This window comes from Pholis gunnellus, assembly GCF_910591455.1.
Source record: "Pholis gunnellus genome assembly, chromosome: 2".
In the NCBI taxonomy this organism is placed as follows: domain Eukaryota; kingdom Metazoa; phylum Chordata; class Actinopteri; order Perciformes; family Pholidae; genus Pholis; species Pholis gunnellus.
The window spans coordinates 25,185,603-25,257,691 of record NC_136536.1 but is presented as its reverse complement, the minus strand read 5'-3'; positions in this window follow the sequence as shown (position 1 = coordinate 25,257,691).

Below are 72,089 nucleotides of genomic sequence, written 5' to 3'. Positions count from 1 at the left end.
GTGGTAGAACAGGGTCTACCTTCAATTAGAGGATCAGCGGCTTGATCCTCCGCTAGTTCATGTCGATGTGTCCTTGGGCAAGACACTCAACCCCAAGAGAGTGTCGGGAGAGGTGACTGTTGCATCTCCACCACATCCGCCACCACATTTGCTGGCGGATTCGCGGGCCACATAAAATGACGTGGCGGGATTCGGCCCGCGGGCCGGGTGTTTGAGACCCCTGAGTTAGGGTCCTGAGGTGGCACCTTGCATGTGAGCCCTCTGCCATCAGTGTATGAATGGGTGAATGATGATATGAAAGCGCTTTCAGTGGTTGTAAGACTAGAAAAGTGCTATACAAGTACAAGTCCATTTGCCATTTGTTCACCACATGTTACGTTAACCCTTAACAGTTTCAAAAACTTTAAGCCTGACCATTTCATAACGTTAACCACATTACAGTGTTAATCTTTACTGTTTTATAACTTTAAACCACATTACAGCGTTAATCTTTACTGTTTTATAACGTTAACCACATTACAGTGTTAATCTTTACTGTTTTATAACGTTAACCACAGTACAGTGTTAATCTTTACTGTTTTATAACGTTAACCTCATTACAGTGTTAATCTTTACTGTTTTATAACGTTAACCACATTACAGCGTTAATCTTTACTGTTTTATAACTTTAAACCACATTACAGTGTTAATCTTTACTGTTTTATAATGTTAACCACATTACAGTGTTAATCTTTACTGTTTTATAACTTTAAACCACATTACAGTGTTAATCTTTACTGTTTTATAACTTTAAACCACAATACAGTGTTAATCTTTACTGTTTTATAACTTTAAACCACATTACAGTGTTAATCTTTACTGTTTTATAACTTTAAACCACATTACAGTGTCAATCTTTACTGTTGTATAACTTTAAACCACGTTACAGCGTTAATCTTTACTGTTTTATAACGTTAACCACATTACAGCATTTAATCTTTTTTATCTGTTTTATAACCGCCAACATTTAAAATAACTACATGTTACAAAAACTTTTACATTTACTGCCCAAGCGGCAAAATATGAGGAATGGGAATTTGATCACAACATAGACAGGCAGATAAATATATATATATGATAATACATTGCACCAATACACGTGGCGGTATATGTGTGTGTATTTTATGTGCCTGACTATTGTTTGAGGAATGACTTTGGGGAGATCAGATGTACATTCCTCCTGAGATTCACTTTAAAGACATAAACATAGAGGGGATATAATAGGCCGTGTCTGTGTCCTTGTATCAGGGCGACACATACATTACCACTCCACCGCATCTCTTTCAACTTCCATTACTCTTTACCCGTTATATGCCGTGGATATGCTGCTGATGCACACTTACTATAAACATGATTAAAAGAGAGAAAAAGACAACTCCTGGCAATAAACTCTGACACTTAATATAAAACTGACTTTGCAATCTCATCCCTCCTTCCTGCACACACCTCCTCGCTCTGCCCTCTATCATGCAAATACAGCACAGGTGTACAGTGCATGGATACATACATAACAGTCTATAATTTTATGTTTTGTGCACACGCACAGACACACACACACACACTCTTACAACCAGGAAAAAAGTTAAAGGCCTCAGCCATACTGTCCTCCATTACTACACAGACTCACCGCTGTTAAAAATGTAATAAACACTGCGTTTCTTCTTATTTTGCCATGAGAAGATTACACCACAAATACATGCAATTATTCATTGTATACCCTAAGTTATGATCTTTCTATTGTATCATTAGTCTGATACTACATCAGCACTGTGAACAAAATCAAGAAAGATCTGACTGACGTTCAATTATTTATTTTTTCATATTTGCTCAAAGTGTCACTTGACCCTGACAGCAGTACATGAGGCTGGCAGGAAATAGAGACAGTTTGAGCAAATATGGCAAAAAAAACTTTTCATTAAAGTTACCAATGATTGAGATGTCCCTGGTAAAGGTACACATGATGACTAAATGATACAGGTGCTATGAACACTTCCGTGCCTGGTTGTACGCAAGGACAGCTGCTTTAAAGGCCGCTGTGGATGCAACGACAGGTCTAATGAGTGATGGGGCACTCAGCCCTTCATCCAGCCATGAAGATCGGTCCTGGAGGTTCAGGTCGCTTAATGCATTTTAAAGGCTTATGATACGCAAAAACATTGCACAATGGTTTGAAATAGTCACGGACGGGAGACGGTAGTAAGGTTACAAAGTCTTCGACCAGGAACATGCACTTGCTTGAACGTATTCATTTGGCCAACGCAGCACTTTGCTGGATGACGTCACATGGTGTTGCAGCAAAACTTGTTTAATATTTTACCTTAGAAGCGAGCGTACGCACGGCTTTATGAATCTGACAAAAGAATAATCATTTGTTCACGTAAAGTGGAGAACCTTCAAAGAGTTTTCTTCACCTGACCCCCTGATGGGGCATCTAAATTGAGGCTGAGTGAGTTTATCAGCGTTTGGCAGAGAGCGGTAAATCAAACATCCATTCACACGTACGTTCGCTCAGCTGCTTCGTAGGTTCTGCATTAAATGTACACGTTTCAGATTTTTTTCGGGCGCCAGTGTTCCGCATGGCTGATCTGTATGTAACTGCTGCTAATCCCTCACTGGGCCCGTGGATTACTAGTTTTGCATTTTACCCTTGTGTGGACTCCCTGATGGGGGGGCTGGACCAGTCAACCAGCCGGCTAAACCAGCGAGCCAGCTGAGGAGAGCAGGGAGAGAGGGAGGGAGGATTGGGGCAGCCCCAAGAAGAAGCCGGAGGTCTCTGTGTGTGTGTGTGTGTGTGTGTGTATGGATGGATGGGTGTCTTCTAGTGATGGTTTACTCCCCCCCCCAGTTGTCCGGCTTTGGCTGTCTCAGCACGGTGCCGCAGTCAGCAATGTTGCATATTTAATGTCCTGATGAGAGCTTCCACCTGCTGACACAGGCAAAGTGACAGAACAATACCCGCCCAGCCCCCCCGCCGCCTCCCCCCTCAACACACACCAGCCCTGAACACCATCATCAATCCAGTCTCTCTCGCTCTCGCTCTCTCTCTGCCTCTCTAGCCTCGCCTCATCTCACACGCTCACTCGCCACAACTCCCTCCGCTCTGATTCCCACTTCGGTCCGCGCTGCTCTCCCCCGTTTTCCTTTTTGTCACTCACCTCACTCCCTCTCACCCTCAGCAGTCTTTGAAGTCTCCCACAGTACGACAACCTTTCCCTCCCGTTCTCACAAATCACCGCGATAAATCCCTCCAACATAAAAACACACACACTTGACTCATAAACACAGTTTTTGTGTTTTGGCGCGGCTTTATGAATATGTGCCCCCCCCCCACTCTGAAGTCGGCATTGCTGGAGCTGGTTCATCTCAATGGCCTCTTCACGCGCCGGCTAAGATGAGATCTGTCTCTCACACTGGTGGTTAATTAGCTTTGAAACACTGTCTGGCTGCATCGCATTGTAATGTCGAACAATGCGTCTTGGCACGAGGCGCTTCTCCTCGTTTATGATCCCCCTGTTAACATTTTTTTAATTTTTTTAAAATAAGATTGGCAGGAAGTGTAATCCAACTGCAGATCTCTGTCGGCCCAGTGGTCACCACACCGGCACAACGACCCCCGGGGTGTGCCCCTGCACCGTTCCAAATTAGCAAACTAAAACTGGCCCAAATAACACCTAAACAGGGACAGGTAAACCCTAACTGGGTCACATACAGTATTTATATACAAAGTAGGCCAAAATACATAGACTAAAAACCTGACACTGATGTTGTACCTGCTCCCAAAGCCACACCCGGATTATTTGTTGCTGCACACATATACGTCCCATACATACTTAATCAGAGCTAAAGAATATTTGATTGATGGAAAAATGGCCCCAACGCCACGGGTTCTGCTGGCTCAGCAGGCTGAGACAGATATCATGTCGCAGGTCTAAAAAGTGAAGCCAATGCGAAAGTGCCTTAAACCTGCATTCTTTTTAATGGCCATCAGGGGGCGACTCCTCTGGTTGTATAGAAGTCTATGAGAAAATGACTCTACTTCTCTCTTGATTTATTACCTCAGTAAACATTGTAAACATGAGTTTATGGTCTCAATCTCTAGTTTCAAGTCTTCTTCAATACAGCATGATGTTCATTTAGTAAATGATGGTCCATTTAGAGTCACACAGACCATAAAGCAGGGTATGCATTAGGGCGGGGCTACCTTGTGATTGACAGGTCTCTACCACGACATTGTCCGGTCTGGGAGATGTCCGTGTTTTCGTCTTACAAATGTAACCCTTTTTACAGTGTGTTTTACTTTTATTGTAACATTTTGGTTGCCTTAAACATGTCTTGTTGTATTTAGCTCCACCCTCTTCTGTCACTTCTGGTTGCAAAAAAAAAAGATGGCAACGGCCAAAATGCCAAACTTGAGGCTTGAAAACCGAAGTCCAAAAACCAATGGGTGAAGTCACGGAGACTACGTCCACTTCTTATAAACACTCTTTGGAAAGAATTACACAAAGCAACAGCAGCTAATCAGTGAACATTTAAAAAATCTTATTTTTCACTCCCCATAGGTCCACCAAATTTTGATGGATCAAAATCACCACATTAAATATGAAGCGTTTACGAATCGAAGCCAGACAGCGCAACTACAGACACAGGCGTCCGAGGATAGTAATCTGTTGGAGAGTCCAGCAGGCCAGTCTCTGCCTCTTCCTCTCTCGGACCATCCTCTCGGACCTATTACTATCCATTAGCCAGCATTTAATCACTGCACCATTTACAGGAAACTGCTGTCTGTGTGTGTGTGTGTGTGTGTGTGTGTGTGTGTGTGTGTGTGTGTGTGTGTGTGTGTGTGTGTGTGCATATGTGAGTGCATGTGTGTACTTTTTTACCCGGGTCACACTGTCCAATACAAAATGCCTGATAAATGACAACAAAAAAAATACGGCCAAAGTAAGCAGAAGGTGTACTTGAAATCGCCGGCATTAGAGTATAGGAAACACGTCTGCCTATCCGCAATAAAACTAATAAGAACAGAGTGAAAGAGATATCCAAAAAATCTATGGCGGGCCAGCGGAAAACTGCTGACTGGAGTCGCAGCTGCATCCACAGTTTTCTACCGTATGCATCCCTCTGCAGAGCCGAGCCAACTGGACTCAAGTGGGCCACGTCGGGGCTGGAAGAAAGTGCGCCGTGCACATAGAACGGCTTACGTTGGGGGCGAAGCACGCGGAACGGTCTTCTCCAATGGGGTTTCCAAGGGTTACATGTTTGCGTTAGTTTTTTTTTTTCGTTTTGCAGATGCAGCGCTGTAATTTTTCCCAACCTGGGATACATACTTCTTTACATTCCATAGTTGCTCGTGTTCATATGGGCATATAAAGAAGTATGTCCCCCAAGCAGGCTACTGTCCTTGGTGGCGCATCAGGCCCCCCTCCCACCCCTTCCCCCGACACAAGCCCACTCAACGGGAATAAAAAAATGTTGAATCAGGATCCACGCGACCACTAAATGCACATATACCCCCCCCCCCCCCCCCCCAACATGGCACCTCACGAGTCCCTATGGACTTCAGTGAATGAGATTTGAGTGCACACATATTGAAAATAACAGAGGACAGTAAAACGCCCCCCCTCCCAAAAACAACTTTTCTCACTGCTTTTAAACCATTAAACCATTAAAACTGGAATTAGTTAAAAATCAAATCACGCTGTGATGACAGACTAAACTTCATCTAAACACAGCTGCAACTGTCACCAAGACAAGAAGCTGCTTATAAAAGTCATGTTCACTCACATGTTAGCGGTCCTGAAAGAAGACGTGTTTTATAAAAATGCTGCAGTACTACAGCACAACTACAGTGTCCTGGCACCATGTGTCTGCTCCGCTTTGACTTACTGTACGTTATGAAGCATTTTCACACACACACACACACACACGATTCACCTTGAGTGTCACACACCTCAAGGTTCAGCTGCAGCGGAGTGAAAGGGGTGACGTGGGGAGGGGAGGGGAAGTTTAAGGGAAATGAGGGAGATGTTGCACTTACCTACATGCAGATGTTGGATAGAATCCCCCCCCCCTCCCCTGCTTGAGCCGGGGCCGATGCACCAAAGAGAGGAGCACTAAAGTGAGCAGTGGGGAAAGAAAAAGGAGAGGGGCAGAAGAAGAAGAGGAAGAAGAAGTGCTTCGCTCTCTCTCTTCTCTCAGTCTGTGTCCTAGGTGCTGCCTCTGCAGTCGCTCTGTTCAGCCACACACACACACACACACACACACACTCTTTCTAACATCCTCACTCTGATCCTCCCCCCCTTCCTCTCCTCTCCTTAATCTCTCCCCTCTTCCTCACACTGAAAACTTTTAGTCCAGCATACCGTCCCACCGGTCCACTGGCGCTGAGAGCACTTCCTCCTCTCATTTCTCTCTCTCTCTCTCTCTCTCTCTCTCTCTCTCTCTCTCTCTCTCTCTCTCTCTCTCTCTCTCTCTCTCTCACTGTCCCATGCAGTCTATAGGCTACTATGCTCATGCAGTCTCCCCTTGACTGCCCCCCCTCTATACAGCGTGTACTCTCATTCTCTCTCTCTCTCCTGCTCACACTCTCGCTCGGTCAGACTACGGCGGTGATGATGATGATGATGATGAGGGTGAACGGACAGGTGCCACGGCCACGCGGCCAGAGCAGACTGAAGAAATGCCGATACGTGTGTGTGTGTGTGTGTCGGTAAATGTGTGTCAGTGTGTTCAATCGCCCTTTGTTGCTTGAGTGAGCCCCGTCCACCTGAGACCCCCTGCCCCCTCCCATTAGCCTCAGTCCCTGATCCACACGCCACCACAACCCCCCCCCCCCCCCCCCCCCATCTCACTCACTTCCCCATCCTCCTCTGCTGCCCCCCCCCCCCCTCAGAGATCAATACCAATTTATAAGCAAATGCACAAAGGCTGAGTTGCGCTTTTAATGAATTGAACCATCGCGGGCGGCTAACGAAGGGCTCTGAGTGAGGCTAGAGGGAAACCTACGGCGGGAGCAGCAGGAAGCACATCAGGGTTATTGGTTAGGGGGCGAGTGTGTGTGTGTGTGTGTGTGTGTGTGTGTGTGTGTGTGTGTGTGTGTGTGTGTGTGTGTGTGTGTGTGTGTGTGTGTGTGTGTCTGTGTGTGTGTTGGCATTACGGGGGAGCAGCTGGTACTGTGTTGCAATTCTTTTTTACCCCTTTCAAATTTATGAATCACACCAAAAATATGAGGCCAGTTAAAAGTATATACACTGTTAGTATGAACTAGTAGAGGGAAAAGATATTCCCCAGCATGCACTGCACCCGGAAGCGCCGGCATTGCCAAAACTGCAATATCAGGGAGTCTTTCCTTTTGTCTTTGGCTGTCGAACTTTCACCTTGAGTGACAATTACAGCTAATCAAATCACCATGAGAGCGTGGAGGCGGAGTCAGTTGACACGGCACAGTGTATTCTGCCCTCTCGCATATATAAGGGTACAAAAGATGCATGTTTCTGTACTACTGCGCAACATTTTTGAATGACGATTTGAACTTGCGTTTGTGCATCTTCACTCACAGGCCCGCTGCACAGCTTACCTCATATTGCTTTCCACATGCTACACAGATTCGACTCTGCATTTCGAAACACACAAAGTGCTCGAGTGCATCAACTGCACCTTTTCAAAATCCTATATGAACATGTCACACTCTGCAGCCCCTACCAACTGCGTTGCGTGCTCCCACCACCGTGTAACCAGCACCATGGGGGCTGTACACACCGACCCTGCCCACCCAGTAATTAAACTAAAAGTCTTCCATAAATCACACTCGTCCCTTCTCTCTCTCACTCTCCCTTATTTCTCCCCTCTTTTCTCTCCCAGCGATGAAAAGGAAGGTTTTGTAAATCACCGGCTGCGGCTGGTGAACTAGGGGGCTTTCTACAGACCCTCCCGAACACAAACACACACACACACACACACACACACACACACACATACACTCTTGCCCAGCACTAGACGTTGACATATTATAAAGAATTCAGCCGCCCATCCACTCCGGCCTCGACGCCACCGGCGTCCCCAGATATTCCATTGGTATTGCAATTCTCCAGGGAGACGAGTGCTGTTGATGGCAAGATAAGGCGTCATGAGTTACACAGCTTGGGGCAGGAAGTGGATGGAATTTGCCAACATCCGGCGCAACTTCTGTAATCCTTACAATAGGGCGCGGTATCAGAAAGGCATTCCAATAAACCAGATAATATAAATCCTCCTCCTCTAATAAACCTGGTCCCACTCTTATCATTCACAGTCGCTGCAGTGAAGCTAGCGCCATATAAAGCCAAGTTTCACACCCGGCGGGAGATCGCTCACTGGACAGTGAGATTCCCTTGAAACAGCTGCATGTCTGCTGTAACCGCCACAACCTCCTATAGGGGCCGAGACACCCGACACCTCAGCACCTCGGGGCTCTGGACGCTTGACATGACAGCTGAGCGCCGCTGATCCCCCTGGTATCTGCTAACTGGGTAAAAAAACTCGCCTGGACAGCAGGACGGGAGCACATGCACAACACTTTTAGAAAACTCACCTCTACTTTAAACCTCTCTCTCTCTCTCTCTGGAGGAGTGTGTGTGCATGCTTGTGTGTGTGTGTGTGTGTGTGTGTCCCGTCTATAGATAGAGCCCAGGTTCCGCTGCAGCTTAGCACCGCTGCACATTAGAACATGCTGGTGTTTCTGCTGATGAATCACACCTGTCCGGCACTGCAAATATAGCACACCGAGCAGGACCGTGCCGGGTTTCTACACGCCATGCGTTTCTACACCGTGTTCTCCTGCTGCATATGGAAAGGGCTTACATTTAGCGGCTCGAATACTATACAAATATAGGACTGATTCTGGGGGGAAAAAATTCTCTATGTGAAAAAAAAAATGTATATATATATTCAATTTTGGAATGACGAAATTAAAAATGTTTTTTTTTCTAAATGATTACAAAAAATAATAAACTTAGCCTGCACATAAAAAAGCCACATCCTAAGTTACTGACTTAGCACTGTGTCAATTCATGTAAAGTCTCATTTTCAGTCCTAAAGAAGAGATAGAGAGATATTCAGCTACTTAACATTATCGGTCTAATCGGTTTCCACTATATTTAACTACAGCCCAACCAGCTGATTAGAAAACACTCGGCAGTGGAGCACCTCACAGATAACCCTTGACCTTTTAACCCAGTGAGAATGTGTCAGAATGGTTATTTGCCGACATGTGAATCACAAGCTCCGCTACAACAACTCTGAGCAGTGGAGTGATGAATAAACGAGAAGAGTCTTTCCGGCTCCCTTAAACTCAATCTGTTTCAAAAGAGCAGCTAATGAAACAAACTACGTGTGTGTGAATGTGTGCGTGAAGGTGGCTGGGACAAAGCACACTTACACACAGAGACACACATTCAATAATATATATTTATATGTAGTGAGTAAGCATGCTGGGAACAAAACAAACATTATTTTACAGTCAAACACACACACAGAGACACGTACCGTATAGCAGAGGGGATCCAGAGAGGGATGGTGGCCCATGCGGAGTGAAGCGGTCGCTGCAGGCGGAGTCTCTCCTCCCTGGGAGCTGAATCAGCGATGGAGAGTTTAAGGTTGCGGAGAGGAGGAGGAGAGGAGGAGGAGAGGAGGAGGGAAAAGAAGAGGGTCACGGGACTTGCCTTGCCTCTCTCTCTCTCTCTCTTTCCCTCTTACTGGTTGGGGGGGAAAAAAGGAGGAGGGGAAAAAGCAGACAGACCATGAAAGAAAAAAAAGACCCCTGGTGCAGGTAGAGAAGAGAGCAAAAAATAGTGGGCAATGTAAAAAGAGCAGAGCTTTGTGTAAGAGGACTCGATTTGAAGTGATGACCGGGCAGCGAGACGCGTCAGCCGGCAGCTGGCCGTCCCCGCGCACCACACCGGGCCATGTAAAGTTAGACAGCTGATCAGACTGCCCGAGAAGGAGATGGAGCGAGATAGTGAGTGCTGACAGGGCTGAAGGACAAATCGGGAAGAGGGAGGGAGGGAGGGAGAGCATGGAAGAGTGAGGGGAGACAGTGAGTGAGGAAAAACAGGGAAAATACCAAGGGAATGAAGTAAGAATGGGAAGGAGCGGGACGGAAAGACAAAAGAATTAAAGATAGAAATGATGTGGAGGAAATGAAGTTTATGGAAGAAGATGAGAATGAAAGGAAGGAAGGAAAAGAGCAAGGATGCTGGAAGCAAGGAAGGAATGAAAGAGGTGAAGAAGAGAGGTGCAAAGTTTGGGTGGATAAAAGGTGGGAAAGAAAAAAAAGAAAGAAAGGGAGCAGAAAAATGGGGAGCTTTTTAACTGAATTATCTCTTACTCTTTCCTGTCTTTCTTTGTCCTTTTGCCCCCATATTCCACTCAGTCACTTCCCCCGATATGTCGTCCGGCAGTCGGTAAATGCAATTCCTCCAAAATCAAAAGAGATGAAAGAGAGACTACCAAAAAATTCTGCATTGGCTATTTTAAAGTGTAAAAAATAGACAAGAGCAATTCAGAGCACCGTGAGGGAGGGGGCAGCGAGCGCAAGGTTCAGTGTGATCAGAGGAAACCCCCTCCGTCCCAGGGTTTTTATACCAAGGTAAGAACCGGAGACTCGCACCCCTCCACCGGCCCGCCCGCACGGCCGTGCTCCACGGCCTTATTTAGTGAAGCGTGGCCAAAAATAGCATCCCCGAGTGCTGCCGGGGGGGTCTGGGTAAGAGTGGGTGGGTGGGAGAGTGGGCGGGACAGGACGGGGAGGTGTCGAGGAAGGTCGGGGATGGCGGCGGCGATGGTGATGCTTGTCACTTTTAATCATCCTCTCCACCAATTAACTAGTGTGGTCTGAGACTGATTTACCCGTCCTCCTCATGCATCTATTTCTTTCTTTTTTTCTGCTGCCACCGCTCGGTGTGTCACGTTACCGTCCTATGTCCTCCTCTGCCTCCGATACTTAATCTACTGTACTTACAGTCTATCTGCACAACTCCCCTTCTCACCCACCCTGCATTTCCTGAGCTCAGCTCCTCGGTCCTAGATTAGTCTTTTTGGATGCATAGGTCAGGTCTGTGAATGACACATCAACTCGTCCTTGTTTGAAAATAGAACTTCGGAGGTCAATCTGAGAGCATTTTCTTGCAATGCAGATTTTGGATGGTGTGACTGAACTTTGTTTGCTTTCTCAGCAATAGGAAATCAGAATCCAAGCCAGAGTAGGTAAACTGAATCAAATAGGCCTGCACTTAGCAAAGAGAATACACATGGTTCCCAAACCGGGGGGGGTTCCAAAACTCCAAAGGGCTTTATGAGGCCCTCTTGATTTTAAGGGGTGTGAGAGAAAAATGGCATGAATCTCTTATCATTTAATGACTCTCCTAAATGAATTGTTTTGCGACGCAAGCAATGTAGCTCCAGGGCTGGCAATGTTGGTCGGTCCAGATCTCAGTAACCATTGTATGACTTACCATGGATTCATGAAGACATTCGTGGTCCCCAGAGGAAGAAACCTCTCCACTTAGGTGACGGCCTGACTTTTCTCTAGTGCTGCCATGAGGCCGACATCTGCTGTTCTTAGTGAGATGACTCGACAATCACTGGATGGATTGTCATGAAATTTGGTGCAGATGTTCATGTCCTCCAGGATGAACTGTAGCAGCTTTGGTGATCCCTTTCATTCCTTTGAATGCCATCGACAGGTCAAAAATCTCCATTCATCCAATTTGGTTTATTTAAAATTACAGCCTGGTGTCCTAAAAATGCGATTTCTCCCTGTAACTAAAGAAACATAGTAAACATACTTATTTTAAGCCAAAATATGATGTTTTACTAAATCTGACCATGTAATTACATTGTCTAAACATAGCCAAGTCATTTTGTTTGTTCTTTGTTTTGTTTCAATTGCCAACTTTACCGAAAACAGTGACAACAATTTGGGAGAAAATATTTTTCCCTCGAAATGTAACTGAGGATGTAGTTTAGTTGTATGGGAACGTAATTTCGGTAAGTACTAATTATCAAATGTTAGCATCCTGACACGCTAAACTAAGCATGGTATGCATTATACCTGATAAACATCAGCGCGCTAGGATTTTCATTGTGAGCGTGCTAACATGCTAGCACAAAGCATTTAGCATATGTAAAACTAAGCCAAACAGCACCTCTAAAGCTCACTAATTATTATGCTCCATCTTTGTTTAATCAGTACAAAAACCGGTCTTCTATACCGGAGACTTCAGGAAATACCTGGACCTGGCATATAGTCCGAAACGTTACCCTCAGTAAAACTAAGAAGCCTTTTGTATAGAATTGTGTGACTAAGAGCCTGAAAATATACGACAAATGTTTCTCTGACTGCAGTTGCATTGGTAGTTTTCACAACTATCAGTTCCAAATTGAATCCAAATGGCTTGTTGTCTCCCTGCTGTTATTCACTTCCTTATGTGTGTACCGTTACTAATAGTTCTGTACAGGTAATGTTAATGTTTTATGGAATATACATCAATCTCTGAACCTATTGTCTGATGACTTATTAGCCTCTGGGGAGAAGGGGGCTGTGTTTCTGGGGTTCAGGTGTAGCCAGCGGATATCCGGGGCCAAGACCTCCTACCGTCCAATTAGCAACTTAAGATGCGAGACATCCAGAATTAGCCAGTTAACAAGCACATTTTCAACCTATAAAAAGCTAAATTATCAACAGACAATAACTGGATCCCAGATTGCATTTCGGCCAATGCGTTCTGCTTCTTTTGCTCTACACACACTTTCTACCTGCATTCAACCAAAGACTGCTCGAATGTGATCAATACTAGTAGTAATCGGACTACGAAAGGAAACCAGAAGGCTTCTGATACCAAAATAATCTTGGCTCTTTGCATTTATAGTGATTGTATACATAACCATGGATGAAGCCACATGCTTTATTTTTTCCTCAATAATGTGCCAATGGGTTTGTGGCGGTGGGTCGGTGTAGGGCGGCGCTTGAGAACCACTACCGTAGAGCAACAAACAATATGTTATGATATTCTTGCCTTCGATTCAAAATGCATCATATTTCTAAATCCTGTGGACGTCCACAATTTTTAACGCATGTGACTAAATTACCTGTGTGCCTCCACCTCCTTCAAAGTCTTGCCCTTCAGAGTCGAACAATTTTTGGTTAGAGCCTCTCACTGCTGTATTTTTGGCCCTGCCAAATAAAGAGGTGCTGGCCTCTCTACAGCCAAACAGCTGCCCGGACGTCCACACACACACTGACTCCACCACGGTGGTGCAGTGTATGTATGTATGGAGAGAGAGAGAGAGAGAGAGAGAGAGAGAGAGAGAGAGAGAGAGAGAGAGAGAGAGAGAGAGAGAGAACAGACAGCAGGGTGAGAGGTGTTCACTTTGTGTGTGTGTCTGCGAGCTGATGAAGAGTCTCAGGTAGGCGAATATATCTGTGTGGAGGAAGAGACACAGCGAGATGGGGAGAGAGAGAGAGAGAGAGAGAGAGAGGACAGGAGGAAGGGAGGAGAGAGACGAGGGAAAGAAAGGATATTGATTTCCAACTTAAAGAGGCAATCTCCGCTTCTCAGGAGCTCCGGGGACCAAAGTGTGTGTCTGCGCTCCTGTTTGTGTGTGTGTGTGTGTGTGTGTGTTGAGGGTATGATCTGTCCTGGGATCACAGCCGAGACTGAAGACACCGACGCAAACATCAAGTGTACACACACACACAGTTCTGGAATGTTAATGGTGTTCAAAAGAGTAAGCGCAGAGCAAAAGACAAAATAACACCTTTAAGCTATTCACTCTTCTGCTCTGACACCTTCACAGCCGTCCCACTACTCCAATTAGTCCTATTGCCCTTCGTCTTTTCCTTTTCTTCTCTGCTTCTTTAGAGACTTTCATTCCTGTTTTTTTGGTTCTTTTTCTTCTCACATCTATACTTCCCATCCGCTTTTTTCACACCAAAGATTTATATTTCTCTGACTTGAGTCAGAGTGTTTTCATTAACAAATGTTCAAGTTTGAAAGAGACAACAAATGCACATTTTAGTATGGATGAAAGAGAAAGAATATAAAATGAAATTTGTATAGTGACGGATGTGATTTCACATTCACAAATAAAAATAAAAAGGATATACAAATTGTGGTTCCCAGAGGTCCTTGTAATACTTGAAAATGTGTGAATTTGAGGGGTAAAAGTCAGTGGCGGGCCGTGTGTTTTATACCTGGGCCTTCAGTGCTGTCCTACTACAGCTGAGCCACATCCTAATAACCTCGTTATGACGCCATGCGTTAGGTATGCATTACGAATCAAACAAACGTTTGAATAATACTATTGCATTTGGAAAATGCAGAGGCTTAAACTGTGGGAAATATAATGTTCTCTCGGTGGAGCCATTGTGCTCAACCTGGCAACCCACCCAACGTAACAGACAACGTGCTGACTGACACGCCCACCACGGAAGAACAACATTGTACTCTGGTAAGGCTTGTGTGTTCTGGGAGGCGCGCTATGCTAAATTAGTTTAGCAGGAAAACCAACAGCAGCACACCCGCTACAACTCCCCGCAGCGGAGAAACAGGGCTAAAGCAATCGCCACACAATCCCCATTTCTCCAGACCATAATTCCTGCTTTGTAAAAGAAAACAACAGCCCAAACAGAGAACCAAATGTCCGAACCCTAACCCCTCCAGGTTATTATTTGTTTCGTATAAAAGCTCAACATCTACAAATAGATACAAATCTGCAGAGTGCAGATACATGAATACGCGCTTGACGGGATGCTTCGTCATTAAAAGACAATGCATACAGTCAAAATCAATGTAATTAACACAATGCCAAGAACAAACTCACAAGAACCACTCACATATATTTACATTACAAAAAAGCATGACACATCAATCCAGCAAACCTGAGGCGCTAAAAAACGTATTCCACCACACACTGAAGGGCATGAGCCATTCAAATATTATTCACATCAGAGAGAACAATATTAACCATATTATAAAAACGACACCATCGACAAATTAACACAGTAGTAACGCTACTGCAGATGTAGAAAAAAAGGTGCTGTTTACTTAAAGACAAAGTCCATCCTCCTTTCTTTGTTAACAAAGAGTTTAATGACGCGGTTGTAAAGAACATTGTTGCGGTTCAGTTCCAGCCAGAGGTCCTCCTGTGAACGTGTTCGTTGAGTTGTAGATCCACTCGGGTCTCAGCAAAAGTTTTCAAAAGCGCCGTAGCTTGTAAGTGTCCTGTCGTGCTATGGTGGCTTGTTGCTGCCTTGGTAGCCAACTCAGGTTAGCGTAGCGTAGCTCCAAACACCAAGACCCTCAGTTGGGGTACTTGTAGGCCACCTAGACAGCTCTGACATGTCAAAGAATACGCCCAACATGTCAAACTAAAAATCTGATTGGTTGAAGACTATGACAATCAACAATATAATCTCCATTTACTCTATTCTGCAAAGTCCGTAGCAGGCCTCGGGCCTCTCTTCTTACCTAGAGACACAGAGGTGAAATCTGATTGGATAAAAGCTCTTCTTAAAACAAGCTGCACTGGAAGCAGAGCAACTGAGGAACACAGTAGCTGTGCAATGAGATAATAAGCTAATGGGAGAAATTATTAGAATACATCTAGTGTATTTATCAAAAATTATTAAATTATAAAATAGCTATAACTTTGTGATTCTGTTTAGGACAGCAGAGAAGGCTTTACTGGCCCTGACGGCCCACCACTGGTAAAAGTTAATGCCTTAAAAGGTATGGAAATGAATGGACATGGTCCATTCATTTTTTTAACTTTTAATTGTCGCCTTGATCTGCGTCTTTCGCTATGCTGTGTTAGGTCCTTGAATGTAATGGAATTTCACCTGGAAAGTGAATGCATACTTTTCTAATCCAGAAACAAATATCGCTAAACTTGAATGTAAAACACTGAAATACAATATTCCAAATGCAATATTTACAACCCAACTGGAATAAATGTCAGTATTATTGACTCCCTCTGTCCTCAAATAATTACAGTAGGCCACCCTACTCACTGTGCCTTCACATGTTTAAAACAAAAACATGAATATATGAACCTGTGTATTATTTGAATAGCTTAGTACTGAATGCACAATAAAGAGCTATGTTTATACATGGCACTAGGCCCAGTTTAATATAAAACACAATTTTATACAATATATATAGTCGGGGGTCCCTGCTCCATCGCTCAATCAGTTTGGGGGTCCTTGGCCTAAAAAACGTTGAAGACCCCTGCTCTAAAGTGCTCAGAGCGCTTTTTCAATGAAACGCTGTGTTGAAGCATTACCCAGCATTACCCAGCGCCCCACGGACGTTTTTTTGCCAGAAAAATACGCTATGTGCATACAGGCCCTTAAGGTGCGTTCACACCAAACGCGATGAACACGGCGCGAATCGCGTTCATCGCGTCCATCGCGCCGCCGGCATCGCCGGGGACTATTTGTGTTCATTCGCGTGCATCGCGTCCATCGCGCTGGACGCGCCAGAAAGGGGGCGTATCGACCTGGAAGCCAACTGTCCGCTATTTCTTTCCGTTATTTCTTTCCGCAATCAACCATGAAAGGAATAAGGACAATTGCGGCTTTGTACTTGTTGTGGAAGTCCCTCAAACGTTCGCGGTACAGATATGAGGACGTATCATAGAGCTCAGGGATGGCACAAACCGCGACTATTCTGCGATTTTTTCGCAGAAGTTCAAATATTTCAACTTCTGCGCCGCGCCAAACGCGCCAAACGCGCCAAACGCGGCGCGCTATCGCGCCATCGCGTCTGTACATAGACTTTGTATGTAATCGCGCCGCGTTCATCGCGTTTGGTGTGAACGCACCTTTAGTCGCTCTTCATACTACACCACCTGACTCCCCTAGAGGCAATACGAAATACTGCGCCTTTCATTTTGTAGGTGTAATAAGAATGAACAGCGGATTAGTTGTTGGCCGTCTTTTGAGGCTCTTCTACTGTCAGGGGATTTTTGCACACTGATTCGACAACCTGTAAATACATGCAAAGACACATTTGTGAACTCTATAATTTACTAACAAATCTTCAGGATTGAGGATTATGAAATGTGCTTTTGTCACTGGCACTAATTTCTCTCCATAAAGAGAGACGCAAAGAGCAATATACAAACTGGCAAAATTGAATAAATAATGCAAAACGAGAACTCTTACTTATGAGGTGAGGCACTTTGCATTGTGAAGTATTTGTCTTTGTGATTGGGCCACTGTGAAAAAGCTGAGTTGAGTCTTCAATTTCTGAAAACAGAAACGCCCATTGTTTGCCAGCCGTGTGTATTTTTAATTCATGTTTGAGTGTATGTGTGTGTGTGTGTGTGTGTGTGTGCGTAAGCATTCCTGCTCTATGCCTGCCTCTTACCAGTCCTACCTGCAGTGCTGCATGTGTGTGTATGCGTGTGTGTGTGTGTGCTGCACCTTAGAGTCTGTACGCTCATCTGATCCGGCCTGGCGAGCAGACAGAATAATAAGGTTGTGTCGTAGGACAAAAAAACAATAAGTTCCCTTCAAATTCCATCTCTCTGTGACGGGGCGGTGCCGTCGGAGACAAACTGCAAACCACCAAGAGTTTACACTAAAATATTTCCAGTTTTCTTTTTGTTTTAACGGTTTTCCCCTCCCTGTGATGCAGTTAAAGTTCCCGGGGGACCATTACTTTAGCTGGCGTGTGAAATGGCCTCGGAGATGAATGCTTTCTCTGCATTACCTGGTGGCAGGGGAGAAGCAATGGATACAGTGTACAGATCCTGCAGACGCTTTTTTAATCTGGGAGAGAGAGAGAGAGAGAGAGAGAGAGAGAGAGAGAGAGAGAGAGAGAGAGAGAGAGAGAGAGAGAGGGAGCAAGAGAGAGCGAGAGAGCTCTCTGATCCGAGCCAGCAGCGGGATTGAAAAAATGTAAAAAGAGAGGAGAGGGGCCAGAAGGCAGAAGACAAGGAGGCAACAAAAAAAGACAGAAAGAGGGATGTCAGATGTGAGATTATACTTTTAATTAGTACCACCGGAGAGGAAAGTTAAACGTATGACTTTGGATAATGCTTTACAACAGTGGAGGTTTTTCAATCTAATAAAAAAGACTCTCAATTTGGCTCCAACACTGAATTGTGCTGGACAGCGGCCGTCTGTCCCTGAGCACCTCACGAACAAGGGAACCAGAACTGGGACGAGGGGCCGCTGCCCACAAACATCAGTGCGTGTCCACGCTGAGGAGCAGGAGCCAGAGGAAGCAGATGCTTTCAGAGGTCAATGGCCAACTCAATTGGTTAAGTAGTGGTTCACGCAGCAAACAGACTCATGGATCTAGCTCATATTGTCCTTAGTAGCCATTGTGTAGGAGTCAATGACCTTGTGTAATTCTAAAGTTCGGGCTAAATTCAAATCTTTTGTTCATGAAAGGAGAAAATATGCTCCTGTGGGTGCAGGCCAGAGTGCCTGATTGGTATTCATTGTGGACGAAGAACGAGATGCACCATCAACAAACTTGCTCTGCAAAGTTATAGACACATTTTCAGCTTTTTTTGATGAGCTTGATAAACTTTACCACAACATTCAATTAACAGCCGGCACCAGAGATCTTTTCCTTGCTGAGGCTAGCATAGTGGTCCATTCTTCATTGGTGAGACTACAGAGGTTGTGCATTCCCATGAATAAACAAGGCTAAGCACGGACATTTTAAAGTCAATTTCAAGAATCTGTTTTGGCAATTGTAATCCCGCATCATCAGGACCAACGAGGGGCAATCAAAATTCCAATGACTGACAGAAGTTTATGCAGCACGTCAATGCTTCTGATGTGAATATTAATGTTCTTTGGTGTCACAAAGGCCTCACGAAGAAATAACTGATCAGAAGCATTTTTAGTATTATTAGAGTGCAAATTCAGTGCATGTTATGACCCAACAGGTACTTGTATAGTAATGATTCAGGGTTGATTACAGTGGGATTGCTGTCAAACACTTTTCAGTGGACTCAATACAGTACACAGAGTGGGATAGAAGCACAGCAGTTCAAACTGCTTTTGAGAGAGGAGCATAAATAAACGTTCCTTCCCATTTGTAGTGCCATTTCCACATCACCTTAAAGTATCATGAATAGTCAAAAAAGTGTAGCTATAATATTTCATCTTTTCGTCAGACAACCCTTTCTGACGGGGAACTGAACTGCAAGTAAAACGTATCTATGCAAAATATAGCGCACACTTAAACCTTTATTGACTTTCTTAGGTGTCTAAAAAAATGTTTGCTGCTGCCCCATCTACTGTAATGCACTGACTATGGAGAAGTACCTCATACAACCACACTATCTCCTTAGGCTTGTGTTAGTGAGTGTACTATGTCGCAATAGCATCCTGCAACAGAACATCTACCTAGCGTTAGCTGGGTTACTTAGTCAATGGCACAGCTCTTTTTGTTATTCTATATAAATACAGTTGAAAAATAAATCTCATAAACGACTCTAGGCGGACTCAGTTTTAATTCAATATTAGACATCGAGGTAAGTATGTGAGATGCGAGTCTTGCAGATGGATATATCGTCCCTCCTCTGTATTCAATAGAAAAATGAATCAGATCTGAGGAACTCTGGCCGCTCTGTTCCCTGTGCTTCTATATAGTTGGACTGTGTAATACCACCACTGAGCCATCCAGAGGTTTATGTCTGATACATTTTATGGAATGTCACCCATCTGTTCCCATATCAGTTTTATGTTTATGGGTTTCTTTGATGAACCTGCCATAAAGGTTCAGTGAATCTGCCAAAAAGGGTGCAGGCTTGGTGAACTGGGAGTGGACAGTGCAAACTGTCACTACTCTCAAGTTAAATGGTAATAAGTCTAAAGCGCTATACACAGGAGACTGGTACTGCAATAGGACCTTCTAGTCGCCAGGAGTCTGTAATTTAGAGATCTACACAAGGCGCTAATGTACCTGAACCCGATGAAAAAAGAGCCTATTTGAAAGGGACGAAGAACTGGCAGGCCTGATCCTAATTGTAACAAGGACAATTAGACCAAATCCAAAATGTGACTGACAAAAAAGATCAAACAATAAAAGAACACTAAGGAGGATGGAGAGATTGGCTCAGATATCCACTGGCTTCACTGTAACCCCAGATAATGTAGTCCCTTGCCCCTAGATACTTATTCCGGATGACCGGATGCTGATGGGTTCCAAAACTGAAAAACTCCCAATACCTCATATGAACACAAACACTGTAGTTGTCCTGTCAATTAGGTACGGTATGAAGATCATAACAGCAAAGCCCAAAAGTTAGTGTGTTGTCCCTTAATTACAAGGCAGATATGTTTTGAAACAGTGTCTCAGTAATCAACTAACATTTTCACAAGGTTATGAAGGAATATTGCAAAAGAAAGCGCCGCAGTAGCTGAATGGTTGCAGGACACAACTGTAACGTCCACGGTTCGATTCCGGCAAGGAGCCTGCATCTGTCAGTCAGATAAAATTACAAAAGGTAAGTCCAAAAAATGATCGAGTGTTGCCTTCATGGTAACCTTTAAAACCCTATTCCTATTTTTAGGCCTCTGCTCGAAAATTACATACCCATACTAAAAAGAGTGTATTTCTCTAACTACAAGGTCTATTTTATTTTGATGTTATAATAAAGGTAATACTTGTGAGGTTTGTTCAGATGTGTAAATATCAGTGTATATGTTACTGGTTCAGAGTAAATGAAGATGGCACACAGCTCAAATTGAAAGGTTTCAGGTTCGCCTGAAGAAAAAAAGCCCTTTTATTGTTATTATTTCTTTGAAATTAGGCAGTGGTAAGCCTACAACATCATTCTCAAGCTCTGTGATGTATTGGTTGTCCATGTTAGCCTTTAGCTTTGTGTTGGTATCTCGGAGCGGAGTGCATAGCTCGCCGAGTCATGGCGAGAAATACGTGTTATTGTGGTAAATCTTCTAGTTGATTATATTAGTTTGTGTATAATTGTGTTTGGAGTGTGAACAATGGCTTGGATGATATTTTTGCCCAGAATCTCTTCGTTAAGTGGGTATATAACATGTGTGTAACATTCATTATATTCGTTTCTGAGAAGTGCATTCTACGACACTCTCTTCGCTAAACTTTCTCGCTGGAACCCCAAATGATCCTCGTTCGTTACCCAGAGGTGTCCTGCAAACATTTCTTAACATGCAGTCAAGTAGGGCAAGGCGTTTTGATTCCCATTATACAGTGAAACATGTTTTGTGTTGGATAATTTTTGCCTGAGAAAAGCATCAGTATTTCTGGCAATTATGCACATATTCAAGAGTGTCGTCATTGTGTCATTATCACGTTGTGTTGTAACTATAGTCAATATACAACAAAAAGTCTATCTATACTTAACAATAATACCCCACCCCCGGGTGAAATCACTTTTGATCATGTTAAGAGTGTATCAAATGACTAGATGCTGAGTTAAACCATTCAGAATCAGCCTGTTTCTGTCCTCCTGTGTGCTGTATGATGTAGTAGCTGCAGGATTTGACCAATATCTTTGGCACAGGCAGAGTTATGGGCCGTAGACAGCCCAAGTGTAGTGTGTCAGCTGTGAATCGATGGACACATCTAAATATAAACTTGTCTCATGTAACGCTGACAAAATTGTCATCCCGTTTTATTTTTTTCAATAAAAATCCAGCCATCCGACGGCAACGTCCTTGCATGAGAGAGAGTGTGTGTCGGTGTGTGAGAGAGCGAGAGAGAGACTGTTGGGTCAGCGATGAGCGTTCATGATCTGCTGGGTTTTGACAGAACCATCACTTAAAGGGTAGATGTAAAGGGAATCTCCCTCCCTCCACACACACACACACACACACTAGAAACATGTTTTGAAAAGAGTAAGGTGAGGCCTATGTCTTTGGGCCAAACAGATTTTTTTTGGTGTCTACATGGACGTCTTCCTTAGGCTGAGAATAGCATTGACTTGCCCTTTGTTTCACCCAGATATATAACTGCCAAGGTCATGTGACAGTTTCGCGCCGCCTCTCTTCTTTGGGCCCATCCTCCCAGCTCAGATGTTCCGTCGCATTACGGCGAGACAACAACCAATGAGAACAATGTTAAATCAAGTCAAGTTTCAATTATCCCTTATGTCAGCGAATGCGTGCCTTGCCTCCCTCGTTCGCCGTCGATGGGCAGGAGGAGGGCGACGAGTGTGGGGGGGGGGGGGGGGGCCCCAGGGGGGACTCGGGGAACAAGCCAGTGACACATTGATGGATCTCGGTCCTGCTTCGCATAATCATTCTCCCGGCCAGTCGAGGACAGAGAGAGGGAGGAAGAGAGGGAGAGGCCGGACACAAAGAGTCGGACAGAGGAAATACAAAGACAGAGTAGGGAAACAGAGGAGGGGGAGTTAGAGAATGAAAACGGTTGAGAAAGAGAGAGAGAGCCAGAATGCCAAGCGATGCATTATTCTTAGGGAGAGGAAGAAGAGCAGAGAGAGCTGAGCGATACAAAGCACTCGAACGAAGCAACGGGGAGACAGGGGGAGACGGTGAAGAAGGAGAGAGAGCGTATAGTCAAAGGGTGAGGGAGAGAGGGAGAGAGAGGGGGGGGGGGGGGGGGGGGGGGGTTGTAAAGGAGGGCCGAGGGAGCTGAGCGTGTCGAGGGCTGGGAGAGATCAGAGCCGCAGCTGTGGCTCACGATAGCACCGCCTGTGTTAACACGCTACCTCGCTCCCCCCTCGTACATCTGTTCATTCATTCTCCTTTCGCCCGGAGCCGGGGCGCCGCCAGGTGATCATTTTCTCTGTGAATTAGGACTCCCGGCAGAGTAGAGTCCATTAGGGCGGATCGCAGCGTATCAGTGTCTCTCACAACCAATTGAGCGTGAGAGAGCCGGCGCACACAAAGTAGCGGCTGTCGCCGAGAGCCGGCGCAGCGTTCTACAAATGTGACACTTGTTGTTTTTTTCACGTCTTGTTACTTCAGGACAATTGCAATAGTTAGACTGAGACCACAGTTTTTGCACATTTGGTTTATCGTGTACTTTTTTGCCTCAGTTTGTGTATTTGCTCTAATCTGCATGCTCTGTCTAAATGATCAACCATTTTGAAACAAATGGACACAAATAGATGAGCTAACAGCACAGAACCCGTATTTCTCTCATATGCTCCAGTGTCAGCTGTACATGTCTGTGCTGATCATTTTTTTATCTCGTCTTCAACTGGTAGGCTACCAAATACTGAAGCAAGGCTTTAAAGTCCCAGTGAAAGCCAGAGCAGCTTAAAGGAACAGTGGGTAACATTTAGGGGAAATAATTGGCAGAAAAAATATGCATAACTATGTTTTCATTAGTGACCCAAAACTATACAAATCTTTGTTTTACTTAGCTTAGGAAAATGTAGCCATGTTTCCGTAGTGAGAGTGTTTGCATTACCTACAGGTATGGGTGGCTGCTGGAGTGTTGATAAGCTCCGGTGTTACTTGTGTTTTTTTATTAGTACTTTGTAATGTTTTGGTATAATTGAATATCACAATGAAGCGAGCATTTCCACTGTCCTCTGTCGGGCTGAGCTCCTCACACAACACACACACATAGACACAAACACGCACTCACACACACAATGCGTCAGTGAGCAGAGACAGAAGCAGGTGAAGTGAAGATTACTCAAGTTGACGACAACTACAATCAGGAGTAAAAAGCCAATACTATATCAATACATCTGTTCAACAAGCATGAACATGTAAACAAAAGTGAAACCTAATTCTATCGTTTACACAAGCACATTACGTGAGATCGGCCAAAAGCATTTTTGTACAACACTGAAACTGAAGTTTCCTGTTTATCTTGTAAACTTCTCTCCTGGCTGAGACGAGGCAGACAGGAGGAATGACTGATACATTCTGATGTCTGTGTTCTTCATTATTGATTATTATCATTTATAAACTTCACTCAGCAATGTAATCTATTTCATTTACATTTTGGATTTCTTTCTAGTGTAATATTAATGACTTCACATAGTGCATTTGTTGTAGAAAACATATTTAGTTATATCTCAATCATAAATACCTTCTAATCCTATTCTGAATGTATTTGTTTTTAAATGTATATATATGTTTTTAAAAGCAATCATTCAGTCATGGAAAAGCACAGAGTATTGATAAGAGTAGCTCCTTGTATGAATAGGATCCTAAAGATTCCTGAAGGCCACCGGGGTCTGAACACGGGAGGGGCTGAGCTGAGGGTGATGCTATTTGCAACTACATCACTAGACGCCACTAGATCTCACACACTGTTCCTTTAAGCTTCTGTTATGGTTTCAAATGTTTGATCACTCATTCTGCACTCAAGGACTTTTCTTCTGTTGGCCACTGCTGCTATTCAGTTAGACTTATCCTCTCAGCTCCGTGCAGCACGTATATACTGGGAAGTCATTTTGGCAATAGTGAAATTTACAGTACTTCATTGATGTTTTAGCCAAAATTTAAATTCACCCATCCTTTGGACACTGTAAAACATGAGTGGATCATTGAATGCTGCTATAATACATAGGAGCATTGGCAAGTTTACATCTTTTAAGTATTACTCTTTACGCAAGTCTATCCAATTCTTATTTTAACCGACTTTTTAATCATCAGGGGCTGCTGTCTATGTTCCCTTAATCATATGTTCTATCAGCCCTAAGTTCCCATACAATGAACAGAGGCACATGGCTAATTATTATGCAGAATGACATTGAATAACCTTCTCGGTTGCAGAAGTTTTTTTCCTACTATGGCAAAGACATGGCCCTGTCTACATTGCCTCTGATTGGCTTGATATTCTTACCCGAAACCCTAATCAATCTCACTCTACATCGATAAACTGAAACAACCCCTCCAGTGATTACTAAGACTGTCTGTCTGTTATTGGATATTGTTCATGTGATATCTACAAAAATAGATATTTGAACATGAGCCAAGGATGATGCTGAGGGGACACGGGACTGATGGGAAATAAGGCTGACCCCCTCCAGACCGAGCTGAACATATCGACTTTCCTTTTAACTCTGTTTTGGTCTTCACCAACTGTAAATGATCTGGCTCTTTAGTTACTAAATACTCCACCACGTTCACCAACGTGTTGCTAACTTGGTCTGTTTGCAGTTTGGTGCTGGGAAGATAGGATTTAACTGATTTATAAAGCTATAAACTTAATTACACTTAGTTAAATAATTGAATTGTGGTTGCACACCAAAGAAAGAAATGTGCTGAAAGATGCTAAAACGCTCCACAGAGCTGAGGGCGAAATGCAGAGTCAGGTTATAATACAAGTATAACCCAAGTAAACACTTGAAACATGATTTGACCCGTTGTTCATGTCAAAATACATCTTAGTGCAGCTTTAAATATCTAAACTTACTGTAAAATAATCAAACGTTGACAGATGTTGAGCGCCTCCGTTGATAAAAAGTTGAATTTGACTTCATATTTAGTGAATTATAGTAGTTTGATAGTTAATTCAAATTAAAACAATCATTCTTGATGTGACTTGTAAATGTTTAGCAGCGCAAAACATTTCACATTCTCACCTGAATTTCAGGTCCTTCAGTGGTAACACAATTCAAGGTACATTGCAGTTGAGCAAATGTCACTTCATTCAAATGTCCTCAAGGAAACAGACAGTGGGAGAGGCAGCGCACGGCTAATTACATGTGCCTGTGTGCATGTGTGTGGGGAAGAAGAAAGAGAGACAAAGACAGAGAAAGAGAGAAGAATAAAACTAGAGTGCTAATCCAGTGATGAATCTGTGTGTATTTTGTAGCTGGCAGTCCTGATTTATCACTAACACTTATTCAGGGTCCTGAAATTAGTAAGTCGCTCCACAAGATGGAAACCCCCGACTTCAGAGATGGTGACAAACTGGCTGTCTGCAGCTGTGTTAAGGTAAACGTGCCGCTCTTTACGTGCATGCATTTAATGTGTTCATCTGCGTGGGTTGCTCAAGTCTGCAATGTAAGTGTGCCGTTGGGCGTATGAGTGCAGCCGGACTAGCAGTCATGAACAAACCTAATGGGAACACTTTTTACCTACAGGACAAAAGTTTCTTCAAGGTGCACACATCCACTTTCCCAGGAGATGAACAAAATATTAACAGAATGATGGAGCGAAGCAGACTGAGGCTATTATAGAGGAGAAAGGTGGAAGCGCCAGGAGGAGGGGGGGGGCTGGGGGCGCTCCTGAGGACATTATGGGAAAGCGGCACGCTGGCTGATGATGAAAAGGCTGCAGGGTACCGGCTGGGAGAATTTGTTGAGATATAGGTGCGATACAGCAGGCCTTTGGGCTCAGGACGGACGCTGCCGGGGCTGAGGCCGTGAGATAATATAAAGTGCCTTTCTACAACCTCAACTTCTCACAGGGTGGGGGGGATTCATTGGTGTATGAAATACCTTTTCTGACCCCGGAATACTGTAAATGTATAATTAATAATAATAATACTACATGTATTTAATAATAATACCAGTGAGTGCTGGATCACACCAGTCACAACAGCCTACTGGACAGGGTCGCTACATGGGGTGGAACAACGACCTCTTATATCACATCGTATGACATATCTGGTTCTGCTGGCTTCTTGCAAGCTCTATGTGGCTGTAATAACTGATATATTTGCTGTAATTCATTCATTTAGTACATCCATGAGTTGTGTCCTGTGAAGCCTGTAGGCTACCGTAGATGTATCAACGTATCTGTTCCCAAACAACCGGCTATCGGCTAGTAGCTAGTAGCGCTAGTAGAACAACATACAGAATTTAACGTAGTACTGTCAGATTATTTATGAACATGCTGGACAAAAGCAAGGCCACAACCTCCGATACACATCCATGGTCTGCTCTATTGTACATCTATTGTGGAGGTCCCAGACATTCAAACGTTTGAGATTGCTCTCAAAATCCTAAGAGTGCTGGAACCTTTCTAAAACGTTATGCCCCTCTGGGAAGTGAGGCAAACAGTAAATAGTTCTAACAGTATCTGTATTCATAATATATAATATAATACCTTTTCATTGCTCAACACAGGCCATTTCTGTAGCATTTTGTATTACTTTTGCACAGCACTTCATAACCGGATGTTGCTCAGCTTACAAGTTCTCTGGCCGTAGCTCCTGCTTTAGTAGGTTTCTCCAGCACCCCCATGATGACTGATGACAGGATGAAACGATGAAACATGGATTCACAACCAGCATGTTACCAGCATGGCTGTCCTCGCTGGTAAATACATGTAAACGCCGGAGTGTATTTAGGGAGAATCAGAAACAGCTCAGTGCTTTTAGTCAGAGGAGAGAGCGATGCATGTTTTCTGTTAGTTTCCGTTTGTCCACCTCGGATGAGCTCTTTGTGATAACAGGAAACACGAGTAAACAGATTGAGGTTCAGTAAAGTGCTGCATGACCTGCTGTCAGTCACCACAGAGGGATTTCTCCACAGGTCCATAGAGGTTTGATCAGGATGATGCAGGCTGCACGACTTCATGTTTACATATTTTGCATCTATAACATGTTGTATTTCAGACTAGTGGAGAGTAATCATCCAAAAATACACATTTAGGTCGTTTTTTTTTTGGTCTAATTTCACCAAACATTTCCATAGACAATTCCTCATTTACATATTCAAACATAACATTTCAGAAAACTTGTCATCCAAAACAGAATTGTCTTAATGGAAGCAATCAACTGGGGTGGTTTAATCTGAGCCAGAACCAGGAGCACTTACAGCAAACCTTCCAGTTTCCAGACGGGTTTGTTCATATATCTCCAAAGCCTGATCTATAAAACCTTTTATTCGTAAACAAAATGGCCAAAATAGTTTTTTTGATGGATGTTGACACAATTTTCTGATTCATGCAGTCTTACAAAGAGATATAATAAATCCCCTCTGTAAAAACCTTTGACTCTAATATGTCAACAACATGAAACAACATTCTTTAATCTGGCTTCATTCAATGTTCAGATTTCATCATGTAAATTAGCACAAATTTGAAATCAGAATGCCTCATTTACATATTGAAACGTAACATTTTAGTAAACTTGTAATACAAAAAAGAACTGTCTTAATATCAGTAATCAACTGGGGAAGTGTCATTCTGACCCGATTCACCGTTAATCTGTGTTCACACTGCCCATATTTAGTGGGATGTGGGCCTCGGTGTTTGCTGCTCCGGCTGGAGATAGATGTGTGCTGCACGGACGAGGAGCGTCTACCTCTCTCTGCCTGACTGTACAGGAATGGGTGAGAACAGAGGGTGCTGGGGGAGGAGATTAATGGATAATGGAAGAAGGAAGTGTTGAGAAGGATGTGGGCAGAGCCGAGGTGTAGTGATGGAGAGTGGGAAGGATGGGCGGCGCAGGTAAGTGAAAGAGCGGATTGTGTGTGTGTGTGTGTGTGTGTGTGTGTGTGTGTGTGTGTGTGGGGGGATCCGCATATCAGAGATTACAGGTTCTGTGTTGAGACGGATTGGCGCTGGCTGGGCCGGTTTGTAGCCGCTATCGGGTGTGAGGAGAACAGTTGGAGAGAAGACAATGAGAGAAGTGAGAGGTAGAGTTAGAGGAGGGTTAAAGGAGAGGGAGAGGGAGAGGAAGGAAAAAGAAGAGGAAGGTGGTTGAGGAAGAGAAAAGAAGCATATGGGGGAGGTTTGAAACTGTTCGCCAAGTTTCAGCATAAACTCCACCGCTCTCTCTCTCTGCCTCTCGCTCGGTATGATTTATGAGCGCAAAGCTCCAAAACACTCTCAGACACTGTCTTCCACTGCACTGTTGATGATGTGGGTATTTATACACACACACACACACACACACACACACACACACACACACACACACACACACACACACACACACACACATTGCAGTTTCACACTCTCCTGCAAGTGTGTGTCTGTTTGTTACTTGTACATCATAGATTTCCCCTGACTTAACCCAATTTCTGTGCCCTCAAAATGCTGCCCCGTGACTTTGACAGCATCAGCCCCTTTGCAGAGGGTTCTGCAGTATAGTGGCAACACACACACACACACACACCAACACAGGCAGGATTACCGTGAATGCTCCGTATTTATCCCCAAGGCCGGAATGGTTTGGGCCGGCCACTTGACAGCTTTAAACACAAAGGCGCTCTGCAGCAGGACGTATCGGCGGAGGAGGAGAACAACGTTCATTAGGAACCTTTTGACCTATTCATGGACTCTGTGTCACAGAGAGTCCTCTTCTCCACGCACTCTGTCTTGCAAGCACTGCACCCTGCGATACGAGGAGAAATGAAGAGTGAATGGATGGAGGAGGAAAAAACAGTGAAAGTTTTCCATAAATGTTCTTTTACGGTTTTATCATATCATGTAATTCCCGTCCTCAGATGGCACCTTCGTGAATAAAAAACAGGTAAACAGCAATCCCAGACAATGTATGCTCTTTTACACGCCTATAATATAATAGTAAATTGGTTTTAATTGAGCTTTTACTTATTCACGACTCGCCATAGTCTCCCTTTTTTCCTTCCCCTCCACGTACGGAAGGTAAGGCTTTATTAATATGTGCGGTGTCTCTCCCACACACCTCATTCATTATAGATAACCTTACACAGGACTGTTAGAGTGGGAGAGGATACAGTACTCGGGGAGGGGACGAGGACCTGGGTGTTAACTGAGTAGGTCTGAGTGCAGCTCTTTAAAAAGGGAGCGATCAATGTCTCATCAGATGTCAGCTGCTCCACGGACATGATCTTTTTTTATATTTTCATATTTTTCTTACCGATGGCTCTTCCGTGTACAAGGCAATACACTTATAAGAGATTGTATTCACTGTTTCCACTGTACTAACTGCTTACTTAATTCATAGCCAGATTAACCTCTAAAGGGGGCCCTGGGCATTGTTTTATGGCCTTATGGTTTTAATTTAATAATTCAACTTTATAAGATTAAAAGTACATTTTATCCTATTAGTTGTTAAAGTCCCAGTGAAACGAAAAATATACTTTGTCAGTGTTCAGTATATTGTTAATTTATCTCTTATATGCCAAATACATGTAAAAACGTGTTTTATTTTATGTCAAATCCAGAGACAGTGAGAAGTGGACGTCATGGTGACGTCAGCCATTGCTTTGTGGACGGCCATTTTGAAGCCTTTAGTTCGACGATTTGGCCGTTGCCATCTTGGGCATCCCGACATCACTCTCCTGTAAAACGGTTTCAAACGTTTGATGACTCATCCTGCTCTCAGGGGCGTTTACAAAAATGTATGCAATGAAATGAGGCGGGTCACAGCGAGCCACACGGTCATATCAACCAGCGTCAAAGTAACTAACAGAGCAAGTTAGAGATATGGGAAAACATTGTTGTTGGATATCAAGTGGATACAAACTTGTCTTTCCTTTCTGAGACAATGCGGCTGAAAGCTAATTCATTGACGGGAAACTTTGCCAATTTTGAAACCTGCGTCACTGAGGCGAGAGGAGTCTGGGCACATTGAGGGAGGCCGGGCGTCGTTCATCAGCCTGTTAAACCTAAACTATGCTATTTCACATTATTTAGGACCGTTATTATTACCACAGGTAAAGCCGATAGTGTACGTACCATGTCACCTCCACGTCCCCATCAAGTCTCAAGTTTCTGTTCGGCGAGGCAAAAATATGATTTTATGAAGTTTTACGCTGGATGCACTTCCTGATGCAACCCCCAATTCACAGGGGGAGAGGGGGGTTATATGAATATGATAACCACTGCACCAGTATCAGTGTTCAACACTAAATGGCTTCATTACATACAAATACATCAAACTCAAGGTTTACTTGGCTTTCAACTGCATCTCATGGTCTTCCTCACTGGATAAGGTTTTAGCAAACGTGTTTACTCCGTAGTGTTTGACCAAGAAGTCTTGCCCTTGATGGGGTAAAAATTTTCATATATATGGAATATTCATAATGCTTCATAATAATAATCATAACACATTTTAAAGAGTTTTATAGTGACAATTCAGGTCAAGTCTCATAATACTTCATTATTGCTTTATAATGTTTTATAATTATTGTTATGCAGCAATTTGAATGTGTACGTGTGCTTATAACTCTAATTATACAGATTATAACACAATATAATACACATTATAAGGCATTATAGACATGGACTTGCAAAAAACTAAATGTCAATTGAAGAATTATTACACTTCGAAGCGATTACAATATATTTTAGAATGTGTTATGATTATTGTTAGAAAGCTGTGCTAATAAAAATACAGTGCTATAAACAGATTATCACTATTACCCTGCAAGTATGTTTATAATGCATTACAGATATGGGCGTCATAGAAAGTGCTGCCATGATGGTGCATTAACAAAAGTGACAGTGAGCGAAGTGAAGTCAGCCGACCAGGACAAAAGGAAGTGAATGCTGCGGTGGAGGAAAGACTTCATAGGGAGCATAACTCAGCGTCATGTGCACAGCTCTGCAGTGGAGGCACTGCTGAGCTTTTTAAAGGGAAAGCTGCGGAACATTTGAGACGGTAAAGTTCGAATCAGCAGCATTTGGCGGCCTGAAGGATCCGGATATATGGGAGTAATAAAGGCTGCACGAGTTACAGAGTGCACCTGCTCCGTACACAGTTCCCTGGAGACGCAAGGTAGCTTTAAGGGCTCCGGTTTGGGAGAGGGCTCTGAGGAGGCTTTTAAAGTCCAGGGGTCGGTTACTGCAGAAAGGCTGAACAACCAACGGGTCTTCATCTTGTTCGCTGCGTTTAAGCTACTTCAGCGGTGTTTGATCTGTCTCTCAGGAGTCCTGATCAAAACCGCTGGAGCATGTTTACTGCTCAATACTTTAAGGTCAAAATTGTCATTGATATCAACTTACAAGCCAACAGCTACCATATTGTTTATAATTAATTATAAACATACTAAGCGCTCATAAATAGTCATGATGCTTTATAACAATAATCATAAGACATTCTAAAGTATTATACAACAAATTATACGGTCAGGTATCATGATACTTCATGATTGTTGGTCACCCTCTTTTTTGGTGCAAGGATCATAGTGTATAATAATTGCCATCGTTATTACGTTGTGTTAATATGCATTATAATCACCTTTACAAAGCATTATAATGTGATCATAAGTTACTCTAAGTTGTCACTGTTTGCTTTACGTCAAATGAAAAAAATCATTAAATCTATACAACACGTCAATGTTCCCTTTACTGAAGCAAACAGTGACAACTAAGAGTAACTCATAATCACATTATAACATTAATGCGTTATGGAAAGATTACAATGTATTAAACTAGGTTAATTATAATACACTATGATCCTGGCAAATAAAGAAGTCGGTGAGTGACCAGTAATTATGATGTTTTTATGAAGTCATTATGAAATGCTTTATAATGTGTTATGAGTGTTGTTATAAAGCATGTATGAGTGCTTATAACTATTATTATAAAGTGCTATAAGCAGATTATATTAGTCTAACTATATATAATAAAATATAATGCATTATATACATAGGTGTCATAGAAAGTGATTCCGCTAACACATTAGGGTTTGTATACAACTACTGGCTTTATTAATGATTACTTAATAGTTTAGTAATGCTTAATAGGCCACCCTTAACCCATAAATAAGACCAACATTTGGATGCAAGGTTGTAAATATCTCTTTCACTGGTCTGTATACGACCTGAGGATCTGAACCAAATACAAAGAAAAGATAAAGGGATTTGTTTTCACTACATTAATAGCCTCTACTGATCTATTAAAAAAAGCATTATTAAAGTCATTAGATACGAGGGTGCCTTATGAAAAGTGGCACTCACTACAATTCTTTTCTTTCCACATTACTGCTGTGCCAGAGGCCCTTTTCCTGACACTCGGCTCACAGCAGGTTTGGTCCATTGCATTATGATTGAAGCAGCCAATATACTTAGCCTACAGTATTTCTGCTGGAAATAGCTCCAGTGTGCTTGTGTCTTTTTGAAAGGAGTATTATTTATTATTACTTATTGTGTAGTTTATACCACCATTTAAAAAAATTCCAAGAACCACCAAAAATATATTTTGTGGGTTTAAGTTTCATTACCGGCCTTTATTTCCTGCTGACAAGAAGAGCTTATGTTTGTAGCTGTGAAATATGTGTGCTGGTTTATTCAGCCAGCATTTTATGTTCAGCAGAAGATAATCTACACATTCTCTGAGCCCAACGTTGTACTCTGGGCATGCACAAGACCCCTGTTGCAGCATTAAGCAGACATTCACTTTAATTAACTAAACCATGACTCTGCTAATTTAGGGTCCTATTAAAGGATCCATAGTGGATGGTTTAAAGTGCATGGTACGAGTGCATTTAGGGCATGTCAAACTCCACTTTTGCTGATTAAATAGCATGTAATGTGGTCGCAAAGTTAGACGCAACAGGGTTGTGTTTCTTAAATAATCATCGGTGGGTTTTGGACCTGACATGAATTAAATCAATCAGTATCACCTCCCATTCCCTTTCAAAGCCAAGTGCGCCTGCACCTGGCGCACTGCTATTTAAATGGTATAATTGGCATAAACTCATGTCTACGTCTACTTTTGAAAGGCTAAACACCAACAAATATAGATTGAGGCAGATTAAACCGAGATAAAACCGTGCGCAGCATTCAAATGTTGTTCAAGATTTTAAATTTAGACGTTTTGGATGAAGCTTCGAATCTTCCAACTAGTCGGGTCATCCCCAGAATTGCCTTGTAGTGATGAGGCATTTGACCACCCACAAAAGGCGTGAAATCATGTGAGGGGGAAACCTCTGAGTGTGTTCCTTTTCATATATAAAAACCTTTCCACTATACAGTACATTTGTGCATAAAAGCTTTCCTTATTGAACCCACACGTGCAGGCACATTTTACTATCCGACAACTATGCAATGTGCTAACTATGCACCTAACCACACAAGGCGGACACCTCCAGATCTGAAAAGTGAATTAAAACTTGCATTCTTTCAAATGGCCACCAGGGGGCGACTCCTCTGGTTGTATAGAAGTCTATGAGAAAATGACTCTACTTCTCTCTTGATTTATTACCTCAGTAAACATTGTAAACATGAGTTTATGGTCTCAATCTCTAGTTTCAAGTCTTCTTCAATACAGCATGATGTTCATTTAGTAAATGATGGTCCATTTAGAGTCACACAGACCATAAAGCAGGGGATGCTTTAGGGCGGGGCTTCCTTGTGATTGACAGGTCACTTTCACAATGTTGTCCGGTCTGGGAGTTGTCTATGTTTTTGTCTTCTAACTTTAACCCTTTACCAGTGTGTTTTCAGTTCATGGAAGTTAATTGTAACATTCTGATTGCCTTGAAATGTCTTATTCAGTGTTCTGTTGTTGGCTCCAACCTATTGTATCACTTCTGGTTCCAAAACACCAAGATGGAGACGGCCACAATGCCAAAACTCAATGCTTGAAAGCCGTAGTTGACAAACCAATGGGTGAAGTCACGGTGACTACTTCCACTTCTTAAATACAGTCTATGGACCACACCTAAGTTTAAGATGTAAGATGGGGCCCTTAGTCGCAGAGCTATTTTGAACATCTAAACTGACACATTTGACATTGTTCACCTTTTTTAAGCCGTGACAAGCATTCGATGACCTGCAGACAGTCATGCCAGGTGATCATGTTGGAAATACAATATGTCATCCAGCCTCTCCGCTCTCTCTCCTTTCCCCTCTTCTGTGGCTATTTCTTTCTCTTATGTCCACCTCTCTCTCTCTCTCTCTCTCTCTCTCTCTCTCTCTCTCTCTCTCTCTCTCTCTCTCAGTTCCCTCATCCTTCCCCCCTCTGCGTCTTCAGTGCCAGTGCTGAAATGTGATGCTGTCAGCCGCTGTAAGCAGAGCTCCGTCACCGGGGCTAGTAGCAGCCGTACGGTGGCTATTTTAGCGCGGACTCCCGACTGGTTGTGGCTGTCACGTCTGATGGCGAGGGAGGCGCTGATCGCTACTCCCGTCTCACTGCACACTCACTACACTGCTGGTTTTCAGCTTCAAACAGACAGACACACACACTGATTGCGCTTCTCATGCTGCATGACCTCTGCTTTGTTTGAGCACATGTACACTAACATGCATGAATGCACGCCCATATATGGTACACGTGCGATCATCCACATATACACAAGTGGTGTGCACAAATGCACAAGCATGCGCACACACACACTAACAAGTGCATACAAAGCACGCTAACGCTCACACACACACACGTGGTGCGGAGCAGCACCGCAGTAAGGTCGCCATGCTGCCATTACTTACAACGCTGAGCACTCACTTCTCTGCCGCTCCCTCTCTGTTCTCCCCACCCCCACCCCTCCTTCTCCTCCTCCTCCCTCCTTTCTCTGAGCATCTTATTTCCTTTTTATCTGACTGACTTTCTCTTCTCTCTCACCTTCCCATTTTTCATTCATTCCCTTGTTCATTTAGCTCAGTGATTTATTCTTCATGACTTATGGTTCTCTCCCCCCCTTCTTGTTCTCATTATAAGCTCCCTCTCTCTCTCTCTCTCTCACCCACCGTAATCTCGTTCCCCTCGTGCTCACCTGACTCGCCTTCCCTTACTCAGCCGCTCACATTCACACCAGAGTGGCTACTTTGTGTCAAGAGACAAAAGCTGGACTACCCCATCAGGTCGATGCCTACAGAGAGCGACCAGGTCTTGGCGCTATACAGCGGCGATCCCCAGCTCCTCGAGACAGACCTGCAGCCCTCCTCGCTCTCAGCCAAACGGCTTCTGCTGTTGAATACTAAAACGCTGACAGCACTGACTCGCACACATACATACACACGCTCACCTGAGTGACAGCATTTGCTAGAACAGGTTTCGGTGTTAAACTGGGGAAGTTGAAAAAAAGTTTTTTCTTTTTTTTTTGTCTGTTACACACTTTTGTAAAATTCTGCCTTGAAAACCAGGTTAATCTCAGACTGTTATGGTCAGTTAAGGAGCCAAAAAGCAGAACTGGGACAAAATCAGGTCGAAGTGGGGTTTATTCAAACTAGTCAGTGGAGCCTTTAGTCGGCTGGGTAGCGGACTGACGAGGCACATAGAAGCACAGCTAAACTAGGTTCAGGTAAGCACGAGGAATCAGTTGAACTAGAGTTTTGTTAGGCCGAGGCGATCGGTGGCGAACTGAACGAGCGTAGAGCCGGGGGTTGGTATACAGCAGGAGCCTGATGAGTGGATGTGCAGCTTGATTAGCAGCAGGAGTAGAATGGAGTGCCATGCCTCAGACAACCACAAAAGAGGCCCAGTTCCAGCCTGGCCCTTGAATAAATTCTGAATAAAAACATAACTAGAGCCACGTGGAGCGCCACCGTTCGACGTGTATAGGGCCACTGACCGAACTGCCATTTTCTGAAAATTTAGTAGACAGAAAAATCCAAACAGCCGACCACAGCTGCTGCAGTAACCTTTGAAACTCTTCAAACTCAACAGGACGATGAAAGGGAAGAGCTCTCGGTGTGAGTATTCACCTTGTCTGCACCTTTGGTTGACAAAGAATGCAAATTGTGCCTATAGGTGTGTGTATGTGTGTGGGGGGGGTATCACGCCCACACACACATACCTACACACTCCAATAGTGCCACTCAGCTATCTGTGTTACACCCCTGTCCATGACCTAGTCCCTGCACATGATTAATTCTGCTTTATTCCACTTTATGCATTAAAGTCCATTTCAGAAAGGTCAGCAAAGGGGTGGCACAGGCAAGAATAGAGCAGCCCCCCCCCCATCTCCTCCAAGGATCGTTTTGTGGACTCAAGGCCAGTTTCCTCAAAGTGAGCTCACATTCAATTCACTCAACTTTCTTTTTTAACCCCCTCCCTTTTCATTTCATAAGAGCAGAGCAGTGCTACCCATTCAATTACTGCTAAGCCCTACTTACCCAGCAGAGAGAAAAAAGGGATTCTAATTCATTAGGTGGGATTAAATGATGGTTTAAAAAGGAGTTTTGGTGTCTGGTGAGAGTGGTGACTGCACTAAGGAGTGGTAGGTAGCAGAGCGATGAGGGGTGTAATTTGAGTCCTCTGCATTTTCCGCCCTCGGATGTCTTCCTCTCACATTTCACGCCTGTTGGGCTGCCTCAGATGGACTTTTTATATGTCTGTTAAAAATGAAGGCGTCATCAGGCCCAGCTCCTTAACAGATGGATGTCAGCTCAGGAACCAGATTGTGAATACTGTTATCACTGACAACCCTGAAACCCTGTATCATCAAGAGGCAGCGACTCAGGCACAGTCCTTTATAGTTCAGGTTTTGTTCTGAATGCATTTTTAGACACTTCTTCCCCACATTGAGGCTGCTCTAATCTTGATATTAACAATGGATCAAACAACTATGTGTAATGGAAAGTTGCTCATAGTGACAAACCGCCAGAGAATTACCACCTGACTCTGCAGTTCCTCTCAGCTCTATAAAGCGTTTCATTGTCTTTCAGCTCGTTTTGGTTCTATGGCGCTAAACTTGACCGTTTCGATTCACTCTCACCAGTAATTGCTTTCAGTCACCACAGCCAGCATTTTTTATACCCTGCACAGGTAACAGTCGCGTTATGTTTTTGGGTTGTCCGTCCGTCCGTCCATCCCATTCCGGTGAACGCGTAATCTCAAGAAAACCTTGAGGGAATTTCTTGAAAAATTGGAACAAACGTCCACCAGGACTCAAGGATGAACTGATTGGACTTTAATGGTTAGTGACCTCACAAAACACAAACAAAACAACTGATTCAGTTCAATTCAATTTATTTTGTATAGCCCAAAATCACTCATCACAAATTTGCCTCAGATGGCTGAAGAAGTGATGACATGTTGGACAGAGATGGATGTAAACTACAAAAGTTAAAATGCTGCTTGGATATGGATATTTCCCCTCAGGAATAACAATTTCCAGGTCGGTCATGTGATGCCATGGGGCCTAAAAAGACTTTGTCCCATAGACTTAAAATGGAAAGAGACGTCTGTAACTCAGGAGATCTTGTATTATTTTAGGTAAATCAACTTCCCAATATAAACACATGAATAGCCCTTATTTAAATCATTAGCTCCTAAAAGTTGTAAAATGCACGATTCCAGAATTATCTTCCGTCCTTCCATTCATGTGAATGAGAGCGAGAATGGACCGAGGGCTGGGAGGCGGGGCTAAAGGAAACGCTAGGCCACTTGCTCTGTGGGCTCATGGATGCCGAAGATCACCGCAAGATTTGGATATTTCCCGGCTGTAATCGGAAGTCAAACTCTTTTTGCTTCATGTTCTAACTGAGCAACTTCCAGGAATGAAATGGAACGAACAAGGCGCCGCCTCCAACACAGTATCCCGTTCTCTTTATACATCCATGGCTAGAGTAGTCAGATGGAAAATCTGTTCATCCAGCAGGGATATGGCAAAAATAAATGCAGAAATAAATATAATAAATAATATAATAATATAATATATATAAATAAAATAAAGCTTTTGCCACAATGCAACGAGATGGTGGCCAATCATCCACTTCCTGGTGGATTACTTCGTAACGTGACAACTGTGTTTTAACAGTTTACCTTGCCATTGTCGTGATGGAAGATGAAATAGTCATTGTAATTATTTTCTTGATAAGCCTTCAAACTCATGGATCTCTTACTCAAACTGGACTCCCTGGATCATATTGCATTGTCTGGCCAGTGCCTGCAGCAACATGCCCTGAAGAAAAAAGTAGCATCTCTGAATCAAGCAATGAAAAACAAACGTTAAAGGACTGCCCAAACTTGATTGATATCGATATGGCATTATGTTTCAATCAGGTGGTTTTGTCCTCAGATCCTCCTTCTATTTTCAGTCACGGTAAAGTGTGTAAATCATAGATAAAGAATACGGTGCGGCACTCTAATTTAAGTTTTTATTGCAGTTTAGATGATTTGGACAAGATGCCATCTTTCAGCGTGCTTTTCAGGCAATAATAGTGTCAAACCTCAATTAATATTCATAAATCGACAATACAACCATTCACGCAGCTGTGTCAAGAATATCATCTCTCATGCACTGATTCACTCCCACTCGCCGAGACGGTGGCTCGAAGAAGAGCTAGAGGCTCTGGACAAACTGCTTTCTGGGTAATAATTTCTTTTTAGGGGCTGAGAAGAAGAAAAGCAACCTCCACATAATCATTTTATGACCCGCTCAAATGGGGGGGGGGGGGGGGGGGGGGGGGGGGAGTTGGTCCTCCAGCTACAAAATATATGGGAAACTTGATGTTGTCAACAGTATATTCAACCTGGTGGTAGAGAAAAGGGCAAGAACAGAGGGAGAACATATAGATATGGTCTGATGATGGCACTAGATGAAAAGTCAGGGCTCACCAAAATGATTGTAATTCATCCTCAGGGGAACATGAACACCTGTACAAAATTCCATTGCATTCCAATAGTTAGTTAACAGTGTTCATATATTTTAGTCAAAACTTTTGTGTCTCTGTGTAGTTGCTTTGTGTCTCTTTGTAGTTGCTTTGTGTCTTTGTGTAGTTGCTTTGTGTCTCTTTGTAGTTGCTTTGTGTCTTTGTGTAGTTGCTTTGTGTCTCTTTGTAGTTGCTTTGTGTCTTTGTGTAGTTGCTTTGTGTCTCTTTGTAGTTGCTTTGTGTCTTTGTGTAGTTGCTTTGTGTCTCTTTGTAGTTGCTTTGTGTAGTTGCTTTGTGCCTCTTGGTTAATTTGCCCCCTTTCAAAGTCGTTGTGAGTCTCTCTGTAATCCTTTTGTGGTTATTTTGGGTCTCTGGGCTTCTGTGCCTGTGCCCAGGCTCGTTCAGTAATCCATTCACGACCACTTGGTAGCGAGACATGTGGCACAGACCAGGAAAGCCTTCACGACAGCAAAGAATCGGTGCCGCCGGCCGCTGTGGATATGTGCCTCAAGATGATTGGGGAGGCTGCTGCAAAAAAAAGGTTGGTAGTCTCAAACAAACAAACAAACACTGTGAGTCTGCTAATTCCAGATACAGCTTGGGATAGTGCTGGGCGGTATGACCAAACATTTGTATCACGGTATTTTTTAAGATTCTGGCGGTTTCACGGAATATCACGGTATTTTTTCCTTTCCTTGACTGTTTTTATATAGGTTTACAGTGACTTACTCTACTGTCAGGAGTACATAGAATATAAAAACATGTTAATGTCATCATGTATAAAGGCTTTGCTTACTATAGGGTTTGCTTGTTTGTTCGTATAATGTTGGGATAGCAGTTTGGCTGAAGTATTTTCACCCCGGTCAGACGTACCTTGAATCCAGTGTTTTAATCATTGCTCTGAGTCTTTCTCGACTGTCTGTAGTGGGACCATGTCTTTGCATAGCTGGATCGTTATTGCGTTCGTAATGTCGCTCTGCCGCTTGCTTTTCTTGTCATATGCAGTGCTTCGAGCAAATGCCTCTTCAAGCGATATCTGACCCTTTGGCTTCACTGTTTCACTCGCGTTAACGTTACCGGTTGACGACCGTAATCACACTCTTGGTATTACAACACATGTTTTCTGCTGAGGTGATGGAGTAAGTTGCTCGCGTCAACACCAGCGGCAACAACAGCAGCTCGAAACACACAATATATAGTCTTTTGGACGTCGGACTTTTTAAAACCAAAACACTTCCAAACAGCAGACCCAGCTCCTCTCTTGGGCACAGACTCTATCGCTGCAGCTCCGGTCTGTCTTTGTTCATCCTGCATCGCTCTGTTCTGTTCTTTAATGTAGCGTTACTGTAGCCACGGAGCCTCTCCAGCTGTTAGCAGACTGTTGGGCTAGCTGGCCAGCTAGCGAGCTGTACCCAGCATGGCGTTCGGCGGTGTAATTTTATAAATGTACAATTATTAACGTTATAAATTGTTTATGTGTTACAAACTGTTGTGTCGTGGTGTTTTACTCTGTTAGAGAGCATTAGTTGTGGATTATTCATTGTTGTTATAAAGTTATAACCATCATTAGTGGTCCCTCTCAATACACTTAAGTCAACAAGCTCCGACCGTAGCGCCCTTAGCGCCGAAAAATGTATTTTGCTGCCTGTTGAGGAGTGACAGCAGTTGTTTCGGCTATGCACCGGTATGATGGTGTGTGAAAAATGTATATCATACGGGAAATTAAAACCGATATACCACCCAGCACTAGCTTGGGACATACAGATCCATGTTGTGGAAAGAATAAAAAGTAGCATATCTTTTCTTCACAACTGGATGAGTCCACGGATGTCAGCAATGCCACATTACTGCTGTAATGTTGGCTTCTTGCACACTCACCCAACTTTAACAAACCGGTTTGTTTTTGTGTTACTTATTCAATTTAAGGGCTCCCACATGTACAACAGGGAGTAACTTTGTAGCTCATTAATATACTTCAAAATATCATCAGATCAGATTATAAGAATATAATAATAATAATAATAATTTGGGATACGCGTTTGAGTCGGTGGACCTTACAGCAGAAAATATTAAAAAGCCCTGCTGTAGGGATTTATCTACTGTCACGAATCCTAATTTTTCCAGTATTTCCAGCATAGCTTTTAAGTTAAATGGCTGATAATTTATAACTTCCACCAAAGGAAATAAATAAACTCTATCTTCCTGCAATGTACATGTGGGTTGCCACTGCATCATCATCATCATTTACTTTGATTCTTATGTATCACTCTGAAAACAGCTTCGGATCGGTTGCCCTCAACTTGATTGGGCTCATTCATGAGGCGTCCAGGTCACAGACGGACTGGATCAATCAAAAAGGCAGTGTGGGCAGTCCATTTTACTGTAACTGTACATAGAAATATACTAAATGTCCCATTGGAGACGATCTGGAACAGATTTCTTCTTATTAGATCAAAATCACAACTGCAAGAACATTTTTTGACAACTCTATGGACTTATTTACAAAAGCCTGCAGCATTAAAGGATGGACGTAATGAGGAGAGGACTTCTGCAAAGATCCCAGAGTGCATTGGGAGTCTTCATGTCACATGCTACACTGCTCTCTGACATCTGAAAGCGGTTTGTCAACTATAATCACAGAGCTGTTGAGAATTAGAGCTGTAAACAGCTGTCTCTTTTAATGGTGGAGTGTGTGTATGTGAGATTGTACATTTGTGCCTGGCACTCAAAAGCTAAAAGCAAAAGCACCACCGTCAGCGGGGGGAGAGTTCCAAAGGTTTTCTTGCTTTGGTATGGCTCATCATTTTAATACAGCTTGAGATTGTGTTTTTTGGAAGGTGGGTCACAGTTTTTTTTAATGTATTTTGCCTTAACCAAGCGTGTCCAACTTCAGACATGTGGGTGGTCTTTTAGAGGTGTGTAACCCATGCTACTCATGATGCTAGACCCAATGTAGACAAATGGTGGTGCTGGGCAGCCGGTGAGGGATCATGTCCTTGTCACTCCGCTAGCAAATCCTGCTAGTTGGTTTTGATGTAGGTGGGTGAGCTCTGGGACTTAACACCATGAACGTCTTGTTAGCAACATTTCTCATAGACTTCTATACAATCGGACTTCTTTTTGCAACCGGAGGAATCGCCCCCTGCTGGTCAATAGAGATAATGCAGGTTTTAAAACACGCATTGGCTTCACTCAGCAGAACAGGAGGTTACTGGCTGATTGCAACCTGTCATTACTACCTGTAGCATCCAAACCTTTAGCAGAGTGTAAACCTTAAGTTGACGCGCGTTTCTGTCCTCATCCACATAGCGCACACCGACGCCGCTCGTAGGTGAAAGCAACATGTGTTATATTGATCCAATTTCTCTTGTACAAGTTAGTGAAACAACTTCCTTTCTTCTTAAAAGTACGCCGATTACCTCGACACACTTTAAAGATCCACAGGTTATCCACAAATTGTTCCACAACTTAATCCACATAGCAGGTTCCATATGACACGGTGGGAAACTGTGCGGCTCCATTCTGCTCCAGATATTACGAATAACCATAAATAACTATCGCAAAGTGTCCTTAAATTGACGGCAGTCTGCCACTTAAGTGTATTTCTTACCATAATAAATGATAACAGCATCCTTGTAACATTCAAAGTAGAAACAGATGTGATTAAAGTTAAACATGTAAATACAAGTAAATATTTAACAGCAAATTGAATTTGGCTCTTACACTACCGACTTCTCAGATACCACACTACTACGTTTCCATTTGAAAACGCTTATGTTTTGCTACGCCTCCGTTTTCGCATACCGAAAACGGAGGAATTTGAAAACGCACCCGAGGATGGATAAGTTTGAAAACTCCGGGGTTGCCTCTTCATGTGGACGGTCGAAAACACCCGCATGGCTACTTGATTGGTTCACTGGTTTAGAAGTTACGACATGTCCTTCCCTGATTCGTCACGCCCCTGTCACGTGACCCTTTCCCGGAAGATCACAAACAACAACAGCCTTGATTACCGATCAACTACCAGGTTAATTCAACATTTAATAGCAGCTGTTGTTCAGTTAAAGTCTGCATTTTTGTGGAGGAAGCAGCTGTTATTGGAGCAATCAGTGAGTGGTGTAACCAGCAGCGTTATCAGACCTACGGAGCGGCTGCGGCCGTCTGAAGTCATGGTTAGCGGCTTTGAGGAGGGTGATGGACACAAAACGGAGGACTTTCCTTTTCTTATTAATAATTACTTTATAAATAATTTTAGATAAAATATAAAGGAACAAAACATTGATTGCTCTCCAGTACAACACAGACTTCAGACACCAGCAGAGCTACGAGTGAGAACAGAAACAATGAAACTGAGGAAACGAGTGAGAGACGTGTGTTGACCACATTTATGTATTATTTTAATCTAGTAAACTTTTATGTGTAAGTGTTAATTTGAAAGTAAATTTGATTTGAGAGAGAAAGATCTAACAAGACCCACAGCGCTGTAACTAAGTCTGAAAAATTTTACTTTCCACGAAATGTGTCTTTTTGAGTTTATAGAGGAAGATTTTAGAGTAATATCTTAAGTACCAAACAGAACCTTTTATTCTTAAAGACTACTTTATTACTCTGTCGTATTTTTTTTTAACTAAGCAACCAATCTACTTCCTGCTTATGTTACCGGCACCAGACCTAGGGGAAATCTGGACCGGCAGCAAAGGTTACACAGGCTAGGGAGCACTGTGGATTAATACAGAGACGGGATCGATGTTAGCATCACGCTCAGGCCAGAGCTAGTTTAATTCTGAGCTGCATTGCAGATCATAACATTTCACAATTTACTTCGACATGGTGTGAACAAATACAAATATATTCCACCTCCAGTCCTACTAACATGTAACAACCACGGTGTAACACTGAAGTTCACGGACGGAACTAGCTAGGTAGCATTACAACGTTCGTCAGAACAATTAACTACAAAATATAGCTAACTACATTTATCACACATCTCTAATCAGGTTACAACATTACAAAACATTTAACTGTATTTACATTCGATCACAACCCAAGTTACAGACAGAAACAAGTTTAGCATACCTGTGGATTAATACAGAGACGGGATCGACGTTAGCATCACGCTCAGGCCAGAGCTAGTTTAATTCTGAGCTGCGCATGAGCGGAGCCTGTAGCTACGTTCGTCTCTAATGGATCCACAGCAGCACCAAAGCGCTATCTACTGACGTGATCGTGTATTACCTTGATATAAAGTCTGAAGAGTTAGAATAGTCCAATTATTAACAAAAAGTGTGTGTGGGGGGGTCTGTTTTAATACAAATTAAACCTGTAGCATTTCCCACCTACTACACTTACACCGGCACCCACCCGCATGCCCAGTATACGTGAAGAGTCACGTGATATTCGTTTTCAGGCGTTTTAGTCTGGACGGAGATCATTTCTAAAACGATACTGAAATGTTTTTGTTTTAAAACTCTTAAACGTATTAGTGTGGATGTAGCATTAGTCCAGTGGTTCTCAAACTGTGGGGCGCGCCCCTCTAGTGGGGCGCAGTGGTATTGAAGGTGGGGCGCGAGGGGAAATGCAGAATTTTATTCATACCTGCAAACTTGTCGCTTTTCGGCGAAATTCGGCGTTTTGAATCAAAATATATCATCCACGTGAATCGTGTAGATCCGTAGAGTTTTTTTATTTTTTGGGGGGGGGTCAACTGGCCAGCCAGCGTTTCTCAGGTTGGAGTGAGACGAGGAGAAAAGGTGACGAGGTGATCTTCACAATAAAACATCTTTGATGTGACGTGTTGAGTCTTGGCCAATCAGCGTTAAGATGTCTACAGTGTGCGTCTTTCCCACCGTTAAAGTTTAAGTTACGTTAAGTACCGTTACAGTTCAGACTTACTGGGTTACAGTGGCGGGCCGTGGATTTTATACCTGGGCCTTCAGTGCTGTTCTACACTTCTAATAACCTCATTATGACGTCACAGCTACGGGTTATTATTTGTTTCGGGTAAGCCGCATATTCACATAACACTGCAACATTTGACAAATGAAATAAAATGTTACATGAAGTTCAACACCTATCATACAAAACACGAAATGCAGAGTGCAAATACATGAATACGAGCATGACGGAACGCTGCGTCTTTACCGGACAATACAGTCCAAATCAGGGGTGCCCAATACGTCGATCGCGATCGCGGAGGTAGTGCCGGTAGATCGCATGCCATTCTTTTCTAACACATGGGTCACCACATGTGCACAGTGAACCGTGCGAGCTACTGCAAGCACCGCTCTCCCGCAAGCCCCCCCCCCCCCGCCGATGAAGGTCCAGCAACAGCCGCTCCTCTTGCGATCAGCAGCAGCACCCCCCCGATCAGTGTGGGCACCCCTGATCCAAATCAATGTAACACAATGACAAACTCACAAGAGCAGTCGCATATATTCGTATGACAACAAAGCAACAAATCAATCCAGCAGACCTGCAGCGGATCCACGCATTCCACCACACGAGCACGAGCCACTCAAATATTATTCATAAAAACGCCACAATAGACAAGTGAACAGTAGAGATAAACAAACGAAGTTCACTTACCAAATGCTGCCTATCCTCCTTTCTTTGTTGACAAAGAGTTTAATCCCAGTACATCAGTTCCAGTAAGAAGTCCTTCTCCATTCATCGACGCCAGTCGAGCCTCCCCAGTTATATTTCGCAGATGGTAGTCGGTCTTCCACCGCCGGTGGTCGTCTTCGGCTGTGGACCGGTCGTGGACCGGTGAAGGGCGAGCCGCGGTTGTGTAGCTGTTTCCCTGCGAACGTGGTCGTTGAGTTGTAGATCCACTCGAGTCTCTCCAAAAGTACCGACGCTCAGTTAAAATGAAACACATTCCCAGCCATAACATGTGCAATGCTTCTCCGACGCTGCACACAAATCCTTTTCCTGGCTGGTCAGGGCTGCTAGCTGTGGGGTCATTTCTTACTGTCTAGTTTGTTCAGAAATGTCCTTCCTGAGTGTTACCAGTAACTCCGCCACAAAATCCGTTTCTCCTCCTTCCGCCATTTCATATTAAAAAAACAAAGCTAGGTAAAATGTCTTTCAAATATTTACACTTCAACTCTGTCTGCTACAACCAAAGCTCTGCTGCTAGCAAACATGATGTACGTGCCCGCCCACTGACCAATCACAGCACACTCTGCACCTTGCGGGAGAGAGGCATCGAGCTGCAGTAATGCTGACGTAACTAGGAATGAATATAAGAAAAAATTAAATGTATTTAAGAAAAAATATTAAATTATAAAATAGCTATAACTTATAAATAGCAGAGAAGGCTTTGCAGGCCCTGACAGCCCGCCACTGCTGGGTGGAGCTGGGTCTGGATAAAGGTGGAGCTGGCCCTGGATAAAGGTGGAGCTGGGCCTGGATAAAGGTGGAGGTGGGCCTGGATAAAGGTGGAGGTGGGCCTGGATAAAGGTGGAGCTGGGTCTGGATAAAGGTGGAGCTGGGTCTGGATAAAGGTGGAGCTGGCCCTGGATAAAGGTGGAGCTGGGCCTGGATAAAGGTGGAGGTGGGCCTGGATAAAGGTGGAGGTGGGCCTGGATAAAGGTGGAGCTGGGTCTGGATAAAGGTGGAGGTGGGCCTGGATAAAGGTGGAGCTGGGTCTGGATAAAGGTGGAGCTGGGCCTGGATAAAGGTGGAGGTGGGTCTGGATAAAGGTGGAGCTGGGTCTGGATAAAGGTGGAGCTGGGTCTGGATAAAGGTGGAGCTGGCCCTGGATAAAGGTGGAGGTGGGTCTGGATAAAGGTGGAGCTGGGTCTGGATAAAGGTGGAGCTGGGTCTGGATACAGGTGGAGGTCTAAACAGACGTGAGTACAGCTTCCTGCTGTCACAGTGTTTTAAATACATTGATAGACAGGGTATGCTGAATGCAGCCTCTGCTCCAGGAGATGAAGTACAGCAACAAGGGCTCACTGTCCTCTCATCACACTGCAGACACTGTTCACTGTGATGACCACAGCCAGAGTAGATTATCATTTTCATTTAAATAATTGAACTGAATTGAATGTATATTAATTGCAAATAGAAGATTGGCCACAATCCTAACAGCTGTACAGTAACAGTAGAAGTTAATATGAAGACATACAGTAATGAAAACTAATCACTTTATTTGTACAGGCGATGGTTCTCGCTACTCTTGATATCTTTGTTTTTATATGACAAACTTTTAAAGGTTAATAATAATAGAGCTGAAATACTGATTAATAACTGAATAATAAATTAGTTTTTTGCTTAAAGTAAATGTTTTATCACTTAATTTTCTTCTCAGAGTTCACCAGAATGCTACATTTTAAAGCTCGTATTTAAAATAAAATGCTCCTGGTATGTGTGAGCATATGGCGTCACAAAATGTTATTTCAATAATAGTTCAACATGGACCATTTTGTTACATTTTTGTTGGGGCGGGAGGGCATGAACATTTCTCTTCCTCCAAAGTGGGGCGTGACAGAAAACGTTTGAGAACCACTGCATTAGTCAGTGCTTCTGATATAACGCACGAGGAACCCTTGAGTGTCTGTATGAGACACGCTGGGATGTTCAGGGTAACTGATGTAGTATAAGGAGCAAGAAAGAGCGTGGGTGGGCAAACAAACATAAGACCCAGGAGACTGCTGTCAGTGTAAAACCAAGTCAACTTATTCTAATCTTAGTTTTGTTATGTAACAACCATACTTAACTAACGCCAGTTACATAACAAACATACCTGTTTTACCCAAATCATGATCTTTTCCTAAACCTAACCAAGTAGATTTGTTGCCTAAAAACAAAGAAACCCACCTAAGAGACTGTACGTTTGTAACGATAGGAAACTGACATACGTCTCAGAGACGTCCAAAAGACTCGAGAGTTACCTACAACGGTTTAGTATGATGTGTAAGGCCACTGACCAAGAGTTGGTACGCGACAAGTTGTGAGAGAGAATGTGTTTCTCTATAGGTAGAAAAATAGTTGTGGAGAGTGAAAAGGTTTGGAATATGTTAAAAAATATGTTCCAAAGATACAGAAGTGGATTTCTGTGCAAATTCAAGAAACGTGTCACACTGTATCTAGCATGTTTAGCATATATATTTACAGGAGTTATTGCCCATAAGAGCTTTACCTTTAAAGCTAAATACAATGTTACCTAATTACAAAAACTAAAGCTGTAACAGGCTTTTGGGCCATGAAGCAGCAAGTGTTTGCAGGTTGTCAATCAAAGTCATCCTGTCGGTGACTTCACGTCATGGTTTCTGGTTTAGGGAAGCCATTGATTAACTTAAGGTTAGAGTACAATTTGTCAAAATAAATGAATGGAAATGACCTTTTGTCCTGTCGAGAGAGACCCAAAGGAGTTGTCAGTGTCTTTTCTTTGACCCCCCCAAAAAAGGTAACAATAATCAGGATTAAGTTTCCTAAATATCATTGAACTAATGAGATGCATGTCAAGACGACGACTCAATCTGAAATCCAACATTAAAAAACAAACAGAATCAGTTCAGGAGTCAGCTGGAGCCACTAATAAACTGCTGTGACCGGCTTCATTCACTTCTTTCTCAGCCTCCACTCTTTCCTATCAATTAACCTTTAAGCTCTCTCTCCCATCACAGACAACATTCATAGAAGATTGAGAGGGGTGTGTAAAACCAAAGAAGTGCGGAGGGGCAGTCGGCATTTCCTGAGCTGAAATAATCAATAGTCTATGAATATTCTGATCGGAGTCCTCGGGCTTGAGAAAAATGTCAATGTTAGGCCTACTAACCGAAGGGGCGCAGAAAAACAGAACCATAAATCACGAGAGAGAGAGAGAGAGAGCGCTGGAGGAGGCTCAGGATGCATTCATCACATACAGCATCAGTGCAATAGTTTTTGCTATAAACTCTGCTGTTGTTTCTGCTCAACTTCCATTTAAAAAACGACTGACCAAACACCTTTTCTAGTTTCCTCTTTAACATATTAAAACTACAAACTCACATCCACAGAAGGTTGTAATCACTGGACCTGAAGGGTGGGCACTTTGTTCTTATGAGCACCTTGCTCACACAGTGCACTGTAAAAAAGGATTTGAGGTTTTAGTGTATTCAGCTCATTTCCCTGAGTCAGTTCAACTATAGTGCTGGGTGTACTTGAAATATAAAGTTCAACTGTGCCCAACTAATCACTACAGTGTAGGCAACACAGATTTCCCAGCTGACTCAACTGTATGTGTGGCCCCTGCAAAAGCATGTAGGCAACCCCACACAGTAAACAACGGCAGCCCATTTATTACAGTGACATGCAGAAGACTCCATTTTGGATGACGAGTTGCCAAGGTAAGAACAACATTTTACCCTGCTTGTATTCATCAAAATGCTTCTTAAATTAAGAGTTGATTAGGAGAACTTGATATATCTTACACACAGTTTGCAAAGTATACCTTGTAGCAGTAGTTTTTAGTGACTTAAAACGCCATTGTTTATGGCCAAGTTTAGCTAGCAGCTAGCAGCTAGCTAACAGTTAACTTGCATTTTATTCCCTATTGCTGAGTGTGTGATTTTCAGCTCATAAATCATTTTTAGATAGTTATTTATCAGCTTTTTGGCTTTGTTCGTGGTAGTGGGGATGGGGAGTGGTGAGGGGGCTCATTCACGGGCAAGGTTTTGTCAGCGAGCTCCGAACATGCATTATTCTCCGATACACCAGAGGGCGTTCAAACCCAAAATGTCCTGTGAAGTTGTGCTGGGCCGCCTTTATATACTATTTGATTTGGCTGTAAAATATATAGTCAAATGTAGATTTATAAGACTTCCTGTTTCTAAATCATCTAAAAAATAATTTGCCTTCTAATCCCTAGACATGTTAATAGTACTTGTATTAGTGGAATATAGCAGTCACGTCTAAAGTATTTTTCTACCCGCCCACACGTCCTTTTCCTGCGCTATCGCCGGTTTCACTACGGCGACCGCCATGCAGCGCTTTTGCTGAGCTTTCGGTCCGGTACGATAACCTTACATAAGTAACGTTAGTTAAGATAGCTTAATGTGTATTTATGTAGCTGTTATGCCAGTCCAAAACAGAATTTCACAAGTGTGAGTTTTACACAGAACGTTTTGGCATAACACGGCTAACGGTTAGTTAACACTCACTTTACCACGATTTGTGTCTAAATGTATGCCGAAATCGTTCAACTGGAGTCTGTGTTGTACGTGGATAACGGTACACTTCAAACTTTAATTTACTTCGGTATTACCCGAACGTGTCAGTTAGCGAGCGGTTCTAAACCAAAATATAGCCGGTCTCCTCTCAGCTTTCAAGACGCCTCCCACTGCAGAATGTCAGTGTTTATCGCTGCAGATATGCATCCGTTCTCCTCGTGACAATACCGAAGTGCTTGAGCCCCGCTACAGTGTGCCTTCACGTGTGTTTTTCACTCAGTTGTGCCTGTCCTGTAAAATCGAGCTAAAGCTACTGCCCTGTTATGATCTTTTCATATGACTGTTCACTGTGAAATAAGTTTGAAGTTATTACCGTTTCCAAAAAACTTGGTGCATAGATAAATCGAAACACAGCTTTATAGGTACATTTATTGCTGTGGCTGTTTATAGTTTAGGTCCATGAATGATACAGACACACAGAAAGTCATTTTGTAGTCGTGTATGGAGATCTCATTCTGACTTGACTTTCTTTTTCTTCAGAGCTGGAGGCTGCACAGAGGCTTTTGGAGCAACCTATCCAGTGAGTCACACGAATTGGTTCTGCAAGTTCTGTACATTTTTTTCAGCTAACCAACGCAGCATAAGGCATTACAAGCTAAAACACGGACACTATAATAGGTCTTGCCCCTTGCCTTGCATCTACAATGACTGTGTGTGCTCTTTTAAGACACAAGTTGCTCTCAGAAATCATTTGTTGAAACATGAATCAGTGGGTAATCTATAATCTATATAAAAAATATATTTTCTTTTTTAAAAATAAAAACAGTGGCATTATGTAAACAAACAGGCAATAAAAGGTTAAAATTCTGAATATGAATGAATATTTGGTAGTCCTGATCAGGACTAAAATAGTTAAAAAAAGATTTAACTATATGAAAGTAGAAAATAATAGTTTTTTGACACAGACATTTTTGTCCTTAGAAGAGCAGAAGTGAGGCTTAAGGGTTAAATAATACTGTTAAGATTGACCATAAACTATATTGTGTCATTTTCCCCCTTGATCACCTTTTTTCATTTTGAGAGAGCAGCCATCAGTACCTGATTATGATGTATCTAAATCTGTTCTAAACCACAGTTAGCTTGTCAAATGCAAAGTGACACAGGAGCAGCCCCAAGTGTTGTCAGAAATAAGTAACCTAGGTGTGCTTCATTGCTTAAGTACAGTTTTCACAGTTTGTCTTCTGTTGTTGTGTGTTGAGACTTCAAACCAGAAGAGAAGAGCAGCTGCCTTACTTGGACTTTGATATTACCTGAGGGAGGACTCCAACAGATTCATCTCTGTCTGTGAGGTGTGTGGCATGTGAAACACTACTACAAATATATGACAGAAAGCTAAAGAACTGTCCTTTTAGCATTTTGTCCATCAAACTATGACGTAATAATTTACTTACTAACCACTTAAAATATTGTGTAGTAGATGTAAAAGAAAGCTTGAGTCACAGATGAAAAAGTGCAATTTTAAACTTTTTCCTATCATGATGTGATGTTTCCCTAATGTCTTAACAAACATTGTATTAAACTTTTAAAAGCATTAGAGCCAATATAAAATTAATGTCTAGTGTTAATCCAGCTATTGAAAGTGCTATCATTCAGTTTTATTCTGATGGCAAGTCCAAATTGGTGTTTTGATTAACCATTTGGTTTAGGGAGATATTCAAACCCAAGAGCCTGTGTTTTTTTGTCTATTCTAATTGCCTTATGCTTTATTTATTACACATTTACTACAAATTAAGTCTGTAATGTTTGGCATTTTCAGAACTTTTAAGATTTCTGAGATGTTAAAATGTGCAAATGACCATGACCAGTTTTTCTTATTCTCTCATCCTGTCAAACGAGAAGTAGTATAAATACAGAACAGAGTCCTGAGCATGTGCTGCCCCAAACAAATCTTTTCTCCAGAGATCACTGAGAGAACCTATTATTAGTAAGAGGAGAAAAGAAAAAACATCTCTGGCCATGGTCACTGCAATGTCATCCAGAAAAATTAATAAACAATACCTAGTAGAATAAGCTAGGCCTAAGCTACACAAATAGTTAAATGTATTGTTGTAGTTATTTTTATTGAATTTGTCAAAACAAAAATGGGAACAGGAATACCACCTACTACTAGACTTACAATAAATTACATAGACATATCTATATCCTAGTAACTAATATCTCGCTGTCTCAAATTAGGACTTTACTGTTATTAAGGTTAAGTGGCACCATGTAATTTGGTGTTATGCAGAATGTCTCATAATGCTGCCTTTGTTGTCTTGTTTTTCCCAAAACAAAAGTAGTAAATGAGGTTTGGTTTAGTGATGGTACATGGTTAGCTACTAAATATTTCATTGTGATTTTCAGACTACCAGTTCAGAAGTGGAAGCAGCCATCCATCCATCCATCCATTTTCCTCTGCTTATCCGGGGTCGGGTCGCGGTGGCAGCAGGCCAAGCAGGCTGACCCAGACTTCCCTCTCGCCCGCAACATTTTCCAGCTCATACTGGGGGATCCCGAGGTGTTCCCAGGCCAGCTGGGAGATATAATCCCTCCAGCGTGTTCTGGGTCTTCCCCGGGGTCTCCTCCCAGTTGGGCATGCCCGGAAAACCTCCAATGGGAGGCGTCCAGGAGGCATCCTAATTAGATGCCCGAACCACCTCAGCTGACTCCTTTCGATGCGAAGGAGTAGCGGCTCAACTCCAAGTTCCCTCCTGATGTCCGAGCTCCTTACCCTCTCTCTAAGGCTGAGCCCGGCCACCCTACGGAGGAAACTCATTTCGGCCGCTTGTACCCGCGACCTTGTCCTTTCGGTCACGACCCAGAGTTCGTGACCATAGGTGAGGGTAGGAACGTAGACCGACCAGTAAATTGAGAGCTTTGCCTTCCGGCTCAGCTCTCTCTTCACGAAGACGGTCCGGTGCAGCGCCTGCTTTACTGCTGCAGCCGCACCGATCCGCCTGTCGATCTTCCGCTCCATCTTACCCTCACTCGTGAACAAGACCCCGAGATACTTAAACTCCTTCACTTGAGGTCGGCACTCCGTCCCCACCTGGAGGGAGCAATCCACCGGTTTCCGGCAGAGCACCATGGCCTCGGATTTGGAGGTGCTGACTCTCATCCCCGCCGCTTCACACTCGGCTGCAAACCGCCCCAGTGAATGCTGGAGGTCACGATCCGAGGAGGCCAACAGGACCACATCATCTGCAAATAGCAGAGAAGTGATCCCGAGACCCCCGAACCTGACGTTCTCCACCCCCCGGCTGCGCCTAGAAATCCTGTCCATGAAAGTCACGAACAGGACCGGTGACAAAGGGCAGCCCTGGTGGAGGCCAACACCCACCGGGAACGTGTCTGACTTATTGCCGAGAATGCGGACACAGCTCCTACTGCAGTCGTACAGAGACCGGATCGCCCGTTGTAAGCAGCCAATGGAGTGGAAATTGGCCTTCTCATCTTTACAGAGGACGATGGAAGTACAAAACAGTTGCTGGCAACGAGGATTGTAGATGTCGCTATTGTGCTGGAGGAGTACATCATTTTGCAGGAGCAAAAGGATGTTGCCAGAGCCTTTGCTACACTGATGTCACTCCTTTACAGCCTGAACATTGACTATCCCTACTTTTTTTTCTTTTTAAAAAGAAGTTAAAATAGAAAAAAAGAAGAAGTTTAAAATAGAAAATAGGAAGAAAGAAAGGACATATATCCACAGATACATACACAAAGTACAAGTGTGTTTATAGGGGTGTTAGGTGTGAGAACAATGTTGTTTCTCTTTTAACCAAGATTTAATACCTCTATTAAAAACATTACAATTGTGTTGCATTTTCAACTCAGTTGGTCTATGACTGTTGTGTTTGCTGTCAAAATCAAAAATCTATACACTATTCAGGTTGTTTTATTCATCTGGCATGCAGTATATATACAGGACTGTCTCAGAAAATTAGAATATTGTGATAATCCCCATACGTGTGATTTAGTTTACTGAACCAAGCTGAGTGTTTTTCAAGGCTCAGGAAACCCTTGCAGGTGTTTCGAGTTAATTAGACGATTCAAGTGATTAGTTGAATACCCTACTAGTATACTTTTTCATGATATTCTAATATTTAGAGATAGGATATTTGAGTTTTCTTAAGCTGTAAGCCATAATCAGCAATATTAAAAGAATAAAAGGCTTGCAATATTTCAGTTGATTTGTAATGAATCCAGAATGCATGACATTTTTGTTTTTTTAATTGCATTACACAAAATAAAGAACTTTATCACAATATTCAAATTTTCTGAGACAGTCCTGTATATATATATATATATATATATATATATATAAAAAAAACTTGTTTTTATATTCATATCAAAAAAATAGTGGAATGCAATAAAATGGCAATCTGAATGATCTTTAATGTCTGTGAATTGTTTTTATGTGTACTGTTAGAAAAAAGAGGGTTAAGTTGACTGGGCAAATTAACCAGTTTAATTTTGTTGAATGAACTTAACATTGAAACTAAGATGAACTATACCTTTAAAAAGTAACCTGGCTGCCTTAAAAGGATAAGTTCATTTAACAAGATGCTGAGTGAGGTCAGCTTATATTACTATATTTGCCCTACTAAAATTTTTAAATTGATCCAACAAGAAGATTAGTTCAAACAACTATTATATTCATGTTTCTACAGCTCAGGATAACGGTAATAGTTTGTTGGTTATACTTGTCATTCTTTGTTGTCCCAACTAGGATTTAGGCTTGTACAACCTAAAATGTCTTGTTGGTAGTACCAAAAAACTTGTTGGTCAAACTTAAAGTTTAAAGTTGATGGGACTATTTTTAAAGTATTTTTTAGCTTCCCCCTTGTCAGCCTAACTATTTATTCTTAGTTGAATGAACTCGGATTGAAGTGCAAACAATTTAAGTTTCTTAGCTTGCCTAACTCAACATTTTAAGGCAGCCAGGTTACTAATTATTTTAAGTTGAACGAGCTTGTTTTTTTTTACAGTGTGGATATAAAGTACTGTGGACTTGTTCATGGAGTAGTTTAAAAATGTGCTAAGTTTAATCAAATTGTTGCCGAGAGTTAGATGAGGGGATCGACACCATTCTCGCTTATACGCATTTACTGTGCAGCTAGAGCTGATTAGCTTAGCTTAGCATATGGACTTATTTGAAGCCTCCTCTTCAATATACAGAATAAAAAGTATTTTAAGAAGATATGATGTATAATAACAATAACAATGCATTATCAAAAACAACAAAAGAAAGATAATTGTGAGGAGATGAAGATCTGAAGATTGACGCGTTGCGTAAGAATGGACCTGTGAATTAGCTTTAAGTAGGTCTTTTAACTGATCAGAGACTTCACCTGAAATAATCTTATAAATAAAAACACATATTTGAGAAATATTATGTCATAAATATTAAGAATCTGCAGTTTGTGAAGTAGAGGAGCAGATAAGATGTGTCACTCTGATTGGGTTGCAACCCAAACAAAACGTTTCTGGAGAATCAACATTTTAATAACCCATGAACTACTCTTTTTGTTCTGTATGTTTAAATAGCCGCCCCACTTAGCTATATAGTCTATAGAATATTATAGATCCAAGAAGACACTGAAAGAAAGGCGGGAATCGGACGGAAAATTGCAATTACAAATCTGCTTCTTCAGCACCACGGAGAGTGCCATGGATTCATCAATAGACAGCACAAGTAAGGTTACAATGTTCGCAAGGACGGTCGCATGGACATGAGCTGCCATGGCATTGAGATGAAGAGACATTCTCCTTGCGTCAAACATACAAGCTCAAGTTTCTAAAAGTTCTCCATTTTCTCCTTTTCTTTCATAGTTAGAAAAACATTGGATGTCCTGATATTTCAGCAAACTACATAAATAGATTGCAATAGATTCTAAATTGCACAAACCTCACCCCCCCCCCCCCCCCCCCCGATATTGCTTACTGTATATAATTGCATTCCATGCAAGAGAAGTCTGTCTTTACTGCAGCGTGTATTGTAATTGCAAAATGTAATCGTACTGCCCCACAATCTGATCAATTAAAAGTGTAAAACAGCTAATATTTAGCTTGAGGTGATAGAAAACATTTGCTTTACTTTTTTTGTTTTACCCTTCAACCAAAAATCTGTGTATTTGCTTTCAGCAGACGTTGGTTTCTTGTCTTGAGTTCAAGCCAGTAAGAAGTACTCATTCTACTCACGCGGATCATCCGGAATGTTTCCTCAAATAGAAGATAACCGCTGCAACAATATTTCCAAGGAAAAAAGAATGTCTTTGCCACCAACATTAGCAGTAATTTATGCTGCGTATAAATAAAAAGTGTAAAGAAAGACTTTCAAAGTTTCAGCCAGATATTAACGTCCTTATGCCAGTCTGCAAAATCCAATCGCTGACGGCAAGTTCACAGTGATAGATTACTTTTACTGAATGAATCAGACGTCTCCACAGTTGTGCAATCGATTGGGGCCGAATGAGCCCAAGTGGCTTAGCATGTGTTTATTCATGCAACAATTGGCATTAAGGGGAGGAACCACCTCTAAAAAATGATTTATGTGCTGCTGCATTTAGTAATCAGCATTCAAATCAACTCAAGGGTTTTATAATTCTGTAATATGTTCCACATGTATCTACATAAATCCATATTCCATATTACTCTGACAAGTCATGTAGAAGGCAGAGAAGATAATTTGTAAAGATGCAATTATCACTCTGACCACTGTAATGCAGTTTGACTGGCCAATGAGTTGCTCTGATTGGAATACGTTGTAGCGCACGGCATGCAATGTCCCAGCTCTAATGACTTGTGGCACTGGCAGAATGAAGTCCAGGGCTGATTTAACTGGTAATTGTTCCAAATCACTGGTTCCACAAAGATGACAACTACCGCCAGGCCTCGCTGGCCCTTCGAAGTTGTAATGTGTTCTGCGTTTATTTTTACGCCGGCTCCAACATGGCTTCCTTCACGGATCACGATCTTCCTACATTCTCTAGATCACAGTGCTTGCGCATGCACAGCTGCAATTAGCTGACGTTACAGGTGGTACCATGCTGCAATGAGCACAATCAGCTGCTTCCCACAAGTACGTTTCTTTTTTGAGTGCAAATGCATTGTGCTTTAAAAAATAAAGAAAAACGGAAACAAAAGCCACAGAGGTGAGACAAGCCTTGAGACAAAGGACTGGCTGCTGCTCTGGCTTATATACATGGGGCGCACCGGGCCCAGGTGTGTCCAATCCTGCTGATTGCCTTCCAACAGGTCTGGTATCGCTCAGTGATTCCTGGGATTGAATGTCCATGAACCTGGCAATCCTGAAAAGATTCTGCAACACGACAGACTTGAAGGTTAACCCGGTCGAGGAGGTGACAACCTGATATAAATCAGGGAACAGTACTTTGGTGCCTACCGCTTGCGGATCGTGAGTTGGACAGTTTGTCAGCAGTAACAGAAACTTTAGGGTGAGTCAGAGTGAAAGAAACTCTTCTAAGCCTCGGTGCAGGTAATGGAAGGCAGTGACCGTGAAGAGCATCATGTTGCGCAAATAGAGATTGGGAGGAAGCCCCTGAGTCGGGGAGGGGGTCACATTTGTATGAATACGAGTAATGCATGATCCCATCAGTATTTTATTGCAATGTGGAATCTGGAAGTGGGCTCGTTTACACATGTCTATGGCCTCCAGTGGCCTGGCTCACATTGCCATTGGTGTTTAGCCAGTAAGCTTTTGGAGGAGGTAGCTCCCAGGGGGTAGAAACGTCATGACGCTCTTTGAGCTTTGACAAACTGAAGGACTGAGACACCATTGGCTCTCATCTGTCATCACTCCACATCTTCATCAATTAAGAAACCACAGGAGCAAGATTCACAGCAGCCACAATAGCTATTGTCTCCTTCTGCATCCAAGGATCAGTACATCCAGGCTGTGTTGAGCAACATGTGTCAGAAATTGTTTGCGTTCAATTCTATTAAGGTGTTCCCTGAAACAAAAGTGTGTTAAATTGTTAAAAATCACAATTTAGTTGTGCATCACTACCATTGGTGGTCATGGACGGTAATGTATTTTCTTTATGTAAGTGATCCTTTGTAAAACATCTTTATTACACTTTGTTAGTGGTTAATAATTGCTTTGTAAATCACCATATTATGTTATTGTTGTTGTAAAGTTGCAACTGATGATTATATTACCTTGTTAAATGTTGAATAAATACTTTGTAAAGCATCTATAATCATTATTTATGGAGATCCTCAATACTTTGTCAATGGTAACTAACTGGTTTGTAGTCCATCTAGCTATATAATGTTTCTATATGTTTTACAAATTATTTGGCAATCATTAAGAAATACTTAATATATTACATATATATTAACGTTATAATGTGTGCAACAAGTGTGTAACTGTTAAAGGTGCTAAACAATGGGAGCATTTCATTCTCTCTCAATGGTTCTCAACATGGCAACTGCTGAGTTAACAGTGTTTACCTGAGGGGGAACCGGACGTATATGAAATCATTTGCTTCACATAGCAAATGATTTAATATACCATTCATCAATAATAATTAGGAAATGTTACCGGTAATACTAGTCAAGCTGCGTGTATGTGTGCCTGACAATATGCTCCCTATAGCCTGAAGGGCAGACTGTTCTTTGGGTGGTTTCATTTCCTAAGTGATCTTAACCATCCCCTCTCCATTTAATCTGAGTCTCTCATGCTCCATCCCTCCCTCTATTCTCTCTCTCTTTCTTTCTCAATCTCTCCTCAAGCCAACACCTTTTAGAACCCAGCTATCCTCTCTTATCACTGAAAAACATAAAGTGTGGGATAATATCAGAGTATTTGTTGGTCATACACATCACTCTCTATCTCCTCTACTTTCTGTGTTATCCTGTTCACACTCTCATCTATCTTCCGGTCTATTTCTGTCTTCTGTTTGCTCCCGATGACTTATTTCTCCCCTCTCTCAACCTTGTTTTTTTTCAACTCACTCTTCCACCTCTTCCTCTTATATAAAAACCCATAGTTGAGTTACACCATTATACCTCTCTCTTTGCGTTTCTCTTCTCCTTGACCCCCAAGTGGTTTCCTCTTGATTTCTTGCATCAGCATTTTACTCCACTATGCTGTTCGGTTTCACTTTGTGAGGGATCAGGGGTGGGGTTGAAGTGCCAATCCCACAATCCCTCACTCCAGGGGTTGGGGGTTTGCAAAAGGGGGACTTCATCATCGTTGGACTGTCCTTCAAGAATCACTTCCTCCCTCTCGGAACCTGAGTCAGCAGCGGATCACCTTTTAGAGAGAACGGTGTTGATGGACTTCGTTCATGTCCGACTTCATATCGAGGAGCCAGAAATTCAGGGTGACACATGAAGACAAACATACATGTGATCACATACATGCTGGGACACACACACACACACACACACACACATACTCAAACAAAGTACCACTCCAGTAAAGCATAAGGTACAGTACGTGGACTGATCAATCACAACCCCTACACGGTCAGCTCATGTATACTTTTGTATTGGACAACAAGGACTGGCAACGCATGAATCAAACATGCCAACGCTCACAATGGACACAAAAGACTGAAGCAGACCGAACCATTAACACTGAATCAATTATCAAACAGCTAAATCCCTGATTGGATACATCCAAGGACATTTACCTAATTTGTCCATGCTCGTTCCTGGTAGACGACTCAAGGGTAAGCCACCGTTATCACAATCACGTTTGTTGCAAAGAACAGGTTCATTAAATAAACACAATCCAGCCAATATGTGAGGTAGGTTTAATTGAGAGGTTCATTTGGAGCTTTGTAGTAATAAAGGGCAAGTTTAAAAACAAGTTGTTAATGTTTTGGCATTTTCATTTTAGATTTAGTTTTTCGTTTGAAGTTCGAGTAGCATTGACCGATCGTGTTAGAGCAGGCTTTGATTGAATGCAGGTTAACAGTCCACATGGAGAGCCAAATAGGCGGAATGCATCGGCCGAAATGCAATCTTGGAACCCAACCGCTACAAATATATTAGTTTATTTTATTAAACTTAGCTTGTTAACCGGCTGCTTGTGAAATCATCTGGTCAAACACGACATCTCGCATCTCAAGTAGCTAATTGGATTGTAAACACAGAAAAGGAAGTCTTGGCCCACGTATCCTCTGGTTAACCGAACCCTAGAAATATAACCCCTTGTGCCCAGAGGCTTATCAGATGGATTGCCGTGAAATTTTGTACAGATAATTGGGGTCCAGACGATGAACCCTTCTGTTTTCATTCAGCACCATCATCAGGTCATAACATTTCACTTCATCCAGCACTTTGGTTGAATACCTGCAGAACTGATGACATCAGCCTCAGCCGTGTCTACTGCTAATTAGCTGATAAAGGCATGCTAACAGGATAAACCAAGATGGTGAACGTGGTTAACAGTATACTTGCTAAACAGCCTGAGCATTGTCATTGTTAGCATTATATTGCCCAATAGCACAAATTCAGCACAGAGACTCGACAGAAAAGTTATTATTTTTCTGTTATTCTGGTTGGATGCCATGATGTTTCATCAGTCCCAAAACCCACACACATAAAAACTAGGCATGTGCACGTGATACGAGAACACAGAACATATCCCCAAGTGGAAAAGCATCCTTTTGAAGGAGCATCTTTGCTCCTCCTGCGCAAATGTGTTTCCGGCAATCACAGGGCTGTGACAAGCACAACCTCCTGACTGCATGCTCAGAACTGTTCAACACACACACACACACACAGACTCGCTCAGTCAAGCTTTTGACTTGAATTTATTCTTTAATTTGGAGACTTTGGAGGTGGGGATGGAAGAGACAGCGGTTGATATCCCCGTTCCTTTGATTGCAGGAGCCGTGCTGGCATGTCGTGTGCCGTAAATCCTATAGCTGCCATAAAGACACAATGCGGGAGCGTCGTTAACTCTTGGAGAATTCCCCAGAATATGAATTCTACTGACTTTTGTTCTTCTGCCACGAGGTTGACATTTCTCAACAACCAGTGGATAGAGTGCCATGATTTGACACCCACATACACGGCTATCCTCAGGTTGAATTGCAATGACTTTGCTGATCCCTAAACCTTTCATCAAGGCCAATAAGACAACATTATTTGTCCCATATTTGGCTTTTGGCCAAATACCTGCAAAATCAATGATATTTTCCATCAGCTTTCGTACTTTGTGTTAATGTGTATTAGCAAATGCCGGCATGCTTACACACTAAACAAGCATTCTTGCTGCTAAATATCAGCATGCTATCATAGTGAGCATGTTGGCAGTTAGCTCAAAGCACTGCTTTTTCTGCACAGCCTCAGAGCTTCTGGCCTGGTTGTAGGTACTGTTGTTAAACTAATGTAAAAAAGGACATTGCAGGGGATGAAAAGGAGATAATTGCAATGTCAAGTGAAACTAGTTGTTTGAGTGGATCAATGTACCCTAGTTTTTATTGCATTACTTTGCCTCTTGTTTGAATAGCTTCAAATGTACTGAACCCAGCATGAGTGGGCCTGTGTGTGTGTGTGTGTGTGTGTGTGTGTGTGTGTGTGTGTGTGTGTGTGTGTGTGTGTGTGTGTGTGTGTGTGTGTGTGTGTGTGTGGACTGGCTGAACACATTGTCACGTCATGAGAGGTCACTCAAGCAGGCTAGGGGGTTTGGTGCAAAGGAAACAAACAAAAACAAAAGGTTCTCAGAATAAGATCAAGGTTTTATTCTTATCTGGCTCCATAACTCAGGAAAGGCTCTTTGTCCAAATCAAAAACAAACAAACAAAAAGCGTCCAAGCGGAGATAATGCGTTCCAACAGGACCGTACTAGACAAAACTCAACTTAAAGTGTCCTCAGCTTCCTTCTGACAACCAGGTCTTCTTCCTCTGAAAACCTCCTCACTGTGGGGTGGTACTCGTCTCCAGCTAGGTCTCCATGCTCCTTCATGCCGTGTGCTCTCCTTCTGTTTCTCTCCTCCTGAAGCCCTTAAATCCAGCCTTAATCAGATGGCCTAAACACCTACACCTGGGTGAGTGGTGAGGCCTTCTGGGATCTGGAGTTGTTGCCTCGGTGGCCATCTTGGCGTGTGGCACCCATCTACAACCTGGCCCTGTGTGATGCAATGTTTGGTGAAACCCATTCGGTCTTCTTCTCTTTTTTTTGTGGATTATTTTCTCCCACAGTGTCCCTTGATAACTGTGAGATGTACATACTTAGTAATCCTTGTTGCTGGTGGGTCTTGGAAGCTGAGGAGGGGAGACTCAATTTTTAAGTTGTGTCGGGCTGGAGGTTACACCCTGCAAGGAAAAAAACACATTTGGTGCCACTTTTCGCACAAAGCACATGGCTCTATTTAGATGTTTTGCTCGACGTTTTATAGCCAGTTTAGTTTTTTGTCATTATTTGCGTTGCTTGCATGCGATTCCAGTCATAAATATCAAAGACGTTAATGAAATAATCTCAAGACAGAGTCAGTCCAACATGCTTGAATCAGAACTCTCAAAATCTAATTCTGTATCTGCCAGGGATGCCATCCCATGTGTGTGTAGAATCGTTAGTATTTCATGAGTGTTTTAAAACCTGCATTCTCTCTACTGACCAGCAGGGGGCGACTCCTCCGGTTGCAAAAATAAGTCCAATTGTATAGAAGTTGATTTATTCCCTCAGTAAACATTGTAAACATGAGTTTATGGTCTCAATCTCTAGTTTCAAGTCCTCTTCAATACAGCATGATGTTCATTTAGTAAATGATGGTCCATTTAGAGTCAAACAGACCATAAAGCAGAGTATGCATTAGGGCGGGGCTACCTTGTTATTGACATTTAGCTGCTGCTACCAGAGCCGTAGACGGAGTCTCTACGTTACTCCTCCACATTCCAAATATGGTAACTTCCGTTCATCGGTTCCAAAAAAGCCAAGATGGCAACGAGCGTAATCCAAGATGGCGTGGGCGAAATCGCCCAACTCGTGGCTTCATAACGGCAGTCGATGACTACGTCCACTTCTTGTATACAGTCTATGGCAGCATGTGTATCTGCTACTGTGCTTGTATGTCCACCGGTAAGTATTTAAAGTCCATGGGTCAATCTGCAACGCATGATTTTAACATTGTTAACAATTTCCAATCAGATTGCCTGCTACCCGTTTCATAATAAGTATTATTACATATATATATCTGTTCAGTCCTCCCTCAAAGAAACGTTGCTCCTTATTGACAGAGCAATGGAGTCACCTTCACCCCTGACTTCTGTGGAGGGAATGGAAAAGAAGTGTGGACACTGTACATCTAAAGACAGCGTCTCAGCGAGCTGCAGGGCCCCATTGATTTTTGATCTCCTAAAGCACTGTGTCATTATTGCAAAAAAATAAAAAATGTCCCCTGCTTTTCACTGATGATCTCTCTAATGTTTATTGACAATAAGGGCAGATTGAGTTTGTGTGGATTCCAGTGTCCCCTCGCTCCATCGCCACCGTGTCCGCGAGTGTTACTCTATTACACCAAGTATCACTTAAGGTGTGCACGCGCATACGCACACATAACAGTCTCATTCGAATCCACCGGCTGCTGCATGCATACGTACTCGCACGTGTGCGCCGGTGCAAGCCGACCTCTGCCTTCCACTCTCCTCCCGGCCCCCTCAGAACTGAGAGGCCGGCTCCTGCCAGCAGCAGCACTTTAGGGTTAATAAATGAAGCCCTAAATGGGTTTGACCTCCAGGAGAGACACAAAGCGATGAAAAATGGCACTTTGACACGGCACGGATACAGGTTCTATCACTGGACGGCGACCTTGATATTTTAACCAAGTGCTTTGTGAGCCGTAATTGACTTTCCCCTCAAAAGATCCATCCCCTCCTCGCCATCAGATCCTTCACACGCCTCCTCTGTCCGCCTCTCCCCTCGCTGTCCCTTCATCCATATGTTACAGCGGATCGCTGCTCATATGTGCTGGAGAGGCCAGATTGATGTTACTGTTCATACTAATGTAGTCATGCGTAGTAGTATGTACAGGCCAGTACATATATCAAACACCAATGGGGAGGCACACAGGACACCCATGTGTCTCAACAGTGTGAGGTGGCTCTCAGCTCATACATGAGCTTTTCATAGTCTGGAGACAATGATGGATGCTGAGAATAACTTAAGTCAATAGAAAAGATAACTGAAGGTGAACATTGAATTATTTTTGTCCAGTTCAGTTCAAATATGTACAGTTGTTCATGTGTTCAGTGCATCTTAACTTTTAAATGCAGCTTTTAAAGGGGTAATTTAGTGCTTTAGCTTCCAAACCGGCCCGCAGCATATTAATAAACAAGGAAAAAAGTATTCCGGTATTTAAGATATCTAACATTTGATGTTCTTCCTATATTGAAGTCACCCCTAAAACAATTGAGATGGAAATGATTTGACCTGAATGATTTACCAAGCCCAACTATGTGGGTGAACTCAGCCCTGTGTCCAAAAAATGACATTTCCATTCAACAAAACATGCATTGTAAACAACATGTCAGGAGGCTGCTAACTCGTCTCATATGAACCGACTACTTCTGTTGCCTGAACATAACCAAGTAGTTTCATTGGATTTTTTGTTTTGTTTGTTTCAATTTACAACGTTAACCCACTGTTTCAAACTATTTCAAACTAAACTGTTTCAAACTGTTTCAAACGGTTTCAAACTGTTTCAAACTGTTTCAAACGGTTTCAAACTGTTTCAAACGGTTTCAAACTGTTTCAAACTGTTTCAAACTAAACTGTTTCAAACTGTTTCAAACGATTTCAAACTGTTTCAAACGGTTTCAAACTGTTTCAAATGGTTTCAAACTGTTTCAAACTGTTTCAAACTGTCTCAAACTGTTTCAAACTGTTTCAAACGGTTTCAAACTGTTTCAAACTGTTTCAAACTAAACTGTTTCAAACTGTTTCAAACGATTTCAAACTGTTTCAAACTGTTTCAAACGGTTTCAAACTGTTTCAAATGGTTTCAAACTGTTTCAAACTGTTTCAAACTGTCTCAAACTGTCTCAAACTGTTTCAAACTGCGACCGTAATCCGGTAGAACATGTGTGTCCCTGGAAACTTAATTGAGAGTCCAGTTCATTTGTAAGGGATCGTTATTATTTTGTAAAAATATATATATATATACACAACACTCTCTCTCAACATTCTAATGATGTTGGTCCCCACAGTGCGAACAGTGCTCGGCAAAAAAAGGTTTTGAATAATCTGTAATAACAAACAGAAGGACCCGATACTATCGGGGGATTTAAGTCTATTTTAAAGGATTGAAAATAGCCCTCTTGTTCATTTTAACTGAAAATTAAACCTGTTCGTGCATTACAATACTTCTCCATGAGACTTTTACCTGATAAAGGGTAAACAGTTGGGGACTACAAGAAGAGGGATTTAAACAGAGACTACAGCCGTGCTAGCAGCTCTGTGAGGCTACACTTACACCGTGGTGCTTTGAGCTAAATGCTAACATTAAAATGTCAACATGGACACAATGATAATGCTAACATGGGCCTAAAGTCAGGGACAACCAAAGTCATTGGGATACATCCACTGGGGATCACGAATGTATCCACCAAAAATGTTAGCAATCCATGTTGTACAGTAGATGTTCAAATATTTCAATGTATAACTCCCACTTTTTTAAGTTGAATCAGTGTACAATGTTTTACAATGAAAGGGTTGTTTTTTGCGGCTGACAGACTGAGATTGACAACAAGCGAGTCGACTCCTCGAGTTGGAAACAATAACAGAGTGGATCAAGCGAAAGTTAAAGACAAACGTGGGGTCCTTTCCGTAATGTTGTCAGACACTTGTCAGACACACAATCTGAGCCTGTCAACAGCAAAAAAACAAACACTTTTATTGGACGTACATTGACAGTGAGGAATTGCCTGGAAGGATTAAATTGTAGCCCGTTTAGCGGCTGCCGGATGCAGCGCTGTCGCTCAATACTGGACCCGTTCAAAGATTGTTGTCCCCATAGTCACTTAGAAACAAAGACAATAGGGTCCAGGTTAGAAAATACCCAAGTTTTCCCTCCCATTAGTGCCCGGTGCCTTCTAATTGCCCATTTCTTTCAAACTCCACACCTTCAATTTGTATTGTCATTTTGTCAAACTTCAGAAAGATCCCTTTCAAAGCCACAGAACACATTATGCAATGATTTTCACAGGCCGATGAGTGGGAGCCTACATGTGTCACATCAGTGCACCCAGTTCCCTTTAAGGTTAAACCCCCAGCAACCATATCTGCACAGCCTGTTCTCATCCAGCATTCATAGCAATACCTAGTAAAAATAATGCGTCATGATTCGTAGATATTCCACTAAATCCTTTTGTATATTATCCATGTAATAGTATAAAGACACAGTAAAGCACACACAGGGAGAGTGGGAGGGGAGGTGGATGACTGCCACCAACAGCGATCTTTCGTTCCCCACGTGAAACAAGAAGTCAACGTCGATTTATTTGTCACTAACTTACGTACTTCAGTAACGACACTTCGGTAGTTATTTTAAATCAAACCCAATCTTTCCCTGAACCTAACTAAGTAGTTCTGTGGCCTAAGCCTTACTACTGTAAGTACTTCACAATATTTTTCTAAACCTAACTAAGTAGTTTTGGTGGCTAAAACTTTGTCTCCTGTGAAGACGGAAGTTCATTTTGAAACCTGTTTCTGGTTTTCGTAGAAAAACACAATAAAAATGAGGAGTAACTTTTCGTGAGCTATTATACAAACAGTTGTATGAGGATACGTTGACCTGCAACAGAGATGTCACATCATGATGTTTCTGCAGCTTTTAATAAGGATGTTATTACGCCTTCCATCCCATTAACCAAGCAACGCAGCCAGCCACTGTGACTACTTCAGCATGAGATGGTTCACCAGTGTTTCCGCTGTTCAGAGGGCTTCTTCTCACATATCGGTTTATTCAAGCATAATTAAAGACAAGAACACCTTATAAAAGTTAGATACTTACAAACTCAACATGAGCTATTTAGACAAAGCTTAATCCCTCTCATGCAAACATCCACCGGGCCATAACGGCGGCTGCGAGGATTCTAATGGGCTTTGTTATCGAGGCAGGATGGATGATGATGGTTACTGTTCCACACTGGAAAACAGCTAGGGCATGGAGGGGGCTATAATTCTCATGATAATTGGGTTAATACCTGTCATGATATCCCCTATTACCACAGCAGTAAACAGAGGAGCGGTAGGAATTATCGTTGTTAATTAGAAAACATGTAGATCAGCAGCATGAAGAGGAACTGTATACCTCAGCTTAATGCAGAGCAGAGATCACCTTTATTGTTATGGCCACATGAATGTGCGTGACCTTTGTGCGTGTGTGTCCCACCAAGAGGTTACAGTATACTTTTACATGTTGCTATTTGCGTGCACATCTGTGTTCATACGCATTCAAATATTCCTGTACACACGAGCACTTTTGAAATTGCTCCGTGCATACGAGCTGTATATGCGTCCCAATGCACTGCAGGTTGTGTGCACCGCGTGCACACGCCGCGCAAGTGTGTGTATCGGAGCGTGCGTCTCAGCAGGTGTGTGAAAATGTGACACTCTGTCTCCCCCCCTCCCTCTGTCCGCTTCCCTTTTCTGGGCTGGTTACTCGGGGGGCATGCTATAAAAGGAAAGGGTTCTGTCAGCCTGTGTGATGTAGCTGGCCATGTGCTACACACACACAAACACACACACACACACACACACACACACACACACACACACACACACACACACACACACACACACACACACACAAAAGCTAAGGATAAGGCAGCAAGAGGATATGGGCCAAAGGGCCAGCTGAGTTTACTAAACTTTCACAGGAGACTAAAATAGGTCCTGCCAATTTGTAGAGTTAATAACATCCGTGTGTGTGTGTGTGTGTGTGTGTGTGTATGTGTGTGTGTGTGTGTGTGTGTGTGTGTGTGTGTGTGAGTGAGTTCTGTTTAACTTTTTTCATATTACTCATGAAAGATGAACAACAGACTGCGATTCTGGGTCTTCGACACCATGGAGACGGAGAGAAACGTTTGACACATTTGAAAAGAGCAGATGAAATGGGAAACAGAGGTGAATGAATGAATGGACGCGTTAACACCAGGAAACAAGAAAGAAAACACGGCTGCACTGATTGGGGACATCCAGCAAAAAGAGGAAGAGAGGGGATGAGATGGAGTCATTGAGGGAGTAACAGGTTACAGGGTGGCTGTTATCAGCCAAGGGATTGCTTGTTGAATTGACTTTTGTCCCCCTCTGGCTGTGATGAGACAGAGTGGATGTCCCCCACCTTCTATTCTTTCTTCTTCCCTTCCTTTCTCGCTCCCTGTTCTTCTCTCCTCCTCTCAACCCCGTCATCCTCCCACTCCACCCCCCTGCCCCCCTCCTGTCGGTATTCCACATTAGGCCTATAGCGAGGCCGATCGCTCATGCACAAAGAAGACAGTTTGACTGATGCCAGACCTTCAGCGGCACCCCTCTCGACCACACGCAGCTCATTCTCCCTCGGAATGTTAATGCTTCGATCTGGCTGCTAACGTTTGAATGTGCCAAGTAGGAGGAAGAAGGCCAGAGAGGGCCAAGCGCAAAGCAAACTGCTGCTTAATAAAGACCATGTGACCTTGTCCCCAGCTGATTTCATGCAACATGAAATAAAAGAAAAATCAGCTGGTGGGAATTTACATCTCCATCAACCAAACACCAAAAACAACTTGACAGCAGCTTAAAACTACACATAATGACTTCTCTCTGTTGTGGTGTGTTTGATGTATTTACCCAGCGTGTGAATATCATTAAAATAATCTTCCCTGAACACAGAATGACTCTAAGGCCAGATCATTCTTTAATCAATTGCATTTATTTATATTGCCTCAAATCATAACAGGAGTTATCTCAAGGTACTTTTCATATAGAGCAGGTATTATATGAGCAAGCACTGGGACCACCATGGAGTGTATGTAAGAAGTGGACGTAGTCATCGTGACATCACCCTTTGGTTTGTGGACGTTTTGAAGCCTTGAGTTTGGCGATTTCGCGGTCCCCATCTTGGATTACGGCCGTGGCCTTTTTAGTTTTTTTTGCAGCCAATGAACAGAGGTTACCATATTTGGAATGTGGAAGACATGTCAAACCATGTAAACCAGTTATTGCCATGTTGTTCCTATAGCCATGATGTTGGTTTTAATGTCCCTATTCAAGCACTGACTGGACGTTTCTTTGTGTTTTAACAACACATGGAGAAACATGCCAGCTTATCGAGTTAGAATGGGAAATGTCTCTTATTTTGATTAATGCATTGATTTTCTGTAATAACAAGAACGTTATATGATATATCAAGATGAAGGGATATGTTGAGAAAAGTTTCTTGTTAAAATTATTCTAATCATCATAATAAATATTGTCTCTAGGTTAAAAATACTGAAATATATGTATTCAGTGCTTATTTATTGGGCATCAACCTCAGGTTTACACACGTGTTGTTGAAAAAAAATAGACTTGAAGACTAAATATACGTTTGAAGTCATCATTAATCTGTGAGACGCAGCAGAGATGCAAACCTGGACTGAGCCGGAGCAGACTTCTGCATTTTTTTGCAGACATACTGTACCTGGCGGCGATCAGCACAGTTTATCTGTTTGTTTTTGTCATCATAACTCTTTACATTTTTTGGCAGATGAATATATTATCAGTTGTCTTTCAGGGAGAGAGCAGAAGTTATTTGTCATTTCATGGAGAATAAACTATGGTCAGTTATGTTATAACTCACATAATAATGTAAAAAACAATAACATGTAAGTGTGCATTCATGTGTTTCACCTGAATAATAAATTACAATACAAGGGAGCTGTTACAGTGTTCTATTCATAGACTACTTTGTTGTCATAATTACCTCAGAGACCATATGTGTGTGCAAACAAAGATAACTACAAGGAAAACTCTCTGGAGCCGTGTGAGTGCAGTAAACCGACCGTAGACAATCAGCATGAAACATAGAGACAAACGGCAACAAAGGCAAAAGAAATGCTGAGTGAGAGGAAAGTTTGCCAATTGGTGCTGTCACTTCCATCACTGCTCTGTAAAAAACGTGAATCGTTTATAACCTCGGCTCCTCTGTTAATAATCACCGACGGGGGGGACGCAAGCGTCGATGTCTCGTACGGAAAGGAGAAGGTTTCGCCGTCCGCGTTCTCCATCGAGACGACGGGTGGCTGTGCCCCTCGCCAGTTACGACGGATCTCCTGCAATGCAGTGAACAGCCAATGCAGATATATACTGCCCCAGTGGCACAGACACACACACACACACACACACACACGTGCAAGCACATGCACACAGCAGCAGACACTTCCTGCACATCGTGCACATAACTGCATGCATGCGTCACACATAGAACACACAGCATCCTGCATGCACCCACTGACTGACAAAATAAAACAAACACATATGCACATATTTAAGACACATACAGCTTTTTTTGCAATTACCAGAAAATCTGCTTCTTGTGGGCGCAATATAAAGCACCACTTCATGTATCTATCTGTTGACCAGATCTGCTGAACCAGAGTATATTGTCTGCTTTACACAGTTAGAAATTCTAAAACACGCAATTATCTACACATGCCTCGTTATTCAAAAGTAAGCTCTGTTTATTAAACACTGCCATTGAAATACCTCCACCCAATTACCAATCACCTGCACCCAGAATGCACCTGTGAAAACACCTGTGACCAACGAGATCAAATCGGAGCTTGAACACTACCAACAGGATTCCGGTTTGAACAATGGGGGTCAATGTTGGAGAGAAAGTTAGAGGACTTTAACTGCAATGTACTGTATTTAGTTTACAGTCCAATACAGTAATATATTCATGTCATCTTCAGTTCATGTAATTGCATTTATGTTCATGGTCTATATTCATACCATGCCACAGATATAAATGAAAATATTGTTTTTGTGATGCAAAAACACAGTGTTTGCTTTTGCAAGATATGTTTTTATATATTATAATATATATATTTTGAGTATTTGTTTTTTTCGTGTGTAGAATTTTGACAAACAGGGCCCTAGGTTCGGAAACTGTTTTAGCAATTGCAAAGAAAAACCTGTAATACCGGTTGGTTTACCCCCCCCCCACACACACACACACACACACACACACACACCACCACCACCAGGCTCCACTGAGCTGAGTTCATCTAAAAAATGTAATCACAGTAGGATGTATAAATTCTATGCATCATGCTCTTCAATTATTGTGAGCGAAAATAAAACTCGGTTGATATGAATTGCTGAAACGTGTCTTATGCTGTATTGCTTTTTTGCACCACTTTAATCATTTATTACATGTAATATTTAGTGTGCATGGGTTGGGATTACATTTTAAAAATCCTGTTGCATTTTTCAATAAAACCCTTTTGTTCACAAAT